Source organism: Triticum urartu, chromosome 3, assembly GCF_003073215.2.
Source record: "Triticum urartu cultivar G1812 chromosome 3, Tu2.1, whole genome shotgun sequence".
Classification (NCBI taxonomy): domain Eukaryota; kingdom Viridiplantae; phylum Streptophyta; class Magnoliopsida; order Poales; family Poaceae; genus Triticum; species Triticum urartu.
In genome coordinates this window covers 169,721,213-169,791,240 of record NC_053024.1, presented here as the reverse complement: position 1 = coordinate 169,791,240, position 70,028 = coordinate 169,721,213, and the positions used below count along the sequence as shown (strand labels likewise).

At 47.7% G+C, this 70,028-nt stretch overlaps 1 long non-coding RNA gene across 8 annotated transcripts; it reads left to right on the top strand.

Annotated features, from left to right (window-relative positions):
• Positions 1–24,577: 24,577 nt before the first annotated feature.
• Positions 24,578–27,835, top strand: LOC125543443. Of its 8 annotated transcripts, none has more exons than XR_007298449.1 (5): positions 24,584–25,072; positions 25,746–25,866; positions 26,440–26,613; positions 26,724–26,825; positions 27,456–27,835. It is a non-coding gene; the product is annotated as an uncharacterized LOC125543443 (long non-coding RNA). The 8 variants fall into 8 exon arrangements; XR_007298451.1 differs by having other exon boundaries at positions 24,585–25,072; positions 25,780–25,866; XR_007298448.1 differs by having other exon boundaries at positions 24,585–25,072; positions 25,780–25,866; positions 26,388–26,613.
• The last annotated feature ends 42,193 nt before the right edge of the window (positions 27,836–70,028 follow it).

The following is a 70,028-nucleotide window of genomic DNA, read 5'->3' as shown; positions in this document are numbered from 1 at the left end:
CCGCGGACGCCAGCTCAAGAATTTCTTCAATGGAGCACTGTTGAACTCAGGGAGACCGACCCGGATAGGGTCCGGTAGCGGGACGTCATCTATGTAAAACCATTCTGAAGGCCAGTCCCCGGACGCCTTCTTTGGGGTTCCGGATAGGTATCCGGTCCCGGCGATGCGCCATACTTCGGCTCCACCCACTTGGTATATAGACCCCTCTTGAGAACGGGGCACCAGGCAGAACAACCTCTTCCACAGCGCGAAATGAGCCTCAACGCCTAAAAATAGCTCGCAAAGGGCGACGAAACCCGTAATATGTAATACGGAGGCAGGCGTGAGATTGTGCAGCTGGAGGCCGTAGAACTCCAGAAGCCCGTGGAGAAATGGATGAATTGGAAATCCCAGTCCCCTTATTAGATAGGGGACGAGGCACACCTGCTCTCCTTTAGAAGGATTGGGGGTGCTCTCCGCTTGTTTTCCGCCATTGTAGGTGGTGAGACCGGCTCGGACCGGGACCATGTATGCCTGAGGGAGAAATCCCTTGGCCTGAAGCGACACTAACTCGCTCTGTGGGATGGTGCAACTCTCCCAGTCCTCGGGTTTGGGACCGGAGGGGCGAGGGGAGGAGCTGCGGCGGCTGGTCATGTTGGGATGGACTTTTGCTGGAAGCGCTCTGATGATAACTCGCGGAGAGGAGGAGATGCGGTTTGGACCTAAATCCCCATCCCGTTAAATAGGCGGCTCGTTTATACGGCTAGGGGTGTGGATGTAAAAACGCCCCGGCTTTTCGCATTCGTTTGACACATGGAAGACGACCATTATTGGGCATGGAAGACGAGGAGCACTACATTACAAAAATCAGACATTATTCCTACATGTACACAGGATTTGGAGAAGAACCCGCCTTGCAATGCCGAACAATCTGCGTGCCGGACTCGTCGTCATTGAAGCCTGGTTCGGGGGCTACTGAGGGAGTCCTGGATTAGGGGGTGTTCGGGTAGCCGGACTATACCTTCAGCCGGACTCCTGGACTATGAAGATACAAGATTGAAGACTTCGTCCCGTGTCCGGAAGGGACTTTCCTTGGCGTGGAAGGCAAGCTTGGCGATGCGGATATTCAAGATCTCCTACCATTGTAACCGACTCTGTGTAACCCTAACCCTATCCGGTGTCTATATAAACCGGAGGGTTGTAGTCCGTAGGACATCAACTCCATATACAACAATCATACCATAGGCTAGCTTCTAGGGTTTAGCCTCCTTGATCTCGTGGTAGATCTACTCTTGTACTACCCATATCATCAATATTAATCAAGCAGGAGTAGGGTATTACCTCCATCGAGAGGGCCCGAACCTGGGTAAAAACATCGTGTCCCTTGTCTCCTGTTACCATCCAGCCTTGACGCACAGTCCGGGACCCCCTACCCGAGATCCGCCGGTTTTGACACCGACAATTGCCTTGAGGAATTTGCGCTTGATCCAATTGTCATCCGTGTCCTTGCTCCCGTGATCTCGTAGTGAGACCGCGAGTTTGGTCACTCTCCGATAAAGCTCACGAGGTTCTTCATCTTCTTTCATTGCAAACTCATCGGCCTCATCTTGTACCACTTCATAATTGGAGCGTTGAATGCTTGCGCTTCCCCGGTAGAGAGAGACAACACAATACCATGCATCTTTGGCCAAGGCGAAGGGAGGAAGATGAGGTAGGTCTTCGGGTGGAATTGCATCTTGAATGATGAAGAGAACATTCTCATTGAATTGATTATCCGCGGCTTCTCGAGGAGTGAAGTTGCTTGGATCATGCGGATAAAAACCTTCTTCAATGATTCTCCAAAGGTTAGTGTTCACATGATTTAAATGACGTTTAAAGCGGTAAACCCAAGAATCAAAGTCCTCATTTTTCACAATCTTAGGAGGAGGACCGGCATGATTCAAATGAGTGGAAGGAATCGGTCCACCATAAACAAGTGGTGGTTCCCACATGGTCAAAGATGCCGGTGCCATTCTTACCACTAGAAGAAGGAGCCTTTTCACTACTAGCTTCCCCCTTGTCGGGGATAGCATTCGTCACCTTGTTGGAGGGATCACCCACTTTCAACGATGCGGTGGATAGTTTAAGCCCCTCAAGAAATTTAGTAAACATGCTCTCAACTTCGGTCGTCATGGAGGTTTTCAATGTCTCCAAGGCCACATTGAACTCCTCACGAGAGGCCGAAGTTCCCTCATCACCCGTAGACGAGATAGGATTCACACCGTAGTGTTCCTCCACACCGTCTACTGTATCAACCATACTCTTTGGATGGTGAAGTCCTTAATAAAGAGACGAGGCTCTGATACCAATTGAAATGATCGATATGGTTGACTAGAGGGGGAGTGAATAGGCAACTAACAATTTTTAGCTTTTCTTTAGCAATTTAAACTTTGCATCTGTAGGATCGAAAGTATGTCTAGAGGGGGGTGATTAGACTACTTGACCAAATAAAAACTTAGCCTTTTCCCAATTTTAGTTCTTGGCAGATTTTAGCTATTATAGGACAAGTCAAGCAATCATCACACAATTCAAGCAAGCATGCAAAGAGTATATTGGCAGCGGAAAGTAAAGCATGCAACTTGCAAGAATGTAAAGGGAAGGGTTTGGAGAATTCAAACGCAATTGGAGAGACGGATGTTTTTCCCGTGGTTCGGATAGGCGGTGCTATCCTACATCCACGTTGATGGAGACTTCAACCCACAAAGGGTAACGGTTGCGCGAGTCCACGGAGGGCTCCACCCACAAAGGGTAACGGTTGCGCGAGTCCACAAAGGGCTCCACCCACGAAGGGTCCACGAAGAAGCAACCACCCACAAAGGGTCCACGAAGAAGCAACCTTGTCTATCCGACCATGGCCATCGCCCACGAAGGACTTGCCTCACTAGCGGTAGATCTTCACGAAGTAGGTGATCTCTGTGATCTCTTTCCCCTTACAACCTCCTTGGTTCAACCCCACAATCTTGTCGGAGGCTCCCAAGTGACACCTAGCCAATCTAGGAGACACCACTCTCCAAGAAGTAACAAATGGCATGTAGGTAATGAACTCCTTGCTCTTGTGCTTCAAATGATAGTCTCCCCAACACTCAACTCTCTCTCATAGGATTTGGATTTTGTGGAAAGAAGATTTGAGTGGAAAGCAACTTGGGAAGGCTAGAGATCAAGATTCATATGGTAGGAATGGAATGTCTTGATCTCAACACATGAGTAGGTGGTTCTCTCTCAGAACATGTGAGTTGGAATTGTGTATGCGTTCTGATGGCTCTCTCCACGAATGAAGAGGAGGTGGAGGGGTATATATAGGCTCCACACAAAACCCAACCGTTACACACAGTTTTCCAATCTCGGTGGGACCGAATCAACAAACTCGGTCGGACCGAAAAGGTAAACCTAGTGACCGTTAGAGATTTTCGGTGGGACTGACATGCAACTCGGTAGGACCGATATGGTTAGGGTTTGGGCATAACGTAATCTCGGTGAGACCGATTACACAAACTCGGTGAGACCGAATTTGGTAATTAGCTAACCAGAGAGTTGGTCAAGCAAACTCGGTGGGACCGATTTGCTCTTTCGGTGAGACCGAAAAGTTACAAAAAGGAAACACTGAATTTACATTGCAATCTCGGTGGGACCGATTCACTCTTTCGGTGAGACCGAAAAGTTACGAAAGGGAAACAGAGAGTTTGCAATCCCATCTCGGTGAGACCGAGATCCCTATCAGTAGAACCGAATTGCTAGGGTTTGGCAGTGGCTTATGACAAGTGAAACTCGATGGCGCCGGATAGAAAGAATCGGTATGACCGAGTTTGGCTTAGGGTTTAGGTCATTTGTGGATATGGGAAAGTAGTTGAGGGTTTTGGAGCATATCACTAAGCACATGAAGCAAGAGGCTCATTAAGCAACACCTCATCCATCCTTGATAGTATTGGCTTTTCCTAAAGACTCAATGTGATCTTGGATCACTAAAATATAAAATGAAGAGTCTTGAGCTTTTGAGCTTGAGCCAATCCTTTGTCCTTAGCATTTTGAGGGTTCCACTTTCACATCCATGCCATGCCAATCACTGAGCTTTCCTGAAATAGTCATCTTGGAATAGCATTAGCTCAATGAGCTATATGTTGTTATGAATTACCAAAACCACCTAGGGATAGTTGCACTTTCAATCTCCCCCTTTTTGGTAATTGATGACAACATATAGATCAAAGCTTCGACAAATGATAATAAGCATGAAATATATCGTCGCTTTGAGAAGTATGTGACAAGTAAGAGCTCCCCCTAAATTTGTGCATATTTAAAATTTGCTTTGGACTGCAAATGCACAAAGAGTTAGAGTCATGGGTTACTCTTCCATGTCACATACATCTTGGTGGAGCGCTTAAAATGATAAGAATGAAATACATGCACTCATCACCAAGAATAGTGAATGATCACATAAGATAGACAAGATAATAGCATTAAGCAAACATTAAGTGTAGCTTATGATCAAACACATGATCATCAATGTCTCACAGATAACGGCATAATATCTCAAGCACTCAAAAGCAAACAAAGTTCAAAAAACCACCAAATAGAGCAAGAGAGAAAAAAGCAACACTCTCTCTCTCGAAGCCTATGATCTATACATTTTTCTCCCCCTTTGGCAACAAGTTACCAAAAAGTTCCTAGAAAATGCATAGTGCTAGATCGACGCTCAGGCTTGATCTTCAAGTGGTGGTGGAGTCCGGAGCACTCCAAGGACGAAGCCTTCTGTAGACGTGGTTGGAGTTGAGGCTGAAGTAGATGCTGGAGCTGGTGGAACTGAGGCTGTAGCTGGTGCAGAAGTGGTGGCTCTGGTGTCAGCAACTGGCACTGCATGTGATCTCTGAGCTCTTGGCACTCTGGCAAATGCATCAGTTGTAGTCTTGCCTCTCCTCTCCTGCATGTCATCCTGAAGTTGTTCCACTGCAGACTGAATCTCTGTTACTTTGACATCCAAGTCATAGAACTTTTGTTCCATGATTCTCTCTAAGCTCTGCTGATTCTGAGTGAGGGTGGCCAGTCCTTTCTCAATCCTTAGTGTGGATGCAATCAAGTAACCAAGCTGCTCTTGTTTGGTTTTCAAGAAGTACTCACATGCCTCCTCTTGAGTTGGCATCTTGGCAGCTTTCTCCTTCCTTGCCTTCTCCTTCTTTGCTTGTGCTTGAACGGACGATGGTTCATTCTCATGCATGACAACCTGATTATCTTCAAAATCTGGATGAATGGGCAGATGTTCCTTATCCAAAAGGTATATCCCCGTGCCCATCTTGGAGTTAATGAGCTCCTGGATCTGAGGGGCATAACCACAGCTCCTCTTCTGATCTGCTGCAGTCCTCTTGATAGTCTCTACTATGAGGCTCATGACCTTGAATTTCTGAGGCACATCAAATACATGAAGCAAATTTATTGCATGGCCTCTGATCATCTTGTGATCACCTGACTTGGGCAATAGAGTGTGCCTAAGGATCCAGTTGATAGTTGGCAGCCCTGACAGAAGATAATGCACTGAGCCAAATTTGAAAGTATCAAGTGCCTCGTTTGGAATTTCCTTGTACATGTTGGACATAGAGTTGTGGTCCATCTTCTTCTTGGCATAGATATCCAAGTCATCCTCATGCTCTTCAGGGGCATTGATGAGCTGTGCCCACTCAGCAACTGTAGATTGGTACCTTGTACCTTCAGACATCCATGTGATCTTTCCATCTGGGTAGAAATGTGCTGTGGAGTAGAATTGCATAATGAGTTCCTCGTTCCACTTTGTGAGCTTCTGCCCAACAAAGTTTGCTACTCCACAAGCATTGAAGCTGTCAATCACACCAGGATAGTGTTCCTCATTTTCTTTCATGTAGGTCCAGTCGCCCCATCTCATGTCACACACAATGGGCTTCTTATCAAGCAGCACTGTCTCATAAAAGTCCTGATGTTCCTTAGTGTGGAACCTGTAGTCAACAGCAGTCCTTCTCCTTGAAGCATACGGATCTGCTTCTCTCCACTTCCTGAGCCCTGAGTCTCTCCTGAGCTTCATGTCCTCAGCCACAGGATGAGCATCACTATGGTCTGGGATCTTGGGCTTGAGCTTTCTGAGCACTTGACCTTCTTCTTCTTCAGCAATGTCAGGCACTGGGGCCTTGTTCTTTTCAGCTACAGGTATGCTCCTTGTATTCCTCTTTGGCTTTGGCTTTGGAGCTGGCTTGGCCTTAGAAGTAGTTGACCCTGATCTTATGGCATCACCCATCAGCTTGGGTGCCTTAGGTGCTGGTGCAGCAACCTCTTCTTCTTCATCCTCGTCTTCCATGATGGAAGCCTTTCCAAGCACTTTGGCTACAGTCTTCTTGACCCTTTCCTTCCTTTTCTTGCCTCCAGCAACAACTGGCTCTATGGGAGTGGGTTTCTCGGTTGAAGCTCTGGCCTTTGACATAGGCTGCCTGCCTGCTGGCCTTTTGATTTTCATCCCTGGCTTTGTTGTTGGAAATATGCCCTAGAGGCAATAATAAATTGATTATTATTATATTTCCTTGTTCATGATAATCGTTTATTATCCATGCTATAATTGTATTGATAGGAAACTCAGATACATGTGTGGATACATAGACAACACCATGTCCCTAGTAAGCCTCTAGTTGACTAGCTCGTTGATCAATAGATGGTTATGGTTTCCTGACCATGGACATTGGATGTCATTGATAATGGGATCACATCATTAGGAGAATGATGTGATGGACAAGACCCAATCCTAAGCCTAGCACAAGATCATGTAGTTCGTATGCTAAAGCTTTTCTAATGTCAAGTATCATTTCCTTAGACCATGAGATTGTGCAACTCCCGGATACCGTAGGAGTGCTTTGGGTGTACCAAACGTCACAACGTAACTGGGTGACTATAAAGGTGCACTACGGGTATCTCCGAAAGTGTCTGTTGGGTTGGCATGAATCGAGACTGGGATTTGTCACTCCGTGTAAACGGAGAGGTATCTCTGGGCCCACTCGGTAGGACATCATCATAATGTGCACAATGTGATCAAGGAGTTGATCACGGGATGATGTGTTACGGAACGAGTAAAAGATACTTGCCGGTAACGAGATTGAACAAGGTATCGGGATACCGACGATCGAATCTCGGGCAAGTATCGTACCGCTAGACAAAGGGAATTGTATACGGGATTGATTAAGTCCTTGACATCGTGGTTCATCTGATGAGATCATCGTGGAACATGTGGGAGCCAACATGGGTATCCAGATCCCGATGTTGGTTATTGACCGGAGAGTCATCTCGGTCATGTCTGCATGTCTCCCGAACCCGTAGGGTCTACACACTTAAGGTTCGGTGACGCTAGGGTTATAGAGATATTAGTATGCGGTAACCCGAAAGTTGTTCGGAGTCCCGGATGAGATCCCGGACGTCACGAGGAGTTCCGGAATGGTCTGGAGGTAAAGAATTATATATAGGAAGTGCTATTTCGGCCATCGGGACAAGTTTCGGGGTCACCGGTATTGTACCGGGACCACCGGAAAGGTCCCGGGGGTCCACCGGGTGGGGCCACCTGCCCCCGGGGGCCACATGGGCTGTAGGGGGTGCGCCTTGGCCTATATGGGCCAAGGGCACCAGCCCCAAGAGGCCCATGCGCCAAGAATCAAGGGAGAGGAAGAGTCCTAAAAGGGGAAGGCACCTCCGAGGTGCCTTGGGGAGGAGGGACTCCTCCCTGACCGCACCCTTCCTTGGAGGAAGGGCCAAGGCTGCGCCTTCCCCCTCTCCCTTGGCCCTATATATAGTGGGGGGAAGGGAGGGCATCCCAACCTAAGCCCTGGTGCCTCCCTCTCCCTCCCATGACACATCTCCCTCCTCCCGCAGCGCTTGGCGAAGCCCTGTTGGAATCCCGCTACTTCCACCACCACGCCGTCGTGCTGCTGGATCTCCATCAACCTCTCCTCCCCCCTTGCTGGATCAAGAAGGAGGAGACGTCGCTGCTCCGTACGTGTGTTGAACGCGGAGGTGCCGTCCGTTCGGCGCTAGGATCATCGGTGATTTGGATCACGACGAGTACGACTCCATCAACCCCGTTCTCTTGAACGCTTCCGCGCGCGATCTACAAGGGTATGTAGATCCACTCCTCCCTCGTTGCTAGATGACTCCATAGATAGATCTTGGTGACACGTAGGAAAATTTTGAATTTCTGCTACGTTCCCCAACAGTGGCATCATGAGCTAGGTCTATGCGTAGTTTCTATGCACGAGTAGAACACAAAGTAGTTGTGGGCATTGATTTTGTTCAATATGCTTGTCGTTACTAGTCTTTTCTTGATTCGGCAGCATCGTGGGATGAAGCGGCCCGGACCAACCTTACACGTATGCTTACGTGAGACCGGTTCCACCGACTGACATGCACTAGTTGCATTAGGTGGCTGGCGGGTGTCTGTCTCTCCCACTTTAGTCGGATCGGATTCGATGAAAAGGGTCCTTATGAAGGGTAAATAGCAATTGGCATATCACGTTGTGGTTTTTGCGTAGGTAAGAAACGTTCTTGCTAGAAACCCATAGCAGCCACGTAAAACATGCAAACAACAATTAGAGGACGTCTAACTTGTTTTTGCAGGGTATGCTATGTGATGTGATATGGCCAAAAGGATGTGATGAATGATATATGTGATGTATGAGATTGATCATGTTCTTGTAATAGGAATCACGACTTGCATGTCGATGAGTATGACAACCGGCAGGAGCCATAGGAGTTGTCTTAATTTATTTATGACCTGCGTGTCAACATAAACGTCATGTAATTACTTTACTTTATTGCTAACCGTTAGCTGTAGTAGTAGAAGTAATAGATGACGTGACAACTTCATGGAGACACGATGATGGAGATCATGGTGTCATGCCGGTGACAAGATGATCATGGAGCCCCAAGATGGAGATCAAAGGAGCTATATGATATTGGCCATATCATGTCACTATTATTTGATTGCATGTGATGTTTATCATGTTTATACATCTTGTTTGCTTAGAACGACGGTAGTAAATAAGATGATCCCTCGTTAAAATTTCAAGAAAGTGTTCCCCCTAACTGTGCACCGTTGCGACAGTTCGTAGTTTCGAAGCACCACGTGATGATCGGGTGTATAGATTCTTACGTTCACATACAACGGGTGTAAGACAGATTTACACATGCAAACACTTAGGTTGACTTGACGAGCCTAGCATGTACAGACATGGCCTCGGAACACAGAAGACCGAAAGGTCGAGCATGAGTCGTATGGTAGATACGATCAACATGAAGATGTTCACCGATGATGACTAGTCCGTCTCACGTGATGATCGGACACGGCCTAGTTGACTCGGATCATGTAATCACTTAGATGACTAGAGGGATGTCTATCTGAGTGGGAGTTCATAAGATGAACTTGTTTATCCTGAACATAGTCAAAAAGGATTTTGCAAATTATGTCATAGCTCGTGCTTTAGTTCTACTGTTTAGTTATGTTCCTAGAGAAAATTTAGTTGAAAGTTGATAGTAGCAATTATGCGGACTAGGTCCGTAAACTGAGGATTGTCCTCATTGCTTCATAGAAGGCTTATGTCCTTAATGCACCGCTCAGTGTGCTGAACCTCGAACGTCGTCTGTGGATGTTGTGAACATCTGACATACACGTTTTGATAACTACGTGATAGTTTAGTTAAACGGCTTAGAGTTGAGACACCGAAGACGTTTTGAAACGTCGCGAAACATATGAGATGTTTCGAGGTCTGAAATTGGAATTTCAGGCTCGTGCCCACGTCAAGAGGTATAAGACCTCCGACGATTTTCTTAGCCTGCAAACTAAGGGAGAAAAGCTCAATTGTTGAGCTTGTGCTCAGATTGTCTGAGTACAACAATCGCTTGAATCAAGTGGGAGTTGATCTTCCAGATGAGATAGTGATGTTTCTCCAAAGTCATTACCACCAAGCTGCTAGAGCTTCGTGATGAACTATAATATATCGGGGACATATATGATGATCCTTGAGATATTCGCGATGTTTGACACCACAAAAGTAGAGATCAAGAAGGAGCATCAATTGTTGATGGTTGGTGAAACCACTAGTTTCAAGAAGGGCAAGGGCAAAAAGGGATGCTTCATGAAACGGCAAATCAGCTGCTGCTCTAGTGAAGAAACCCAAGGTTGAACCCAAACTTGAGACTAAGTGCTTCTGTAATAAGGGGAACAGCCACTGGAGCAGAATTACCCTAGATACTTGGTAGATTAGAAGGCTGGCAAGGTCAATAGAAGTATATTGGATATACATTGTGTTGATGTGTACTTTACTAGTACTCCTAGTAGCACCAGGGCATTAGATACCGGTTCGGTTGCTAAGTGTTAGTAACTCTAAATAAAAGCTACGGAATAAACGGAGACTAGCTAAAGGTGAGATGACGATATGTGTTGGAAGTATTTCCAAGGTTGATCAAATATCGTACGCTTCCTCTACCATCGAGATTGGTGTTTGTGTTGAGCATAGACATGATTGGATTATGTCTATCGCAATACGGTTATTCATTTAAGGAGAATAATGGTTACTCTGTTTATTTGAATAATACCTTCAATGGCCTTACACCTAAAAATGAATGGTTTATTGAATCTCGATCGTAGTAATACACATGTTCATGCCAAAAGATAGTAATGATAGTACCACCTACTTGTGGCACTGCCACTTAAGTCATATCGGTATAAAACGCATGAAGAAGCTCCATGTTGATGGATCTTTCGGCTCACTCATTTTTGAAAGGTTTGAGACATGCGAACCATGTCTATTGGTGTATATGCATGAAGAAACTCCATGCAAATGGACCGTTTGGACTCACTTGATTTTGAATCACTTGAGACATGCAAATCATACCACATGGGCAAGATGACTGAAAGCCTCGTTTTCAGTAAAATGGAACTAGAAAGCAACTTGTTGGAAGTAATACATTTTGATGTGTGCAATCCAATGAGTGCTGAGGCATGTAGTGGATATCGTTATGTTCTTACTTCACAGATGATTTGAGTAGATGTTGAGTATATTTACTTGATGAATCACGAGTCTGAATTATTGAAAGGTTCAAGTAATTTCAGTGTGAAGTTGAAAGATCGTCGTGACAAGAGGATAAAAGATCTATGATATGATCATAGAGATGAATATCTGAATTATGAGTTTGGCACAGAATTAAGACATTGTGGAAATTGTTTCACAACTAATACAGCCTGGAACACCATAGTGTGATGGTGTGTCCGAACATCATAATTGCACCCTATTGGATATGATGCATACCATGATGTCTCTTATCGAATTACCACGATAGTTTATGGGTTAGGCATTAGAGACAACCACATTCACTTTAAATAGGGCACCACGTAATTCCGATGAGGTGACACCGTATGAACTATGGTTTAGAGAAACCTAAGCTGTCATTTCTTAGAAGTTTGGGACTGCGACGCTTATGTGAAAAAGTTTCAGGCTGATAAGCTCGAACCCAAAGCGGATAAATGCATCTTCATAGGACACCCAAAAACAGTTGGGTATACCTCCTGTCTCAGATCTGAAAGCAATAAGGGATTGTTTCTAGAATCGGGTCCTTTCTCGAGGAAAAGTTTCTCTCGAAAGAATTGAGTGGGAGGGTGGTGGAGACTTGATGAGGTTATTGAACCGTCTCTTCAACTAGTGTGTGGCAGGGCACAGGAAGTTGTTCCTGTGGCACCTACACCAATTGAAGTGGAAGCTTATGATAGTGATCATGAAACTTCAGATCAAGTCACTACCAAACCTCGTGGGATGACAAGGATGCGTACTACTTCAGAGTGGTACGTAATCCTGTCTTGGAAGTCATGTTGCTAGACAACAATGAACCTACAAGCTATGGAGAAGCGATGGTGGGCCTGGATTCCGATTAATGGCTCGAGACCATAAAATCCGAGAGAGGATCCATGCATGAAAACAAAGTGTAGACTTTGGCAGAACAGCTCGATGGTCGTAAGGCTGTTGAGTGCAGATGGATTTTAAAAGGAAGATGGATAATGATGGTAAGTATCACCATTAAGAAAGCTCGACTTGTCGTTAAGATGTTTTCCGACAAGTTCAAGGAGTTGACTACGATGAGACTTTCTCACTCGTAGCGATGCTAAGAGTCTGTTGGAATTATATTAGCGATTACTGCATTATTTATGAAATATTGCAGATAGGATGTCAAAACATTGTTTCCTCGACGTTTTTTTTGAGGAAAGGTTGTATGTGATACAAACCGGAAGGTTTTGTCAATCCTGAAAGATGCTAATGAGTATGCAAAGCTCCAGCAATCCTTCTAGGGACTGGAGTAAGCATCTCGGAGTTGGAATGTATGCTTTGATGATGATCAAAGATTTTGGGTTTATACAAAGTTTATGAGAAACTTGTATTTCCAAAGAAGTGAGTGGGAGCACTATAGAATTTCTGATAAATATATGTTGTTGACATATTGTTGATCAGAAATGACGTAGAATTTCTGGAAAGCATATAGGGTTATTTGGAAAGTGTTTTTCAATGGAAAGCCTGGATTAAGCTACTTGAACATTGAGCATCAAGATCTATAAGGATAGATCAAAACGCTTAATGGTACTTTCAAATGAGCACATACCTTGACATGATCTTGAAGGTGTTCAAGATGGATCAGTCAAAGAAGGAGTTCTTGCCTGAGTTGTAAGGTATGAAGTTAAGACTTAAAGCTCGACCACGGCAGAATAGAGAGAAAGGACGAAGGTCGTCCCCTATGCTTAAGACATAGGATCTACAGTATGCTATGCTGTGTACCGCACCTGAAGTGTGCCTTGCCATGAGTCAGTCAAGGGGTACAAGAGTGATCCAAGTATGGATCACAGGACAACGGTCAAAGTTATCCTTAGTAACTAGTGGACTAAGGAATTTTCTCGATTATGGAGGTGGTAAAAGAGTTCGTCGTAAAGGGTTACGCCGATGCAAACTTTGACACTAATCCAGATTATTCTGAGTAGTAAACTGGATTCGTATAGTAGAACAGTTATTTGGAATAGCTCCAAATAGAGCGTGGTAGCTGCATCTAGGAGATGACATAGAGATTTGTAAAGCACACACGGATCTGAAAGGTTCAGACCCGTTGACTATAACCTCTCTCACAAGCATAACATGATCAAACCCAGAACTCATCGAGTGTTAATCACATGGTAAATGTGAACTAGATTATTGACTCTAGTAAACTCTTTGGGTGTTAGTCACATGGGGATGTGACCTTGAGTGTTAATCACATATCGATGTGAACTAGATTATTGACTCTAGTGCAAGTGGTAGACTGTTGGAAATATGCCCTAGAGGCAATAATAAATTGATTATTATTATATTTCCTTGTTCATGATAATCGTTTATTATCCATGCTATAATTGTATTGATAGGAAACTCAGATACATGTGTGGATACATAGACAACACCATGTCCCTAGTAAGCCTCTAGTTGACTAGCTCGTTGATCAATAGATGGTTACGGTTTCCTGACCATGGACATTGGATGTCGTTGATAACGGGATCACATCATTAGGAGAATGATGTGATGGACAAGACCCAATCCTAAGCCTAGCACAAGATCATGTAGTTCGTATGCTAAAGCTTTTCTAATGTCAAGTATCATTTCCTTAGACCATGAGATTGTGCAACTCCCAGATACCGTAGGAGTGCTTTGGGTGTACCAAACGTCACAACGTAACTGGGTGACTATAAAGGTGCACTACGGGTATCTCCGAAAGTGTCTGTTGGGTTGGCATGAATCGAGACTGGGATTTGTCACTCCGTGTAAACGGAGAGGTATCTCTGGGCCCACTCGGTAGGACATCATCATAATGTGCACAATGTGATCAAGGAGTTGATCACGGGATGATGTGTTACGGAACGAGTAAAAGAGACTTGCCGGTAACGAGATTGAACAAGGTATCGGGATACCGACGATCGAATCTCGGGCAAGTATCGTACCGCTAGACAAAGGGAATTGTATACGGGATTGATTAAGTCCTTGACATCGTGGTTCATCCGATGAGATCATCGTGGAACATGTGGGAGCCAACATGGGTATCGAGATCCTGCTGTTGGTTATTGACCGGAGAGTCATCTCGGTCATGTCTGCATGTCTCCCGAACCCGTAGGGTCTACACACTTAAGGTTCGGTGACGCTAGGGTTATAGAGATATTAGTATGTGGTAACCCGAAAGTTGTTCGGAGTCCCGGATGAGATCCGGACGTCACGAGGAGTTCCGGAATGGTCCGGAGGTAAAGAATTATATATAGGAAGTGCTATTTCGGCCATTGGGACAAGTTTCGGGGTCACCGGTATTGTACCGGGACCACCAGAAGGGTCCCGGGGGTCCACCGTGTGGGGCCACCTGCCCCCGGGGGCCACATGGGCTGTAGGGGGTGCGCCTTGGCCTATATGGACCAAGGGCACCAGCCCCAAGAGGCCCATGCGCCAAGAATCAAGGGAGAGGAAGAGTCCTAAAAGGGGAAGGCACCTCCGAGGTGCCTTGGGGAAGAGGGACTCCTCCCTGGCCGCACCCTTCCTTGGAGGAAGGGCCAAGGCTGCGCCTCCCCCCTCTCCCTTGGCCCTATATATAGTGGGGGGAAGGGAGGGCAGCCCAACCTAAGCCCTGGCGCCTCCCTCTCCCTCCCATGACACATCTCCCTCCTCCCGCAGCGCTTGGCGAAGCCCTGTTGGAATCCCGCTACTACCACCACCACGCCGTCGTGCTGCTGGATCTCCATCAACCTCTCCTCCCCCCTTGCTGGATCAAGAAGGAGGAGACGTCGCTGCTCCGTACGTGTGTTGAACGCGGAGGTGCCGTCCGTTCGGCGCTAGGATCATCGGTGATTTGGATCACGACGAGTACGACTCCATCAACCCCGTTCTCTTGAACGCTTCCGCGCGCGATCTACAAGGGTATGTAGATCCACTCCTCCCTCGTTGCTAGATGACTCCATAGATAGATCTTGGTGACATGTAGGAAAATTTTGAATTTCTGCTACGTTCCCCAACATTTGTGCCCTGTGCTGGCTCAACTCTCTTTGATGTGGCTTCCTCTTCCTCTGCCACATAATCTTCATCCTCTGATTCTGAGGTTCTCTTCTTCCTCAGTCTGGTGGCAGCCTTTGGCAGATTGCTAGGAGTACTTCTGCTGCCATCATCTGAAGAACTTGAGGGACTAGTGCCCTCACTCATCTGCACTTGCTCTTCTGACATGTTCTGGCTATCACTCTGGTCTGACATGATGAACAAGCTGACTGCTGACCCTGTGAACAGTTTATAGATGAGGTAGAATAGATGAGCATCACAAAATGCAGAGATTTTTGTAAAAGAATGACTCAAAATCTTAGTTTTAGTTTCCCACTGAAATCATCTCGGATCTACCGATTTTCAAACTCGGTGATACCGAAGCAGTTTTTGGAACCTAAACTAGTGAACTCGGTCAGACCGAGTCACAGTTCGGTGGCACCGAGACTGCTAGGGTTTCACAGAGTTCCAAAATCGGTCACACCGATAAGTAATTCTCGGTCAGACCGAGTCTCACTTGTGCAATGGCATAAGCCAAATCGGTGGGACCGAGTTTTTCAACTCGGTGGGTCCGAGAAGGTTTCGGCGGAAACCTAAACCTAGAATTTTCGAATCAAACCTAATCTACGAGTTCATTGACTGGATAGAAGTTTATCAAACGTGGCAAGAATCATGATGATCACAATGTGCTAAGAATCAGATTGGGGAATAGCACAAAGATCGAGTCCATACCCTAGTTCGGCGAAGACTCGCTACGGCGGCAACGGCGGGGTTGAATTCCGTTGACGGCGATGGAGACCAGCGACTGGAGGCGACTGGCGGCGAGGAGACGATCCGGAGACCAAGTTGGCAGAGCAGGCTATCGCGCGGGCGAAGGGGTTCGGAGAAATTTCCAAATTTTGCCCGTGACTATATATAGCCCGACCCTGTCGGTGTGACCGAGTGGAACAACTCGGTGGCACCGAGATGCAAAACTGTAGACATTTATTGCAACTCGGTGTGACCGAAAGGTTCAAATTGGTTGCACCGAGATCGAAAACCTAGATCAACTTAATGATCTCGGTAGGACCGAAAGTAGGGTATCGGTCAGACCGAGAATCATAAAGAGGTTTTGGAAGTTTAAGTCTATGACGAATCGGGGACTCCGAGCGCTCCTCACACAGAGTGGTTCGAATCTGACTTGATCAAATTTTGTGATGTAGCATGAATAGAGTTTGAGACGAGAAAAGCATAGATAGCTAGAGGAGGTTCTTAGGCATTCTTGTCCATCCACTTGGCAAAAGGAAATAAAACCAAACAATCAAAACAACAAGTGGATGTCCTCGAATGAGTAAAATATGCAACCAGCATGCTCACACAATAAGATGGCAAATGAAATATGCAATCAAGACATGCACAACCAATTCTAGCATCTATCAAGCAATTTGCGATGACAAGGTCATCTATATATGAGTATATTGACTTAGGAGTCAAGTGAGAACACTTGATCATAGGTCATACTCATCGTTTAAGCTCAAGTGGGGTTACCACTTTTACATAAAGCATTGTTGTGTTCACATCTTTAGAGTTGCTTTAGCTCAAGTCTTAGAGTAAAGCTCCCCCTAGATGTGATATCCCCCTTAGAGGGATGAACTAACCTTGGGTTTTGTCGATGATGACTTCATGTAGATGTTGAAGATGTGGATGCTCAATGTTGATGTAGATCACTTGGAGCTATCCATTTGAGTGAATTGCACTTTCAATACCTACATGGGTTAGTCCCACAAGGAACAAACAAGGATATCCATAGACATAGAGTGATGCACACACAAGATGATGTCCATGAAAACTTTTAGGTTACCTTGTCCCTTGTCTTAACAACAAGAGGGTTTGTGACTCCTTGAACTAGTGCAAGATGTGGAAGTTGATTGCACTTGTTCTTGCCAAAATGATAAGAGTGAAGTATGTTGGCGGAGTCACCCTCAAGAACTCTCTAGTTCTTCTTCTTTTGGATCCACACCATCTTGATGGGAATCCTTGGAGTTGTAGTCGTACTTGATGAAGTGGAACTTGAAGTAGTCTTGGGAATCCACTTGACTAAGGTCTTAGGAGCTTCTTCAAATGCATCAATTTCCTCTTGAAGCTTGTCCTTGCCTTTTTGCTTGTAGTCTTGTGGTGGAAGATCATCTTGAGCTTGTGTCCCCTTGAAAGAAGTATCATACTTCTCTTATTGAGGAACAAACTTTGTCTTGGGGTATTGATCTTCTTCCCACTCAACTCCATTGGCATTGAACTTTCGTTCAAAACCAACACCTTGATTCTTCCGGTGCATTCCTTGCTTGCGCACAATTTCCTCGAATTGCTTACTCCTGGCAAGGCTTTTGTACACTCCTTTCTCTATAATTCCCTTCAATAAGCTATTTTCTTGCTCAAGTGTAACTTGGCTAAGAGAATCATTAGTGGAATCAAGAGAACTACTAGAAGCAACAATATTGTATTTAGCATGATCATTGTTACTGCTAGAGGAAGAATCTTTCTTGTTCTTGTTACTAGACTTGACTTGAAGCATGTAAGTGGATAAGAGTAAACGCTTGGCAATGTAAGGAGAACTTTTCTTGTGGAGATCATCATTGATTGCTTTTAAGAACTCATGCTCTTGCTCAAGATTGAGCTTTTCAAAGCGTAATTTCTCATGAGCTCTTAAAAGTTCTCGATGATCTTCGAAGATAGTTTCATGAGCTAACTTAAGAGTGTTTAGTTCTTCAGTTAGAGCCTCAATCTTCTCCTTATCATTGTCATTCGTTTTATCTTGATTAGCATGATTAATTAACGTTTCATCATAGTATTCATCACTAGAGTTCTCAACAAGCAAATCATCACCTAATAAGTCATCTTCATCACTATTGAAATCAACATACTCGGGGTGTGTTACCTTAGGACCTTTGGTCATGAAGCATCTTCCAATTCCTTCATTTGGTGAGTCAAATATGTCGTAGGAGTTGGTTGACACAAGTGCTAGACCGGCAACACCTTCATCTTGAGTATCTTCAGAGTCGGAGTGATAACTTCTCTCGGAGTGGCTGTCGGAGTCGGAGCCGGATACCCATTCACCAACATGAGCTTGATGTCTTCGTTTTGTGTAGCTCCTTGATGATTTTTCCTTCCTTTCCGAATCCTTGCTTCTCCGTGAGTATCTTCGTTCATAACGATCATCTCTACTCCTTCTCTCTCTTGGTGGTGATTCTTTGCTTCTTCTTTTTGGAGAATCTTCTCTTCTCTTGTAGGGAGCCGTACACTCATTGGAATAGTGTCCGGGTCTTCCACAACTATAGCAGTTTTGCTCTCGACTAGAAGATCTTTTGTCATTGTAGGACCTTGACTTGAAGCTTCTATCTTTGCTTCTACTCTTGTAGAACTTGTTGGAGTTCTTCACCATTAAGCTCAATTCTTCATTGAAGTTTTGTTTCTCACTTGATGATGTAGGAGCTTCACATGAGGCTTTGTAGCCACCACTTGATTTGTTGTGAAGTTCCTCTTTATCCTTAAGTGACATCTCATGAGCAACAATTCTTCCAATCACCTCCGTTGGCTTGAGATCTTTGTAATTGGGCATCATTTGGATCAATGTGCACACGGTATCATATTTTCCATCCAAGGCTCTTAGAATCTTCTTGATGATGAATCTATCGATCATCTCTTCACTTCCTAAGCCGGCAATCTCATTTGTGATGAGAGCAAGCCTAGAGTACATTTCAGCGACACCTTCATCATCCTTCATTTTGAACTTGTCAAGTTGACTTTGAAGCACATCCAACTTGGTTTCCTTGACGGAGTCGGTACCTTCGTGCATATCAATCAAAGTGTCCCAAATTTCCTTTGCATTCTCAAGACGGCTGATTTTGTTGAATTCTTCGGGGCACAATCCGTTGAAGAGAATATCACAAGCTTGAGCATTGTATTGCAACATCTTCAACTCATCCACGGTAGCTTCACGGTTTGGTTCTTTCCCATCAAAGAAGTCACCTTGCAAACCAACACACACAATAGCCCAAACGGCGGGGTTATGTCCAAGAATATGCATTTTCATTTTATGCTTCCAACTAGCAAAATTAGTACCATCAAAGTAAGGACCTCTACGGTGATAATTTCCCTCGCTAGACGCCATACTCTCCTAGGTTGTGAAACCAAGGCTATGACCACCAAAAGCTATGGAGATCAAAGCAAATGGAGACCAAAGCTCTGATACCACTTGTAGGATCGAAAGTATGTCTAGAGGGGGGTGATTAGACTACTTGACCAAATAAAAACTTAGCCTTTTCCCAATTTTAGTTCTTGGCAGATTTTAGCTATTTTAGGACAAGTCAAGCAATCATCACACAATTCAAGCAAGCATGCAAAGAGTATATTGGCAGCGGAAAGTAAAGCATGCAACTTGCAAGAATGTAAAGGGAAGGGTTTGGAGAATTCAAACGCAATTGGAGACACGGATGTTTTTCTCGTGGTTCGGATAGGTGGTGCTATCCTACATCCACGTTGATGGAGACTTCAACCCACAAAGGGTAACGGTTGCGCGAGTCCACGGAGGGCTCCACCCACAAAGGGTAACGGTTGCGCGAGTCCACAAAGGGCTCCACCCACGAAGGGTCCACGAAGAAGCAACCACCCACAAAGGGTCCACGAAGAAGCAACCTTGTCTATCCGACCATGGCCATCGCCCACGAAGGACTTGCCTCACTAGCGGTAGATCTTCACGAAGTAGGCGATCTCCTTGCCCTTACAAACTCCTTGGTTCAACTCCACAATCTTGTCGGAGGCTCCCAAGTGACACCTAGCCAATCTAGGAGACACCACTCTCCAAGAAGTAACAAATGGCATGTAGGTAATGAACTCCTTGCTCTTGTGCTTCAAATGATAGTCTCCCCAACACTCAACTCTCTCTCATAGGATTTGGATTTTGTGGAAAGAAGATTTGAGTGGAAAGCAACTTGGGAAGGCTAGAGATCAAGATTCATATGGTAGGAATGGAATGTCTTGATCTCAACACATGAGTAGGTGGTTCTCTCTCAGAACATGTGAGTTGGAATTGTGTATGCGTTCTGATGGCTCTCTCCACGAATGAAGAGGAGGTGGAGGGGTATATATAGGCTCCACACAAAACCCAACCGTTACACACAGTTTTCCAATCTCGGTGGGACCGAATCAACAAACTCGGTCGGACCGAAAAGGTAAACCTAGTGACCGTTAGAGATTTTCGGTGGGACTGACATGCAACTCGGTAGGACCGATATGGTTAGGGTTTGGGCATAACGTAATCTCGGTGAGACCGATTACACAAACTCGGTGAGACCGAATTTGGTAATTAGCTAACCAGAGAGTTGGTCAAGCAAACTCGGTGGGACCGATTTGCTCTTTCGGTGAGACCGAAAAGTTACAAAAAGGAAACACTGAATTTACATTGCAATCTCGGTGGGACCGATTCACTCTTTCGGTGAGACCGAAAAGTTACGAAAGGGAAACAGAGAGTTTGCAATCCCATCTCGGTGAGACCGAGATCCCTATCGGTAGAACCGAATTGCTAGGGTTTGGCAGTGGCTTATGACAAGTGAAACTCGATGGCGCCGGATAGAAAGAATCGGTATGACCGAGTTTGGCTTAGGGTTTAGGTCATTTGTGGATATGGGAAAGTAGTTGAGGGTTTTGGAGCATATCACTAAGCACATGAAGCAAGAGGCTCATTAAGCAACACCCCATCCATCCTTGATAGTATTGGCTTTTCCTAAAGACTCAATGTGATCTTGGATCACTAAAATATAAAATGAAGAGTCTTGAGCTTTTGAGCTTGAGCCAATCCTTTGTCCTTAGCATTTTGAGGGTTCCACTTTCACATCCATGCCATGCCAATCACTGAGCTTTCCTGAAATAGTCATCTTGGAATAGCATTAGCTCAATGAGCTATATGTTGTTATGAATTACCAAAACCACCTAGGGATAGTTGCACTTTCAGCATCAAAGTAGGTTGTCGAGATATGCAACTAGGTGAGCAACCTATATGATGCAATACGGATAGGAACACAAGCAAGCAAGATATATGAAACAAATAAGCTTCCACAAGTAAAGGCACGAGATAACCAAGAGTGGAGACGGTGGAGACGAGGATGTGTTGCGGAAGTTCCTTCCCTTTGAGAGGAAGCACGTCTCCGTTGGAGCAGTGTGGAGGCACAATGCTCTTCAAGGAGCCACTAGGGCCACTGTAATCTCCTCACGCCCTCACACAATGCGAGATGCCGTGATTCCACTATTGGTGCCCTTGGAGGCGGTGACCGAACCTTTACAAACGAGGTTGGGGCAATCTCCACAACTCAATTGGAGGCTCCCAACGACACCACGAAGCTTCACCACAATGGACTATGGCTTCGCGGTGACCTCAACCGTCTAGGATGCTCAAACACCCAAGAGTAACAAGATCTGCAAGGGATTGGTGGGGGGAATCAAATATCTCTTGGTGGAAGTGTAGATCGGGGCCTTCTCAACCACTCCCGAGCAAATCAACAAGTTTGGTTGGATAGGGAGTGAGATCGGGCGAAAATGGAGCTTGGAGCAATAATGGAGCTTAGTAGTGGAAGAGGTAAGTCAACGGGGAAGAAGGGGACCCCTTATATAGTGTGTGGAAAAGATCCAACCGTTACCCACCAATCAGCCCGCGGCCAGCGGTACTACCGCGTCTGGCCAGCGGTACTACCGCAAGGCCGCGCGGTACTACTGCTTGCAACCAAGCGGTACTACCGCACGGCTGTGCGGTACTACCGTACCGACCCACGGTACTGCCGCAATCCCAGCACAGAACCGATAAACAGACGCACAGAAGTTGGGGGCGGAACTTCCGCACGCGCGGTACTACCGCGCCCCCCATGCGGTACTACCGCGAGGCAAAAGTCCCAGCCAGGGGAGAAGGGAAACTTTCGTGCCTACTTCCGCAAAGAAACGGAAGTAGCAAAAACCCGACACAGTAGTACTGCCGAGGGGCGGTACTACTGCCTGACCGCATAGCGCGGTACTACCGCACGGAGAAAGCGGTACTACCGCGGTAGGTGCGGATGTAAAAAATTACATCCGCTCCTACTACCGCAAAGGGGCGGCACTAGCCTGGTGGGCAGCGGTAGTGCGGCTCCAGGGGAGCAGTACTACCGTGGGCACCTGCGGTACTACCGCGCCACCGCGCGGTACTACCGCGGATGCCTACGGTACTACCGTTGACCCAGGAGCAGTACTACCGCAACCAACAACGACAGCCAGACAAGGGAGGCAAGAGAACAGAGGAAGCTCCAAGGAAGAAGGAGGGGATAAGAAGGAGACGTGTACGTGATGATTTCACCCAAACCTTTCCAACGCGGACCCCCTCTTAATAGTACGGCTTTCCTACGACTCAAATCCACCAAAAAGAAACGTAGAAAAGACGCCGTCTTCGTCAGTCTTCGAGGGGCACCCAATCGTCTTGTGCCTAGCAAAGAAGTGTCTGGGATACTCATGGCACACGATTAGTCCGCAAATGCGTTGTCATCAATCACCAAAACACTTAGGGATAAATATGTCCTTACAAGCATCTCGAAGGAGGATTTGAAGCGCCTCCTCTATGGCTGCATAACACTTGAATACCTTCGTCTTCAGGTGATGGATTGGTTCAGTAGCCTCCATATCGCCTCGACAAATGTCCATACAATTTATGTGCATTGCTGGTGCCGTAACATCGGTTAGTTGAGGTGTTTGACGATATGGTCATTGAGAATTGGCCTTTCCTTGAGAGATTGTTTGTACTCGATAAAGAAGGTCCAACAAGAATCAAGGTCATTGACGTACCGAAATTGCCAGTATTGGGCTATGCGCGTGTTAAATTCTTTGAACTTGTTACTGGATTCATATCAGTTCAGGTACAACAGTCTTCTTTTTCTCCATCTTATTGTACATCACATTTTATCTATTTTTTGTTGATCGATGTTCGGCTTCATCCAGAAAATAATTCCCACAAGCTTGACCCCGTCTCTGCGCACATTGAAGGTCTTAGTACTACAATCTATCGGCCCCAGTTAGGATCAAGTTGTTAGATTCCTTAGATGTTTTCTGTGCACGGAGAAGCTATACATCAAGGTAATGCTCTTTTCTTATTAATTGTTAACCACAACGGAGTTCAAATTTTTGATACTTTTACACATGATTACAATGACAAATGTACTATGATTTCTAAAGGAATTTTTGACGATTTCAATACATATATTTTTTGAGATGTTAATCATGAACGATTGAAGATAACATGTCACTCTATTCGTGTATTTTAGAAATCCTGCAAATCAAAGAGGCCCGTAGTGTTCAACACAACATCTAGACACTAATGTGATGTCTTTGTTTGTAGATACAAGAGGCCCGAAAGTAGAAAATATGGTGCAATATAACAACCCCATCAAATACCTTGATCTCTATTTCACGGAGATTACTTCGAATGAGTACCGAGGCACCAAACCAGAGATTAAATCCGTTAGGTTCTTTGTTCGGAAAGCAAGTGTGCTCGAGGTAATGAGGTTTGCCCTATATTTAGTGCGCATAAATGAATAGTTTGCTGATCAGTGCAGGCGTCTACAACTGAATGAAAAAGGCTCTGCAGACGTTGAATTTCATTTTGAAAGTTCAAATGTCAAATTATTCGGTAATCTTTGTATGAAGCCGATATATGACTTCTTGGTGACTGATCCTTTCGCAGAAATATTGCATGACAAAGATTCTGAAGAAGCTGAATTTTATTTCTAATATCAATTTGAACCTTGCAATCTTTGAATTTGGGCCTTCTAATATTGGAATTTGAACCTTATAATATTTCTGATATTTGTAATCTTTGAAATGGCCTTGTGTTCTTTTTTCTTTCAAATGTCCTCCTGCAATTTATACATGTGGGATACTGTCCAACTATTGATGCAAGAGGACGGCGTCTGCATGACATGGGATTGAGATGATCCAAAAGGCAAAGGTGTTCGTTTGTAGGAAAAGAACTTTCTTGCTGACCACCTTTTGGCTTGAAGATTAGATTAACTTGTACACAATGCAATATATTTCTATGTGATCATATTTTTGGTTCATGCTCTCATAGTTCACTATAATAAGAGCATGCATGGACAAATTAATCAATGGATTTTGATAAAAGCATTCAAACCCTAAACCCTAAAAATTCGAATGTAATATGTTATGAACTCTAACGTGGAAGAATCGAGAAATAAGAGATCCAGTAACTCCCGCGCCTCCTCAGAGTTCAGTGGATTCTGGCCGTCCGATCCGTTTTCCTGATGCGATTCTAGCCGTCGGATCAAGCCCTCAGATGATTTGGGCCGCCGGATCATAACCGAGTCCCTGTAGCAATGAACAGTTTCACTTCGCGGTAAATATCCGCTGCCACCGCCGGTTAATACAGCACCCCGCCGAGGGCAATATTGGGATTTCCATAGGCCGGTGGAACGTGCCCTTTCCCGGTTCGCTGCCTCTCGCTGCCTCCTCCCCAATCGAAGAGACGCCTAGGGTTCGACCTCTCCTCGCTTCTCTCCCGCATGTCTCTCTCTCTCTCGCAGTCGTCGCCGCCAGCCATCCTCCCCATCGCCCCCTTCGCCCCGTCATCTCCCACTCGCTCCACCCCTCTCGCAGATCTCGTAGGATGGAGACGCTGGCCGCCTCCATCTCCTCTCTGTCGCCGTCTGACCCAGATGCGGCCGCAGTCTGCCGGCGCCGCAGGCGGAGGAGACGCGCCTAGGAGGAGCCTTCGGCAGCCGCCGCCGCCGCGCCCTCCTCCTCCTTCCACCTCCTGGCCGGCGCCCAACCACCGCGCCTCTCCCTCCCCCTACCGCCGGCCTCTCCCTAGGTGGCGGCCAGATCTGCCACGGCCACAGCCACGGCGAGGGCTTCTGGATCCGCGCCGCCGTCGAGCTGGACGCGACCATCAACCTCGGACCACACCGCCGCCGCCATGGATGCACCATATCAAGGTCTCCTCCCCCGCCTCTCTCTCTCTCTCTCTCTCTCTGATGTGTTCCGATTTGGTAGGCTTGGTTCCCTCCCTGATCATGATGCGTGTAGACGCATGCACAAGTTAGGTCTTGTGATCTATTTCAGGAACTGCTGCTAGCCTTGTAGTTAGTTATATCCTGTTCGTATGTATGATGTGTACCAGGTGCTTCGTAGGTAGTGTGTGTAACGAGCTTTTGTTGTCATGTACCTTTGGCTGGACCATTGCACTGGTCATGTAGATATATCCTTTTGAAGTTCTTATATCCTGGTGCACGAAAACCACACAGGCCTTTAGACTATGTACGTGAATTGTTTGACTATGGTCACCTGACCACTACTCCGTGGATGGTTGGTCCTTCTGCCATTAGGCAGGATATCTTTTGTTTTTCTCTACGAACTGCAGGTGCTTGAAATAAGACAGCTGGTAGCCAGTTCTTCAATAAGAACAACTGAGACAGATTTGAAACATGTTTTAGACGTTTCAGAGGTGGTATATAGCAGTTCATTGTCGATGTATAATTTACTGAGACCACAAATAAATTTTAAAGCTACTGATTTAGGCTGAGTAAGCAAAACATATAAACAGGAATAAAGTAAATTATTCTTTTAGCAAATCAGAGTGAGCTTTATTGATCCAGGGATTGTCTATAGGAATTGCAAGAAAATCATGAGGAATTTCTCTCAGGTCGCAATGGCTGACAAAGAGCTTCAGGTTCATGGTTCACCAGGTTCTGCTGGCTCCACTAACAGTTGCCTGCAAGCACTTGCATAGGTCAGCTGAGATACGTCTTGCACACCTACGAGTTGATTCTTCTAGGGATCTAATTTTCTAAACGAACTTTCAGTTGCAATGCACAAATATGTTGCTAGATGAGGTTTAGAATTTATTTGGCAGAAGCTGTTTTAAGATTAGTATATTGTAGTGTTTCTCTGAGGGAATTCTGTGAATATTTGGTCATTGCCAACAAATCTAAAATAGAATGGAAGCGATTGTTTGGAATGGATATACTGCCAACAAACCAGCAGTCGAACTGAACTAGAATACTGTGTGTATTTTAGCTTAAGCAATCTAGGATTCACTCCTGGATGTTAGAGCAACATATTTCAGAATGTAATTAATCAATGTTGCTTCCCGAGAAGTATATTTCTTTTGTTTCAATAAGCATTATGCACAACTCGATGCTTGGTGCAACATGAGTTCATCTTATTATGTGAATATAGTGGTTGGCATGCTCAATTCGTCCTCATTGGCATCTGAACCTGAGGCTCCTGACTTACTCAAATGTTCTCCAGTTATTCCCCCTCTCCTACAAATGTGATCAATTTGGCATGGGTATGCGTACAGTTGGAATGAGGCGCCATGGGAAGGATTCAAATCTCTGAGAAGTGTGCTAAATCAATAGTGCCAATCGGTTCAGTTTCAGCTTCAAAAACATTGGGTGATTGAAAATGGCATGCTATATTTCTGCAACAAGGCTCCCTAAATATTCCCTATGTTCTAAACTGGATTCTGACAAGGGTAAAGATATCTGAGACATCCCTCATTTTATTTTAAGACCATTACTTTTTTGCCTACCTCTCCTTATATAATCTCTAACATGGCCGGCTCTCTATTCTCTGTGGTTTAAGGTGTACACCCTGCTATTTGGTCAGAAGTCTGGGAGTTCATACTTGGTTGTTTGATCTCGAGAACACCTTTGATGACCACGGGCAAATTGGGCGAACCAGAAGGTACTCGACTCATTCTATGCTTTTCATGACTGCAATTTCCATCAATTACATATATGATGTCTTCACACTCCATTATAATCAATAATTGCCTTACTGTAAAGGACTCATTCATTTTGCGTTCATTAATCTTGAACTATAGATTAAATCTTTTTGCTGCATGTTAAGTTATGTGTGAAAGGATGATTAATATGAGGCATACATTCTTTGTTTTATGGATATATACATTAACTGCTGCATGTATATCATCACAAGCAAAAAATGTGTATTTTTGCGTTCATTAACTGCTGAAAGGATGATTAACTGCTGCATGTTATGAACTAGGATGAACTTATACATGCAGAGAGAGAGAGAGAGAGAGAGTTCAATATTTGTTCAATCCCCCCCCCCCCCCCTCTTTCTCTCTGACCGCTGCTAGCAGGTCGTTGACATATTCGGGTTGTAGGTCACAGAAACAAAGTTTAGAGTTATTTTATGTTTTCGCTCAGCAATTTCCTGCATTACATATCTTTTTGTGTTTAGTTTTTTTTTGCGAATTCTACTATTTGTAGCATTGAGCTAAACTGACATTCGTTTTAGTTAACTTACATTTTCCTGGATGTTTTTAAACTGATATTATTTCCATAATTTCAGGTTTGTACTTGGCTTTATCAGAATTAGAATATGCAGAACATGTGTTGGAGAAGTGCCCATTTGGTTTTATGAAATAATATTCAGTCAGTTTAAAGTTATTTTCATGTTGATTGCATTTTGTTGTAGGAACGTGCAAAGAAACTAATGTTTGATCATGTCGTTGACCGGCTCTGTTATGATAATTCTTTGAGAAAGTGGTCACATTCCACATGAAGAACCCGTAGTACCATGTTTTACCATCTCTATCGCCACTGTGTTTGGCTTTTGGTTTCTTTTTATTTTCCTGCTCTGAGTACTCGCCCTCTCATGTTGTACAAGTGAATGTTTTTTTTTTGAATCAAAAAATCTGAATATATGAGTCGAACCATGCTTCCTACAAACTTGATTACTACCTGCTTGAGAATATCGTTGGGACCGGCACCCCGCTCCAAGGCGCAGTACCGATCTAGTTTATAAGGTACTACGTTTTGAACATCAACACACCATTTTTTATTATTTTTCTAACCCGTCGAATTTTTTTTGACACGAAACATTTTCTATGACCCTACAAACCGTCTCTGGAAATGGACATGCCTAGTGACGCCCAAAAGTGTCGCCAGATTTCAGGCCGGAACGTTGTCAAAGTTGTCGAGGGCGTTGCCTCGGGAGGAAACACCTTGTGGCGGTGGACCATCACATAAAATGAGTTTACGATGTTTCATGTTTCGCCACCATTTTTGTCACTGAATAAAGCAAATTTTGTAATCCATGCAGGGTAGGGTTGTCTAGGTGCGTCTTGGGGTGGTGGGAGTAGCGCACCGGAGAATAATTTTATGGTAACTCCAATCCCATACTTGGGGCGTCTCTCACAGTAGTGTCTCAGAGTTGTTTGCTCGCCGGTTCGTCAAATCGGCGGGATTAGGTCTTTTGGATGTCGGCGACAAAGCAACGGGGTGGTGATTCCTTCAGAGGTTGGTGTCCTCCTGCTCTGTCCCCGTCGATGTGCCGTGGTCTCTGACGCAGTCGAGGAGTAGTGTGGTTCATGTTTGGAGGATGGCTGCTGCCCATGGTGGTGGCGTCGTCTCGTGGGACAAGATGGCTTACCGGGAGCACGGATAGAGGCACAAGGACGATGGATCTGATGGTCTCTCTCGACTTTATCGATGAGCGACGCCAGATTTGAGGTTGGGATGGCACAGGGACGACCCCGGCCGACATTGCCACAACGTTATGTGCCCGCTACGTGGTCTTCGGTTCACAAAGCCCTTACGACTATGGTGCCCTCCTAGGTATGGCAACGAAGGAGGTTCTTCTCCTGTCTCTCTGGCGACGTTTGGGGTTGGAAATGACCGTTGGTTTTGGTAATCTCACTTTGGGTTTAATGACATAGTACACAAGTACTTAAAAAAAACCTTTAAAATAGTAGAGATTTTATTTGGTTTCGGATCGGGTACGATTCTCGTTTGGGTTCGTAGTTGGAGCCTTTTTCCAGTTATATCATGTGTGCTTCCATAGTATTCGATCTCATTAACGATTTTCGCAAGGGTCTATCTACGTCTCAGTCGACTGAGACTTCACGAAGTCTCAGTCGGCTGATGTCATCACATGTAGATTAGGCCTGTTAACTAGCTCTATTTCTGCTGGGTTGAATCGGCTTAGCACTTGGGCTTATTTCATTTTACTTGTTTGTTTGTCTGTTATTTTTAGGCTGGGCTGCCCACTTTTTCTGTTGTCACTAGGCCCGACCCTTTTCTTTCTTTTCTTCAGCGGTCGCGGACGTACGGTGCCAGCCCACGTACAGATGCATGTGCATGCAGATGGATGGATATGGGCCTGTAGAGTGTACTATACGTGATTAGGATGTCTACGTGTGTCATCTTATCACATATGTACGTATGTGTGTCACTGTGAGAACACGTGTCATTTGACTCGCCCGCCTCCTTCCGGCGCCCTCTCTGACAAAACAAAAAAGTCCACTTGCGGTCGATTAAAAGACGTGCAGTTGCGGTCGGGTGCGGCACTTGCAGGTGCGGGGTTGTTGTCGGGTTTGCAACTGGCCCGCCCCCTCTCCCGCCACCCACTCTGACAAAACAAAAGCCGAGTTAGAACCATGTTGGGGAACATGCAGTTGCGGAAGGGTGCGACACTTGTAGTTGCGGGGCTGTTGTTGGGTTTGCAACTAGCCCGCCCCCTCTCCAGGCGCCCCCTTTGACAAAAGAAAAGTCGAGTTGCAACCATGTTGGGGGACATGCAGTTGCAGTCGGGTGCGGCACTTGCAGTTGCGGGGCTGTTGTTGGGCTGGCAACTGGCCCGCCCCCTCTCCCGCCACCCACTCTAACAAAAAAAAAAGTCGAGTTACAACCATGTTGGGGAACATGCAGTTGCGGAAGGGTGCGGCACTTGCAGTTGCGGGGCTGTTGTTGGGCTTGCAACTAGCCCGCGCCCTCTCCAGGCGCCCCTTTTGACAAAAGAAAACTAGAGTTGCAACCATGTTGGGGGACATGCAGTTGCGGTCGGGTGCGGCACTTGTAGTTGCGGGGCTGTTGTCGGGCTTGCAACTGGCCCGCCCCCTCTGCCGCCACCACTCTGACAAAACAAAAGTCGAGTTACAACCATGTTGGGGAACATGCAGTTGCGGAAGGGTGCGGCACTTGCATTTGCGGGGCTGTTGTTGGGCTTGCAACTAGCCCGTCCCCTCTCCAGGCGCCTCCTTTGTCAAAAGAAAAGTCGAGTTGCAACCATGTTGGGGGACATGCAGTTGCGGTCCGGTGCGGCACTTGCAGTTGCGGGGCTATTGTCAGGCTTGCAACTGGCCCACCCCCTCTCCCGACGCCCCCTCTGAAAAACAAAAGTTGAGTTGCAACCATGTTGGGGGACATGCGAGGCTGTTGTCGGGCTTGCAACGCTCCCCTCCCTTCCGACGCCCCCTTCAACAGAACAGAAAAGTCAAGTTGCGGTCGGGTTGGAAGACATGTAGTTGTGATCGGGTGCGACATTGCAGTTGCGGGGCTGTTGCGGGCTTTGCAACTGGCCCGCCCCCTCTACCGGAGCCCCCTCCGACAGAAGTCGAGTTGCAACCATGTTGGGGGGCATGCAAGTTGCGGGCAGGTGCGACACTTGCAGTTATGAGGCTGTTGTCTGGCTTGCAACTTGCTCGCCCCCTCTAACGGTGCCCCCTCCGACAAAACAAAAAAATCTAGTTACGGTCGGGCTAGAATACATGCAATTGATTCAACCTACTGATTCTCTACTTAATTCAACCTTCTGGTGCCCTACTTAATTCAACATGTAGATCTCGATAACTACAGATGCGTGTTAGAGACATGAGCTTTGTTTCAAGGAAAATAAAAAGAAAAGGCAGCTTCTTCTCTATCAACCCACGCTAGAAAAAATTAGGGCATATAAACACGGTGAAAATGTATTTTTGTGTAATACATGAATAAAATTAAAACAAAAAACATGTAGAAAAGACAACAAGTGAGAATAAAAAATGTTCATGCTTGTCAAAATGTATCTTCTACAAAACTTAAATCTTCCAAAGATGAATGATAAAAATAGACAAAAGTAGAAATAAAAGTAAAAACAGACAAATAAAACATATTAAAATAAATACACAAAAAGAGAAATAAATAATAAATAATAAAGAGGAAAAAAACTAGATAAATACGCGTATCTTCTTTCTGTACACACAAGCCTAACAGAAAAACAAGAAAGAAAATACAAAATATTTACGTGGGATACCTATTAAGAAAATAAATAAGAAAACAGGAAAGGAAAAATGAGAAGGACCACAAACCGTAGCCCACAGCCCACTTAACGGAAGGCATCCCGCCAGCCGCCAGCTGCTCAAATAGAGAAAGCCCAATAGGTTTTCAACAATGGGAATACATCAGTGACAAATACAGATCAATCGAATCATATGGTTAATCCTGTCGACTGAGACTTCATTAATTCTCAGTCGACTGAGAATTAGCAGAACCCTTTCCGCAAACTAGCTCAATTCTCTGGCACAGGGTTCCAACTACACAAGGTGTATTGCTACTAAAAACATCACTCAAAGTAAGGGTCCTCCTGCCTGCAAGAATAGCTGGACTCTGGTGTTACCACAAGCATATGACAACACATCTCTACCGGCGCTGGTGGTCTTTTCTTTAAGCTGCAGTTCATCTGGTTGATTAGTTTTCAACCTATCTTTGCTTCTCCATTGCAGCCTCTTTTCGGGCTCTGTCTCTTATTCTTCAGTCTGTTGCCTCTGTAACTTGTAATAATCCCATAAGCTGTCAATGGAAATTTGGGCACCTTTCAGGTGCCTTGCTTTGTTCAAAAAAAAAAACCCCGATCGATTGTGCCGAGTTGCGACATGGCGACGATCGCGTTCCGACTCCTCTCTCGCCGGACTCTCACCAGCGCTATAGGCAAGGCCGCCCAGCACCTGTTAATTCATTCAATCCCGTCTCTCATCATCGTCTTTTTTTAGTATTTCATTCCGAATTGACACTCAAAAGCTACGGGGTCCGTGGCAGGGTCGTTGGTCGTGGCGGTCCTGTCTGCTTGGCTTCGACGACACGGCGATGGCCGATGCCAAAAGGCTGTTAGGCCACGCGTCGTACATGAAGTAAGTACTAGTACTAGTGTAACATATAAGATTTGCAGCCACGAGATACTAGCAGCTCACTAATCGCCTCCCGTGTGTGCGTTCGTCTGCACTGCAGGCTGCTGGAGAAAGAGCAGGCAGCTGTCGACCGGACCCTCGGCCGCTTGGTTTTTGGGTCGGCCGTGGTTTCCGTCGGATTGCTTCTTGCCAAGATTTATCCTCCTCCCCCGGCAAGCGGACGTACAATTACCCCTACTTCAGATGGGGTGTAGGGAAGAGATCCCGGTTTCATTTGGATAGTGTGAAATAACATGCTTTTTCGGATGATAAGATGGGTGTAATTCCTTTTTGATGTAGCTCATCATTCATGCCAAATGATAAGATGAGTGTAATTCTGATAATGTATTCAACTGTCCTTATATACTACTATCTCTGTAACTTTTTTATAAGAATCTTTATAAGACGTTTTTAGAGTTTATGAGTGTCAAAAAATGTCTTGTACTCATTTGGCTTGGTATGTGGGGAGTTGTTTTTTTATTTCAATAAATAAAGTGGTATTTTGATGGTTTCTTTCTGGGGTATAATTATGTTTTATTTGCAAATTAACACACACACACACACACACACACACACACACACACACACACACACACACACACACACACATATATATATATATATATGCAGGAAGTTTCCATTTTGAGAGAACTAGAGCAGCTCAACTACTCTACGGGTTGACACATTCAGAATACATCAGATTTTGTAGGCTAGGTGGGACGTCCGAATCAAGCCTCTGATCGCCAAAGCTTCTGTGTAGGGCAGCCAGCCCATGTGCCAAGGCATTGTTGCATTGCTTCACGTGGCTGATCTTGCAAGCAGAGAAGCTTCCCATTGCCCGTCTGATGTCCATTATCAGTCCATAGCAGGCAGATCGTGGTTGGGTTTGTGCTTCTACTTCCTTGACTATCGATTGGTTGTCCATTTCAAGTATCACCCGACCATTGTACCGGCCGGCCAGAGTGTGCAACCCGACCAGGGCTGCTCTGGCTTCGGCCTCGTCCACTTCACTGCAGGGGGCAGTCCCTTGGATTCAGAGAAGAGCACTCTACCTCTTTCGTCTCTGGCTATTCCTCCTGCAGCACTCACTCCAGTTTCACCCTCGAACGCTGCATCCGTGTTCAGTTTTACTGTACCTTGTACAGGAGGGACCCAACACCTGTTAAGGTTCACTTCAGGAATTGGTTCAGGAACCCTCCCTCCGAAGGCGGTTTTCCCATCCGACCCCATGTCCATCTCTGTACCCGCCAATCTGAACTCTTTCTCATATTTCTCTAGAAATTGGACTGACGATCTGATTGTTTGTCTTCCTTTGCTGCGCACACAGTCCTCCCGGAGGTGCCAGCAGCGCCACATCAGAAGCAACATTTTTGCTCGTGTGTCCTCGTTCTCTGAGTCAAGAAGTACTTGCAGCCAATCCTCCCCTGTGTATCTGAACTTTTTCTCAGGCGGGAGTACCCAGACTTCTCTCATGGCCCTTCTCAAACCTCTGCTTTTGGTGCACTCCACAACTGCATGGTACTCATTCTCTACCCCACGTCCGCAAATGCTGCATGTTGCGTCTGTCTCAAGAGTTCGTTTGTGCTTATTTTCTTTAGTGGCTAGTGTCTTGGTAGCCACTCGCCACCCGAAAATCCGCACTTTACCCGGCACTTTGGCCTTCCATATCAAGTCCCAAATGCTCCTATCGTCGGCGTCCCTTGTAGAACTGGACGGGGAGGCCTCCTGTTGAGAAAGTCTTGCGGCTAGCTTGTATGCGCTCTTAACTGTGAAGGCTCCGTTCCTTTCATAATGTCAGGCAAGTTGGTCGCTCACATTTGAGCTTGGGATCAGGAGTTTGCATATCTCGTCGGCATCGAAAGGATAGAAGATCTGGCGGATGAGGTCTACGTTCCACTCATTCCTATCCGGGATCATGAGTTGATGTACCCAACGGAGCCTGGACCTCCTTATGAAAGCAGCCGTCATGAGGCCCTCCCTTCTAGGCAGCCACTAATCTCGCTGGATTTGTATATTTTTTCCATCTCCATCCCTCCAAATTATCCCCTTTTTCAAAAGTTGCAATCCAAACTCAATGCCCCTCCACACCGGTGAAACATCTGATGCATAGACGGTGTCTAGGACATTTCCATTAGGGTAGTACTTTGACTTAAGCACTCTTGCGCAGAGGCTGTTAGGGTTCTGGATCATTCTCCACCCTTGCTTTGTGAGGAGTGCTTGGTTAAAGAGATGCATATCTCTGAAGCCAATACCCCCATCCCTTTTCGGTTTAGTCATACGATCCCACGACATCCAGTGGACCTTCCTGTGTCCATCCTCGTCTCCCCACCAGAAATCTCTTATCATTCTCTCGTACTTCTCACAAAATGCTTTGGAGAGCATAAACACACTCATTGTATACGTGGGGAGGCCCGGAACCACTGATTTGACATGGACTTCTTTAGCTGAATAAGACATAAACCTTTCCGACCAGTCGTTGCATCTTTTCCCAAATCTGTCCAGTATCGGCTGAAATTGGTCATCCTTCATTCTCCCTTCCGGCGTCGGCAAACCTAGATACTTGCTTTCAAAGATGTCTGCTTGTACTCCCAAGATATTTTTAATGCCCGCCCTAGTTGCCTCCGAACAAGCCTCACTGAAAAGAATTGAGCATTTGCTCTCACTGAGAAGTTGCCCCGTACACCTCTGGAAAGTTGTTAACACTCTTCTGATGGTTTTGGCTTGTTCAGTCGCGGCCTTAAAGAAAATCAAGCTATCATCCGCGAAGAGGAGATTTGAGATACCCGGGATGTTTTTCGCAATCTTAATGGGTGTCAAGTTGTTTTCAGCAATTTCCTTTTTTAGCAAGTGCACTAGGACATCCGCAACAAACATGAACAGGTAAGGGCTAAGGGGGTCCCCTTGTCTCAGCCCTCTGGAAGGGATAAACAGTTCCAAGAGACCTCCATTGCATCTCACCGAGTACCTCACGGTACGGACACACTGCATAACCCAATTAGTCCATTTCTTGCAAAAGCCAAACTTTTGGAGCACACCTTCCAAGAAATCCCAGTTCACTCTGTCATATGCTTTGGCAAGGTCCAGCTTATATGCACTGTAATTATCTCTGACATTTCTGGAGTGTTGGATCTTGTGAAAGCATTCGAATGCAATGATAGCGTTGTCAGTGATCATTCTTCCCGGGATAAAGGCACTTTGCGTCTCGGATATAATCTCATCCAAGATGGGCCTAAGTCTGTTGACAAGGCATTTTGACACCACCTTGTAAATGACGTTGCACAGACTGATCGACCTATAATCCTTGATTGACTGCGGATCATTACCCTTTGGTATGAGGACGATCACTGTATCATTAATACCATCTGGTAGAACCCCACTCTCAAAGAATTCTAGGACACCTCTAATGACATCCTCTTTCAGCTCCCCCAGTTCCTTTGGAAAAAACGACCCGGGAAGCCGTCAGGACCAGGGGCTTTTAGAGGCCCTATTTGAAAAGGGCGTCACTTATCTCTTCCGCTGAGAACTGTTTTGTCAACACGTCGTTCATATCTCCGCTCACACGGTTTCCTATTAGGTCTAGAATTCCCTCTTCCTTCTCGTATAGCTTCTTGAAGAAAACATTTGTTATTTCATGTATTCCTTTGTCATCCTTGACACACTTGCCTGAATCATCTTTCAGCCTACCAATGGTATTTTTCTTTCGTCTCCATGTAGCTTTTTGTTGGAAACATTTGGTATTCTTGTCCCCCTCTCTGAGATAAGTAGCACGTGAGCGCTGCCTCCACATGAGCTCCTCACTCACTAGCAATTCATCCAATTTCCGAGCTAGTTCATCTGCTCTTTTTTGCGTCTCGGATGTGCTAGTCGAGTTCCATATTATGCTTAATTTCGTTCTAATATCCGCTGTTTGTTTGATTACCGAGCCAAAGTCATGATTTTCCCATCTGCGTAGCTCCCCCTTCATCTGGTTCAGCTTTGAACACACTTCCTTCAGGTTCGCCGCCGGTCCCTTTTCTTTCCACACTGCTGTAATGGTTGGCCGAAGGGACTCCACTCTTTCCCACATATGTTCGTACCTGAAAGTAGGTGCAGACCCCTTCTCTTTTGGCCTCCATTCCTTCCTTCCTCCCACTCTCAGTAGGATAGGCAGATGATCCGATCTCGAGGAGCAGATGTGCTCAACAGTAGCTTGGTTGAAGTAGTCGGACCACTCGCTCGATGTCACACATCTATCCAGGCGTGCCCTCATGTTGCTGCTTCCATCTTGTTTATTATTGTATGTCCAGCCCGGTCCCTTGAAGCCCAGGTCATACACTTTGCAATCCGACAGAACCAAACGAAAATTTTCCATGTTTCTTTCAGACTGCTTCGCTTTTGAGTAGTGTTCTGATTGCAACATGGTTTCGTTGAAGTCACCCATCATCAACCAAGGTAAGCTGCTTGTGTCCTTTAACCTTCTTAGCAAAGTCCACATGTGGTGTCGTTCGTGTGCTTTTGGTTCACCATAGACAAAGGTTCCTCTCCATTGTATGCCTTGCGGATTTAAACGGATCAACACGTCGATGTATCTCGCCCCCACGGCAATCTTCTTTATTTCAACACTCTCATCATAGAATAGGGCAATGCCGGCACCTTTTCCAATACCGGGTTGTGTGATACAATGGCGAAGGCCTAGCCTCCATTTCAGGTTCCTAACATACTTATTATTTTGCCGAGTTTCCGAGAGGAAGACGAGCTTGGGCTTATAGGTGTGCACTAAGCACACTAGCTCCTGAACTGTGCGAGGTTGCCCGAGGCCTCGAATGTTCCATGCCATGATCGTCATGGCTCCTGGTGGGCGCCCTCCTCGGCGTCCACCAGTTGACCGGGAGCCCCTGGCCTGGTAGCTTCCTTGCTGACCTCTTTTCCTTCCACACCAATAGTTGCAGCACATGCTTTCTTGTTCTGTTCTCAATCCCCTCCATGTCCAGGCGCTGCTACATCTATTGTCTCCTCCCTTGCGTTTCCTCCTCTCTTGCCCAAGACTGACACCACCTTCCCTGCTCTCTCCTTGCTAGGCCTCCTGTTCTTCACAACCTTCTTATTGAAAAAGGCCTTCCACAGTCCATGCCACCTCCTGCTGTGTGGACTGCGGGATTGGGTCGCCCTCAGGGTCCAGGCTCTCTGTCCCGATCTTCCTCTCAGCCTTTTCCGCCACCTGCACAGTCGCCCCTGCCAAGCCTGCAGGCTCCACGTCCCTTCCCTTACCAGGTCCGGAGGGTGCAGGATTCATGATAAGAGTCTGATTCGGCCCTGGTGTGGGCGCTCCAACTGTAGCCTTGTCGTCGAGGACAGAAAGAGCCAGGTTCTGCTTGGTTCCGCCTTCGTCTCACTACAAAAAAAATACACTTCCGTGATGATACATGTTTGTCACAGTAGGTCGCGTTTTTTCCATGCATGTACATTCATGACAAATTTATGATAGAATCAAGATAGTCATACCTGTGCTGTCGTAGAAGTGTTCCATGACATTACCAAAATTATCATCACGGAAGTGTCCACTTCCATGACGATAAATCGCGCGTCACAGAAGTGCTTTCGTCAAGGGTGACCGACACGTGGCATCCACCGTAACGGAATGCCGTTAAGCTATCGGGTCGGGTTTTGGATCCGATAACCCGTTAACAGCACCGACCAATGGGGATTTTCCACGTGTAAAATCATCATTGTCTAGAGGAAACACGTGTCGGCTCATCGTTGGGACAGATGTCATCCACTCATTGGACAGGAGGCGCCTATGATAGGTCGACATGTGGCACGGCCCAATAGTGGCCCATTCCGGTGAAAAGGCCGGCCCAGTAAAAATTAGCAGGCCGGCCCATATAAGGCCTACTTGTGTCAGGTCCATTTAAGCCCACGGCCCATACGAGATGTGCCAATTCGGCCCGTTAAAGATTTGACACCATTGCAACCCATCGTCAGTTCGAGCCCGTTAACAGCCCGCTATATATTTGGGCTCAATATCGGCCCGATGAGATTTCGGCCTGTTAACCCCTCATTCAATGGATGGGCCAATTTTCAGGATGTACATCTTTCGGCCTTTTAGCGACCCATTTAAATGTTGGGCTAATTTCCGGCCCGGTGTGTCTTTCAGCCTGTTGACGGCCCATAAATCTGATGGGCCATTTGTAGTCGGACCTGAGTTTTGGCCTTTTAGTGGCCCATTTAAGTGTTGGGACAATTTCTGGCCCGGTGTCACTTTCAGCCTGTTGACGGCCCATAAACCAGTTGGGCCAATTGTAGTCGGACCTGAGTTTTAGCCTTTTAGCGACCCATTTAAGTGCTGGGCCAATTCCCGGCCCTGTGTGCCTTTCGGCCTGTTAATGGACCATAAATGAGTTGGGCCATTTGTAATCGGACCTTAATTTTGGCCTCTTAACGGCCCATGCCCTTCATGGTCCAATACCAGCCCGGTTTCTCTTTCGGCTTGCTAAAGGCCCACAACACAGTTGGGCCGTTTACAAGACGACCTGACTTTAAGCCTCTTAGCGGCTCATGCTCTTCATGGTCCAATACAAGCCCGCTATCTCTTTCGGCCTGCTAAAGGCCTACAGTATAGTTGGACCATATGTAGCCCAAACTTAGTAACGGCCTATTAACGACCCGTGAAATAAATTGGGGTCACCTGTTGCCCGCTTCGATGTCGGCCTGTTAACGACCCGGGAGGTAAGAGGGCCGACCATTAACTTTCGGCCTAGTAACGACCCATTAACTTAATGGGCCCACTAAAGTTCGTTCATGTCTTTAGGCCAAATTAGATAATTTGAGCCCATTACGACGAGCAAAGGTACGACATACAGGGAATAACGTTGCACATCCAGAATATATTACAGGAAATTACATCCACTGGGCAATCAAAGATTGATGCCAGTGCAAATAAATGAGCAGAACATAACCATCTACAACGTCACAATCTGCAACCTCAGCACAGATGACGCCCATAAGCATGTGGGCAAGTTCTTGCTGCTTTGCCACACTGTCTCTGAAAACATTGATCAGTTGTTGTGTCGCACGACTCTGCACCCCTGATTCATCCACCATTTCCATCATTGCTTCAACCATTAATTGGTTCACAAACATACATTTATTCTGTCGCATTCGAGACAGAGGATACTGAACAGATTCAAATGGCGATTTTGGCAGGCTTGTATTATTGATAGTGGAGAGTGTCTTGACCACTGCATCATAACATAAATTAGGACGGGAACCAAACAGATTAATCATGAGTTATTGCCATATTACCTGGCCTAGATTTACTGGAAAGAAACAATGGGGTTGCCTTGCTGTTTTCAGAGTTTGTCTTCTTATCTTCAGCAGCCTGCACAAAATTAACACACTAGCATTGCTATCATTGGCCAAGTCAGATAATAGGAAAGCAACATTGACACAACGAACGTTTGGGCAACTAGCCTACACCAAATTAATAGAATATGGCACAACTATCATCAGCCAGGTAAGGTAATACAAAAGAAACATTGACACAATGAATGAATGGGCAACCAGAGAAGCAGTACAATTCAATAATGTGCATGATATGAGATAGCACATTCATGCAGCTCAGTACCCAAAACTACCAGGAAGTTTTCCTTACAAAAATCAACATTGGCGCCTTTAACATTTTGCTACAACTAATTTTAGATCAGATAAAGGTTAGATTCAGGCCGATTAACAAAATACATGCTGATGTAAAAATACAGTGATATACAACAGGTACTTACATCAGCACTGGAGCAGAGAGAATTCCCGCAAGATATTTTCCTCGAATACGATCCCAATGGAGGAAGTCTTGTATCGTTTAACCTTATTTTCTAAAAGACAGACGGGTAAGAAACATGTAGAAAATATGATCAGAATGCTATAAAATTTCATGATGCGAGGATACGCACACGCTTCTTAGAATGGAGTTGACATTCTTTTGCTGGACTGGAGCGGACTAGTTCTTTGGCCACTGGAATCTGCTTATTATCAGTGGGAGTTGGGTTTCTCTGTGCTGGAACAGTATCTATGAAAAATGGAGTTGGTTTATTATCTCCTGGCGTTTGGATCTTTTGCAAAGACCTGGTTTGTAACCCTTCAGATTCTAACATAACCATCTTCCCCTTCCATGCCTTATATAGAAAAATGGTGATTCAGTTATAAAACATGCTACATCAGAGATGGAATAGGTACTGAAGAATAGAAAGGCATGACATATTGACATGTATTCACTCCATCCGGAAATAAATGGATGGGTCTAGGCGTATTTCAGTTCTAGATACATCCACTTTTATCCATTTCTGCGACATTTAATCCGGACGGAGGGAGTATGATGTAAGAGCTAGGGATACGACTGGACAACACAGTAAAAAAACACTGAAAACCCATTGCAGAACCAAAGTATTCAAACCCACTGATATGAGATAGTACACTCATGCAGCTCAGGATGCAAAACTACCAGGCAGTTTTCCTTGCAAAAATCAACATTGTGGCCTTTAATCATACATTTTGCTACAACTAAATTTAGATCAGATAAAGGTTGGATTCACGCCGATTAACAAAATACATGCTGATGTAAAAATATAGTGATATACAACAGGTACTTACATCTACATTGGAGCACAGAGAATTCCTGCAAGAATCTTTCCTCATAAACGATACCATTGCAGAAAATCTTCTATGTGTTAAGCTTATTTTCTAAAAGAGAGATGGGTAAGAAACATGTAGAAAATATGATCAGCATGCTATAAAATTTCATGATGTAAGGATACGCACACGCTTCTTAGAATTGCATTGCCATATTTTTGCTGGACTGGAGCGGACTAGTTCTTTGGCCACTGGAATATGCTTATTATCAGTAGGAGTTGGGTTTCTCTATGCTGGAGCAGTATCTATAAAAACCGTGTCGGCGTTCTGGGAACGGGGGTCCCCAGACTTGCCTGCCTACGGCCTGCGGCGTGGCTCAAAGGGGGGCCCAGCGCGGCCCATCTTCATCAACACAGACCCAAGACCCTCGCGAGGGGCCAAGCCTCGCGGGGCGGACGACACGGAGCTTCCTCAGGCACAGCCTCATCAGGTTGGCTCACGAGGAGGCGGAGAGATCAAGGCGGGGTACCTCACGAGATGCCCGTGACGTAAGCCATGACGACCAAGGGCGCCAGGCGGGCGCCAACCCGCGCAGTGTCCTCCTTTCCTCTTTGGTGCAAAGGGAGCAAGCGCAGGCGAGAGCATCAAGCAAAGGCACCCGTTTCGGTGCAACGAGACCAAGACCAGCCCAACGGCAGGGAGGAAGTCATTGTGGAGCCCAAGCCAGCGTCACCACCCGAGCCTTTGGCAGGCGAGGACCAACTTTAGTCAGGATAAGTGTACCAGATGTTCCCCTTCAAAATGGCCAATTGTTGGCGCCCTTCCCGCTCAATATTTGGGAAGAGGCCCAGGGCCTTTTCCTATAAATAGGACTAGCCACCCCCAGGGTAGAGAGGATCGGCCAATCCAAAAACAAGCTGGGATCGGATCGAGTAGCATCACGCAGAGAGAGAGAGATGGGTGACTGAACTCCTCCTAGCAGTTCATCGCCCCAGCCAAGAACAGACCCTCGCGAGGCTGTTCTTTCTTGTATTGCTCATCATCATCAGCCCAAGAGGCAATCCACCACACCACAAACTAGAGTAGGGTATTACACCACAATGGTGGCCCGAACTAGTATAAACCCTGTGTCTCTTGTGCTGTTCTTTCCATAGCTTAGATCTTAGCGTGGCGGTGGGGTGCAGGTAGGTAGAAGATGAAATCTCCGCGCGCACCCCAGTGTTCGAACCTCAAGGGTCTACCGGAACCAGAAATCCGACATTTGGCGCGTCAGGTAGGGGTGCGCCCGAATCCACCTTCGGCCGCTTCGTGTCCCGTCACGTCGTCATCACCATGTCCGGCGACCAGGCGGGCAACCCAGATCCTTGGGCGGTGTGGCCCGCCCGCGCAGAGCCGCTCGCCTCGGGCGACCCTGTGCCCCAGACAGCTCGCGGTCCGCAGGGCACTGCGGGCCGCGGGCGACGCGGACAGACTTCGACAGCTCTCACACCGCGGCAGGCACGGTCGGCAGCAAGGGCCTCCAATCACGCCACGACCACGACACCGTACACCCACCGGGAGCAGGCGAACTCGAGGGCCGCGCTCACGGTGGCCCGAGAGCTGCTGCAGTGCAGGCTGCTGGAGGGCGGTCGCGACGTGCTGCTGGAGCGGGTGGCAGAGCTCCTGGGCTTTGCCGCCTCGGGGGCTCACCCCTTCTGCACCCAGCTCCCATCTCAAGCCCAGGGCGGCACGCGCGGGGGCTCCGCGCGTGCCCGCGGGCTCCAAGACCACTCCAACGCCAGCGAAGCTGTCGGCACCGGACCGGCGGCAGTGCTGCCCCCGCTCCCGGTCCGCGAAGAAGAAGGACTCGACGCGACCCACGGCCCCAGTGGACAGCCGCGCTACCACCCCACGGTGGGCGCGTTAAGCAGAGCCGCACGGCACGCGGAGCACTACGGCGTGGCCTTCGGGATGACGGCGCCAGAAGAATACGTGCCCCACATGATGGACCAAGGGCACCCTCACGAGGGCGAACAAGGCTCGCTCCTCAGCCCAAACTGGGGGGACAAGGCGCCAGAAGGTGAGCTCTTCCAGGGGCCCCGGGACGGTCCCACTGGCCATGCTGGAGGCAACGATTATCGGGTACCGCTAATTCCTCAAGAGTAGGCATACGCTAATCATGGATCGCAGGAGGTGCAGGTCGCCACAGCGAGCAGCTGCCCCGCTCCCACAGTCTCCTACCCCTCGGGAGGAGGGCGCAGGGGGCTGCAGGAGAGGGGCCGAGATCCGACATCACCACCACGGCGTTCGGAGCAAGGTGTTCTCAGGAGGTAGGCCCTCTGCTGGGGAGGTACCTCAGGGCCTGCCCCTGGCAGAGGACCCGTGGTCGTCGGGGAAACCGCTGGCGACCGCTCTACCCCATCGGCGGCGTCCTGGTTTCTGGTCGTCGTTGATGGCACTAGAGTGTGGCTCAAGGCGGGGCCCTCGTCTGGCGATATGAAGCAAGGCCGGTACCTGTGAAGAAGGCCCAGTGCCTGTGAAGCTCGCCGCCCCGTGACACTCTCACGTAATAATGAGTGGGGCTGTACACGCCCCGGAGTCTCAGGGGTGCCGGCCTCAGGCCATGGGGCTCCCTCCCACGCCCAGTGGCAGCACTTAGCTCCGCGCTGGTGAGAAGACGTCCAAGACTAGATTAGGTGCCGGACGCGTCCTTTTGTCTGCTTTCATTGCTTTTCCCTTTGGTTGTCACTTTCCCCCGCTGGATTTAAGTTGGATTCGAATTTGAGATTTGCGTGTGTTCGGGGAAGGGGTGCTTAGTCTCGTTCGAGCAATTTCTCGCGTTTTGATTACCACTCCGCCTCAGCTGCCTCCCCTCGTGAGCCCCTCGCGAGCCGGGTCAGGCCTAGCTTGCGCGCAGCCCAGACTGCCGCCGCCACATCCTCTCAGGAGGGTTTTTTACTGCAAATCCTACGGATTCGATCAGGGAACACTCGGGACACCACAATCTCCCACAGGCTACCTCAGGGCCCGCACGGAACGAAGGTAAAACTAGCCAACCAGCACGTCACTTAGCCAACCACTCGGCGCGGGCGCATGGGCAATGTAACACCTACTAATACAATGAACAAAAGTTTTACATGAGGGGCTCCCCCTCCCAAAATGCTCTCATAGCCATCAGGCCAAGACCTGAGTTCTATTCATGCAGGGTAAGGAAACAGGAACGATGCATAATCAGTCGGATAAATCCCCCAATGCGTCCTCAGGAGCGCCTCCCGAACCGTTGCTGGCGTCGCTGGACTCGCCATCGCTGTCTGCGTTGCCGCCAGCGGCGTCAGGGCCGTTCACCACGCCGCCCTCGTCGGCGGCCACGATCACGCCGTCGTTGTCCGAAGCGAAGGCCCTGACAAGAGCATCCACATTGGCTTCCACCCAGTGCGCCAGGTCGTCTCGGATGGCCTGGGGGACTGGGGCGATGGCGGCGTCGAAATCAAAGTGGGGATCCATGTTCCGGAGATGACTGAAGATGCGAGAAAAGGCACGCCCGAGCAGGGCGCGGCTCCTCTCCTCCACCAACCTGTCGGCCCTGACCGACCGCGCCTCCAGTTGCGTCACCACGTCGGTGAAGAACTAAAGGTTGCCGGCATAGTTGACTGCGTTCGGCTCGCCAACAGCCGCCTCGCAGATGTTGCCCAAGGCTGTGTTGGCTCTCTCCCGGAGCGTGGTGAGCATGGGGCCGTGCTCATGCTCTAGGATCCGCCGCTGACGTATCTCGTTCGCATTCTGGCGCGCGACGGCCTCAGCCTCCTCCACCCGATGGCGAAGAAGGAGCACCTCGGCCTGGGAGGTGGTTGACTCCCCTTGTGCTACCTCAAGGGCGGCCCGAAAAGCATCGACCCGCCGCGTCGCTTCCTCCAGCTTGGCCCTCAAGGCAGCAGTCCTACCTTCAGCCTCGGCCCGGATCAACCCCAGCCTCTCCTCGAACTCGCGCTCGAGGTTCAAGCGCGCCATCGCCACCCGACGTCCGACCTCCTCCAGGACACGGGCTTCCCGTGTAGCGACATCATCCTCCGCCTGCGTCACCAAGCGCTCCCTCGTCTCCAGACGCTCGTACTCGCGTGCACGTTCGGCGGCTTCCAGCGTCAGCGCCTCCTCACGCTTCTGGAGCTCCGCTAGGTTGCCAGAGGCCACCTTCATCGACGCGAGGGCTGCCTCGCGCAGCTCCACTTGCTCCTCCAGTGAGTGGCACCAGGCCAGGAGCTCCCGAGCCCGCTCCTCCGCCGCTTCTCGCCACCGGTCAGCTTCCCGGGCCTCCTCGGCGGCCAGAGATCGGGCCTCCCAAGAGGCCACCAGCGACGCCTTGGCCTCTTCGTCGTCAAGATCGCGCTGATGGCGCGCAAGGGCGATGGCACCCTCCAGCTCGCGCCTCTCTGCAGCCAGGCGCAGGCCTTCGGCCTCAAGGCGCGCGTCTTCATCAGCAAGCTCCTCACCGAGCAGGTTCACCGCTCAGCCGCCCTTCGAAGGAATCCTTGGCGAAGAGCGCGATGCTCCCGGGCGCGCTCGAGCACGTCTTCCACACCATCATCTGCCCCAAGCAAGCGCCGGGGGCCACGAATCAGCACACCCCCTCCGAGCAGGGGGCTGGGGGCTGGCACCCTCGCGATGGCCGGGCACGCCACGCCAGAAGCCCGGCCTGGAGCCAGCCCGTCCCCAGATGAAGAGCGCAGGGAGCGCCTCAGCCAATCACAGTCCACGGCCAGGCGAGAAGCCCACGGCAGGCTGACTATGCCACGAGAAGGCCCGCAAGGGAGGATCGCGAGGTGCGCATGGCCTCGATGCGCCTCGGGACGGTTCGCCTCTCCGATCGCCCTCACCACAAGGGCTCTGCTGCTCGGAGTGCTTGAGGACGGTAGAGGGGGCGAAGCCAAAGGGGGTGGCACCTCAGCCGTCTCCACGAGCTCGGCTGGAAGGGGCCTGCAGAGCAAGGATCAGTAAAAGCAACAGAAGGATCGGGAGCTGGAAAAGGAGAAGGCTTACTCATTAGTGGCGAAGTACTTCCTATGTTTTAGCAGGCGACAAGGGTAATCATCGCCCAGGGCCTCCCTTCTCTTCCGGAGGGCCTCAAAGTCCACGCGGAAGAGGCCCAAGAGTTGAGCGCAGGGATCAAGCTGCAACGAGGACGAAGCGTCAAGGCGATTCGCGTCAGGGGCGCCTGCCTGATGCGCATTGCCAGTCGCCTCGCCAAGAGAAGCGGCTGGAGCCTCAAGGGCCTCAGCCGCAGGAGCTGAGGGCAGCTGCTTGCCGCCCTCAGCCTCAGTGGCACGGGCCTCAAGAGCTGCTCCCTCATGAGCGTCGCCCGGCGCCGTCACCCCGCCGGGAGCCCCCTCGGCCTCTGGCGCCTCATGCCTCCCTGCTCCGCCACTTGAGGAAGAGTCGCCTTGGCCGACTGGAAGGGCAGTCGCCGTCACTGGGTTCTCACGAGGCCCCTGGAGGCCGGCGGGGCGCGGCCCCCACTCATCAAAGATAGGCATCTGATTCACAAAATCGCCCCTGTTCTGGCAGAGGTACAGCAAGGCCCCTCCTTGCTGGATACTCCCAGGGTTGGGGTCCCTAGTCAGGATCAAGAGCACTGTCCTCAGCACTTCAGGCGTCAGGTCCTCTTCCTGGAGCCTCATATGATCATCACGCCTGCTGAAGGCCCACATCTGGCGGGAGTGGCGTTGGAGAGGAGCAATGCGGCGTAGCAGGAACTCCTTCACCACCTTGGGCGCCGTCACGCCAAGCGACCTCAAGAACGCAAAGCGGTGCCAGACGAAGACGAGCCGGGGGCTCTCGAGCGTCTCCTGGCCCCAGCCCGAATTGGGGACAGCAGGCGAAGTTGGCACCGATAGCAGGGGGCTGGGCACCCCTACATCCACATACAGCCACCACTCGCGGAACCCAGCCGCAGGCGGAGGGAGCCTGAAGTCAATCCCTGAGGCCGCTGTCTTAGACGCGGCAGCGAAGCTCTCGCACGCCGAGCATTAGGTAGGGTTGACAAGGTGTAGAGAGAAGAAGTGGCGCAGCAAGGCAACCAAAGGAAGGATGCCCATCATTGCCTCGCAAACAAAGGCGAAGACCGAAAGAAGGGTGATGGATTCAGGACCCAGATGCATCATGTGGATCTGATAGTGGGAAAGCATGGCATTGAAGAAATCAGAAAAGGGGGGAACCAGACCCGCCCACAAGGCATCGGCAAAATACTGGACCTCGGTGACTATCCTGTCGATGGAGAAGTGAGACGCGGGCTAGGCCATCGTCCTCCCGCATTCGTTGAAGATAGTGGCCAGAGCCGAGCTGACCTTGCCCAAGCCCTCTCGATTGATTATGATCGACTGGTCGACGGCGGGGGCGAGCGAGGCGGAGGCATGGGTTTCTTCCCTCTTTCCTTCTTCGTCGGAGCCATGGCGATGGGAAGGGGGGGGGAGGTTCGAGATTGGGTTGAAAACAAAAGCTGGAGTTCGAGAGGAGGAAGGACAGAGGGCGCTCGAGCAACAGAAAGGGGAGCGGCTGTGTACGACTACGAGTCCGCCTAGCATGGCGCAAAATAAGGGGGGGCGTGGGGGAACAGTGCAGCCCATGCCCAATCAACCGCCACGCGGTGCCCAAGGGCGCAGGCTGTTAGGGCCCGCGGCACTTCGCTCTTGCCCTTTCGCCTCCCTGCACGGCCAAGTCCGGGCGCGCCTTGGGCCCGGGGGCTACTGTCGGCGTTCTGGGAACGGGGGTCCCCAGACTTGCCTGCCTGCGGCCTGCGGCGTGGCTCAAAGGGGGGCCCAGCGCGGCCCATCTTCATCAACACAGACCCAAGACCCTCACGAGGGGCCAAGCCTCGCGGGGCGGACGACACGGAGCTTCCTCAGGCACGGCCTCATCAGGCTGGCTCGCGAGGAGGCGGAGAGATCAAGGCGGGGTACCTCACGAGGTGCCCGTGACGCAAGACATGACGACCAAGGGCGCCCGGCGGGCGCCAGCCTGCGCAGTGTCCTCCTTTCCTCTTTGGTGCAAAGGGAGCAAGCGCAGGCGAGAGCATCAAGCAAAGGCACCCGTTTCGGTGCAACGAGACCAAGACCAGGCCAACGGCAGGGAGGAAGTCATTGTAGAGCCCAAGCCAGCGTCACCACCCGAGCCTTTGGCAGGCGAGGACCAACTTTAGTCAGGATAAGTGTACCAGATGTTCCCCTTCAAAATGGCCAATTGTTGGCGCCCTTCCCGCTCAATATTTGGGAAGAGGCCCAGGGCCTTTGCCTATAAATAGGACTAGCCACCCCCAGGGTAGAGAGGATCGGCCAATCCAGAAACAAGCTGGGATCGGATCGAGTAGCATCACGCAGAGAGAGAGAGAGAGAGAGAGAGAGAGAGAGAGAGAAGGGTGACTGAACTCCTCCTAGCAGTTCTTCACCCCAGCCAAGAACAGACCCTCGCGAGGCTGTTCTTCCTTGTATTGCTCATCATTATCGGCCCAAGAGGCAATCCACCACACCACAAACTAGAGTAGGGTATTACACCACAATGGTGGACCGAACTAGTATAAACCCTGTGTCTCTTGTGTTGTTCTTTCCATAGCTTAGATCTTAGCGTGGCGGTGGGGTGCAGGTAGGTAGAAGACGAAATCTCCGCGCGCACCCCAGTGCTCGAACCTCAAGGGTCTACCGGAACCCGAAATCCGACAAACTGGAGTTGGTTTATTATCTCCTGGGCTTGGATCTTTTGCAATGGCCTTGTTTGTAACCCTTCAGATTCTAACATAGTCGTCTTCCCCTTGCATGCCTTGTATACAAGATTGGTGCTTTAATTATAAAACATGCGGCAACAGAGAGATGGAATAGGTACTGAAGAATAGAAATGCATGACATATTGACATGTATTCCCTCCATCCGGAAAAAAAATGGATGGGTCTAGGCGTATTTCAGTTCTAGATACATCCTTTTTTATCCATTTCGGCAACATGTAATCCGGACGGAGGGAGTATGGTGTAAGAGCTAGGGATACGATAGGACAACACAGAAAAAAAACACTAGTTGAATGTAAAACTGTATGCTGGCAGAATACGTACAGAAATAACAAAGGCAACATACACGTGTATGATTGGGAAAATATGATGGCATTGCAACAGAGCACTAGAATAACACTCTAATGTAAAAAAATATGGTATGGTAGACAGATGAAGTACATACTGATGAATAACAATGCATAAGATATTCAGAAGCATGATGTCCAAATTAAGCAGACGACATTGCGATAGAGTAGAATGACAGTACTTGAATTTGAAAACATGTTATCATGAATGGAATAGGTACTAAAAAACAGGAAGGCATGACATATTTACATGCATGATCAACATGCTAAGCACATGGCATTGCAACAGAGTAGATACACTCCAGGACATTATATGCATGTTGTACCCATATCACAGGCCAAGTTAGAGCAAGGACCTTGTGGGGTGAAGAGGATTCATCATCTTTCTGCAAGTTTTCTGAAGAACTGCCTTTACATGTTCCATCATATTGGGTATCATTGACATCAAGTTTATTGGCCTTTACATTGCTCCGTGAGGTTCTTGTGGATATATCAGTGTGTGCAATTATATCTGACATGCATGGAAGACAACTAGTAGTTAGATTTATGTAATGAGTGCCTATAGGAGACGACATAAATAGTAGGACAGGGGTTAACTAGCAGCAACAGGTCTCATAAACTAAAGGGAGAACACAGATGAAAGCTACATAATATGTATCGTTTGTACTCGAGATTAACTAGATGGCACACAAAAGTATTAAAGAACAACATAGGAAATACTAGAAGTGGTATAATACTATAATCACCAGCCTGTGGGATAGCATTGGCTGATGGATGATAACTATGGAACAGTGTTACCTAAAGAACAAGTATCTTAGCTGAACTATGGAACAACGTTAACTCCTGAACAAGACCCGTAAGAGATCAGCATGAATATACAGTGAAATGTGATGATCTATTTTCCATGCTTAGATGAATAACAAATCTGTAAATGTTGCACACAAGTAAGATGAGGGTACAACCTATCTGGCTGCCATCCATAGGAGTGAGCATCATGTGCTGACTTGTCGATGGCCCTGCAGTTGTTGTGGTTGTGCATGTTGGGCATGTGCATTCGATGCAGGGAACTGCTGAGTGGGGACTATAGCTCCCTTCTAGTGTATGCTTCCCTTGTTGGAGCAGCTGCGGTGAGTCGGAAGACGGTGTGTCTGAAGATGCAGATAACGCATAATGTTAAGAACGACATATCTCTTTGATCTGAAGAAATACACTAAGAGATCAATAGCAAGGTATGAGAGTGGTCACACGTCTGTTGACTGAAGACTAAATTGGGGTCACATGATTTTATTTTATTTTGGTACTGTCCGATCTACGCTGGATGGCTGGCCGTCTTGTGCCTCCCGGCTGACACTGTTCGGAATCTTCCCCGAAGAGCCAGCGACCAACAGCAGAGCAGCCTGCCTCCGCCATCCGTGGCCCCGGCCAAAACCCCGCTCCCCGCCCCACCGCACTGCAGTAGTTGCGCCCCCCGGGCCAATCCACAAAGACTCCCCGTCATCCAGATCCGGCGGGGGCAGTACCTTCAACCCACGCAACTCTAAAAGATAGCCATCTAAGCACTGCTTCCACGGTGAACTTTGCAGCCCCGCACCCTTACGTTAGACACCAGCCAACCGGCAGCCTAGGAGCTCCGCCGCCTCGAGGGGTGCTGCTTCCCATTGCAAATCGATTGGCCCAGAATAAAAATTCAGACAACTGACGCCTAACTAAAGTGATTTGAGATGAGGGTGCGACCTATCTGGCGGCATGGTGTAGGCAGGTCCAGCTGCCGGGTCGGTGAGGCTGGCGCAGTTGCGGTGGCGACCGGCGGCAGGGAAAGAGTGATGTCGCGACGGTCGACGGCTACACTGAAGCAGCGCCAGGATTCTGGGCGGATCCGAAGTTGGAGCTGCTCCGGCGCTGTGAACAACGGCGGGGGTGAATCGGCTCCGGTACGGTTCACGCGGCCATCATTGAGGCAGCACCAGCAGCACGGAGTAAGAGGCACACGGCCCAGTGCACGACGGCAAATGGACAACGTCTCCGGCATTAGGGAGGAGGGCGACTGTGAAATTGGTGCGGTGGGGGGCGCCATGGAGGTGGGGCTGAGGTTTCGCGGCTCGGGAGAAGGGAGCTTCCCGGTGAGAAGGTGATTTGGCGCTCACGAGGTATGAATGGGGGCGGGCAGGGGAAATTGGGAGGGGAGTGGAACCATGTCTTACGGACGCATTTGTCTGAAATGTGAGGGGGAGTTACAGTTCTACCCTTGCCTATAGGCTTCTCGGCTTGGGTATGTGTACTGAGGGTCGGGGATAGTAGAGTAACTTTGCTTCTCTGGGCGGGAGCGATTTCGGGCGAGGAGGGCGTGTTTCGAACTATAGTGGGCGCGAGTGATTTCGGGCGAGGAGAGCGTGTTTTGAAATAGTGGGCGCGAGCTATTTCGGGCGAGGAGAGCGTGTTTTGCTGACCATGGTTTATGAATTATTCGGCACATGTCATTTCGGCCGAGGAGAAGGCGCGCTTGGATGAAGTTACGAACCTACCCTCGATGTACAACGGGCCAATTGATGCATGTCCCACATAGGACGGTAATTTCGCGTCTCCCATTTATTTGCTCGAGCGAATTCCACGGAGCAGAGAGGATGTTTAACGGTTCGTTCAAATTTTGGGAGAACGAGCATCCACGTCTACCTTACCAAGTTGATTCGGATCAAATTTTGAAATATTAGCTTGCCACTTCTTTTTTAGATGGAGAGATGATGCTCGGGAGTAATGTGTTTTTACATGCTCGTTGCTAGCGATTTACTATATGACAAATAGTTGACCCACTCAAAAACGCGAATCAAACCCAAAATAAAATATCTCGATTCAATGAAATAGCTCGTTCAGTAGGTCAAAATAGTGAACTAAATCCAAAATTGAACACCTCAATCGAGTAGCATGTTGTACAGTATTATAGTACTCCATGAACATGTTGAAAGTCAAATTAATGAACTTGTTTGATATACGCATATATCCGTTCATATGTGGATTGCAGACAACATGTTCTCCAATTTAAATATTTGAATGCAAGTTTATATCGAAACATGGTTTATATCAGTCTTTGATGCATAAAACGTGACCTCCCCCTCTTCCGGACTCCTGCTCTCTCTCTCTCTCTCTCTCTCTCTCTCGCCGACAATCTTCAATTCCGTCGCACGCATCCGACACAAAAACCTTGTTCGTCCCTCTCCCTTTCTCTCCATCTCTCTCTCTCTCTCTTTGTGTGTGTGTGTGGGGGGGGGGTCTTTCTAGTTTGCATGCATATATACACCATCTATAGGTATCTCTCGCACACTATGTATGATACTCTAGCTAGTCCAAGCTAGATATCTTGGGTGCACTCATCGTACGCACACATATTCCTTGGCTCTTTGCCTGTAACTCTCTCACGCACCACCATGTCGTCTCGGAGCTCTTTCCCCCTCTCTCAAACTCTCCATCCACCTGGGTCACACATACACATGCATATCTCACTCGCACTCGATAGGCCCATCTAAAACTCTATCTCTCCCTCTCGTTCTCTCTCCATCTCACACGCTCACACACACAATCTCATGCCCAACTAGCCAAGTATGATGGTCTCTCACTCAATTGTAGGCACACGCAGTCCCCCCTATATGTATATGACTAGCTAATCTTAGTCTCCATCACAAACATGTGCATGGTCTATCTCGATTTCTCTGGGAATATTTCTATCGCGCACGCACTCCCTCGATCTCCCACCCATATAGTCCCCTCACGATCTCGACGGGATCTCTCTATCACAAACACACCCTCTCTCCCTCCCCATGCGTCCATGCCATCCATGTGTCCCTCTCGACCTTTTTCCTTGTTGGCCACACCTCTATTGGACATGTGCTACAGGGGTGTCTCTCTCCGTTGTAAACAATCACACACTAGCTATCTTCGTGTATCTCCTCGCCTCACTTTTCCATCTTGGAGATGCATGCGTGATATGTTCGCATAAGAAACGAAAAAACACACACTCTCTCTAATTTATCGTTTGTTGTCACTTTCTCTTTCACACACATACTCTTTTTGCACACTTACTCATTCTCCTTCACACACACTTGATCTGTCTCGACTGAGGCACTCTCCTCGGTCCATAGCATATAGATTTATTGAAAAGTCAAACATCACAAAGTTTGACCATGTACGTGGAGAAAAAGAATTACATCTAGTACGACAAAAATATACCATTAGATTCACCATGAGGTGTAGTTTTGTATGATGTATCTTTGGTATTGTAGATATAAATAACATTTGCGTAAACCTGATCAAAGTTTCCAAAGTTTGACTTCTAAAAAATTTACATGCACTGCATTATCGAGCGGATGGAATATCTCTTTCCCCCTCTCAGCTATCTAACGCACCACTCAGCCTTATCGGGGCTCCTTAATCTCTCTCAAACTTTATTGGTCAGTTTGGTTCGTGACCTAACCCTCATGCCTTGATGGCCGGTACTGCCTGGTGTGGACGTGAGATGTAAAATATTTCTGCCTGGCCAGGCTTGTGTGGTGCTGAAGCATTTGGTTCATGCCCGGGCCAGGAAAAGCATCAACGTCCCATCAATCAATCCATGCATCAATTATTTAATGCTAATATCCATCCATGTTGCTGTTAGCCTCGTGGCCACATGACCAGACACGACCAGGCATTCGAAATCGGTCGCCTGGGCCAGGCTACTTGCAGTGTCTGGAGTTCAGCCAGGCTAATTAAAGTGCAAGGGAACCCAGGCTAGGCGGGCTTTCTTTTTCACAGGGTAGCAACCAAACAAGCGTGCATGAAATCCAGCCACAACCCCAGGCCAAGCAAAAGATGCTCAGGACGCAAGCCAAACTAGCCTTATATCTCCCTGGTTCACACATACACATGTCTCGCTCGCGCTATACATATAGACCCATCCAACACTCTCGGCCCTTGTTCTCTCTCCATGTGACATGCACCCCCCTAAGTACCATAATCCCTCAATCCAACATAGGCGCAAGCACTCCCCCCTCCTAAGTATGATTATCTCTTACTAGCCAACAGGAACACACGTATTGTCTCCTTCCATCCATACGTCTATCTCGATATCTCTCGGGGCATCTTCTATCGCGCACACACCTTGTCACTCGATCTCCCACCCATGTAGTCCCATCATGATCTCCAGGGGATCTCTCTATGACAAACATACACTCTCTCCTCCCCATGTCTGCATTTTCTCCGTACGTCTCTCTCGACCTCTCTCCCTTGTTTGTCAGACCCCTCTTGGCCACGTAATAGGGGTCTTGCTCTCTCGGTTCCAAACAACCACACACTATCTCCTCACCTTGCCTCCGTTGTCGAAGATGCATGTGTGATATGTTTGCATAAGACACGCACGCTTTTTCTCTACTTTCATCGTGTGTTGTCCATGTCTCTTTCACACACGCACAGACACTTTTTTCACTCTCTCTCTCTCTCTGTCTCTCTTGTTAGGGACTCTGTCACATCCATAAGCATATGGATGTTTTGAAAAGTCAAACCTCAGAAATGTTTGACCAGGTATAAGTGGAGAAAAACATTTACATCTGGAACGATCATTAGATTCATCACAACATGTACTTACTTCATACTATCATTTATCTTTGGTATTGTAGATATAAGTAATTTTTTTATAAACTTGGTCAGAGTTTCAAAAGTTTGACTTAAAAAATGTTGGAACTACATTATCGAACGGAGGGAGTAGCTCTTTCTCTCTCTCTCTCTCTGCTATCTCTCACGGGCCTCCCCTCTCACTCGAACTCTCTATACCGATGGATTATACGCTCACTGTGTCAGCGTATAGCTCCGTATATTGTTTAGTTGACCGGTCAACCAATCCACATGCTGCCTTGTTAGCTCGTGTTCTGTATCTTTGTGTGCTGGCCCATGTGGCAGTGGGTGAAAATAAGAAAACTAGAGGCCCATCTGACACGCGGTGAAGTAAACAAAGTTGAAACCACTCGGGGTAGCACCCCGCACGCTAGTAAATTGAGGGCGCATTGAGGACAAACTTCTTGCATGCGAAGGACGCACTCGCGCACAATTCACCACTGCGCGGTGGCATGCACAGAAGGACGCACTCGCACACATCCAGCACACAACACACACCAGCACACGTGTACACCGGCGTCGCCGCCGGTTGAGATGGACGGCGAGGCAGCCAACAAGCGGAGGCGGCTCGAGCCAAAACCGCATTCGGCGAGCCTGGACTTCATCAGCAGCCTCCCCGATGATACGCTGCTCGTCATCATCGGCCTCCTCCCCACCAAATCTGTCGTGCGGACCGCCCTGCTCTCCCGGCGGTGGCGCCCCCTCTGGCGCTGCGTCCCCCTCAACCTCACCGTCGACAGCTGCCTCTGTGACGGGGATTGCAAACGCATGGCCGCAGTCTCCAAGATCCTTTCATCGCACCCTGGGCCAGCCAAACGCCTTGACATCCGCATGTTCAGTACCAACTGCAAGGTCCAACCCAAGTTCGACGAGTGGTTCTTATCCCCCGCCCTAGATCAGCTCGAGGAGCTCAGCTTTGAAGCTGGACGATGTCGCTCTCTGCCGTCGTCCGTGCTCCGCCTCACGCCAACTTCAGCTCCTGCTATCTTCCCCAGATTAATGTCGCGCCCACTCTTCTTCTCCCTCAACTCAAGAAGCTCGACCTCTTCGACGTTGTCATCTCGAAGAAGGCTATGGAGCACCTGGTCCGCAGCTGTACTGCGCTCAAGTACCTTCGTCTTGAGCAGATCCACGGATTCATTAGCCTCCACATCGCCTCGACGAATCTCCGATGGATTTATGTGTCTTGCTGGCCCCGCAACAAGACATCAATTGGGAAGAGATCACTCCAGCTGTTCCACGTTATGGTCATTGAGAATGCACCTTTCCTTGAGAGATTGCTTGTATCGGATCTAGAAGGTCCAACAAAAATCAGGGTCATTGACGCGCCGAAATTGACAGCGTTGGTGTACTCGTCTGCCAAATTCTCCTGGTTTACTCTTCCAATTTTGTAGTATCAAAATTTGACCATAGATTTAACTGACAAAATGTTAATGCATGTCACCAAGAACTATATCTTTGGATTCGTATTTGAACATAATTTCAAATGGTGTAATTTTTAGTGACATGCATTGGCATTTTCTTAGGTAAATCTATGGTCAAAATTTTATACTAAATACGAGGTAGTATTACAAAAGTGGGCTATGTAGGCCAAAACATGTGCCAAATTCACTTGTGATGCATTTGGCATCGATGCCCCTCCATTGCTCACCTGGTGTCCCAATCTGGATCACCTACTTTGCTCCGGTGCCAAATTAACTCACGCAATGAAAAACACTACGTGGGAGAGAGAGAGAGGACCGAGGCAATAAAAAACACTTGTTTGGGAGAGTGAGAGGCTGGTGTAGTTGGTTTGATTGATTTGTTTACACATGTGGGTCTGTGTGCACAGCGGTGCCAACTCTCTCACATCGCGAGAGCGGTGCCAAAATCTTTTGATTTGACATCGATGCGTGTTATGTGGCATACTTTTGCGAAATATGGCATTGGCCACATAGTGGAAGGCAACAAATGCCCAAGCCCTTCACGTGCTCCTAGTTAAATGAGAGGAAATAGAAAGAGAGGGAGAGAGAGAGAGTGAAAAAATATCACTAGCCAGCTAACCCTATCGTATGAGCGAATGATATTGGTACCTCTTGATGACACGACAATCTTATGCAGCCAGCTGCTCTAATATGTTCTCTTCTTTTGCAGATAAAAAAGACCTGAAAGTGAAAAATGTGCTGCACTATAACAATCTCATCGAATGCCTTGATCTCCATCTTACAGAAATTGATTTGATCGACTACCGAGGCAGCACATCTGAGATTAAATTGGCCAGGTTCTTTGTTCTGGAGGCAAGTGTGCTCAAGGTAATGAGGTTTGGCGTTCTCTGGCGCAACAATGAATGGCGTGCTGATCACCGCAAGCGTCTAAGCCTAAATGAAAAAGTCTCCGCAGAAGCTGAATTTGTTTTTGAAACATCAAGTGGCCAGAGACTCGAAAACTTATTTGCCCATTAGTGACTTGTCAGGGTGGTGGATTTTAGTTTGTACGATAATGCTGCATCCACCTAAAGTAACGAAAGTTCTTACGTAAACTTCCTAGTAATTCCCTCTTCGTAGGTGCAGCATTACTCCTAACATTTGTAATATCAGTTTGAAACTTGTAATATTGCCGTGTCCTATTCCTGCGTTTTCAAAATCCTGCGAATCAAACAGGTCCTGAGTTGGTGATGATGTTGTGCCTCCCATCTTTTACCAATAGCCGCCGGACCTAGATCTGACGCATACAAACCAAGCTTCTCCATTTTTGCAAAAAGATGCCTGCACTTGTTCCCTATTTACAAACAACTCCTTGCCTCTCACAATCATCCTCATCTCCTCCCCACCACATATAGGAGTAGAAGGCCATGGAAAAATCTGGCGCGATGGCCGCTGCCGGAGCCGTCCACCCCCAATCTTGGTGTTCCGTGCAATGCACGGGCATCTACGCACGGGAAATTATGTCGAACAGGGCTAGTTGTAAGCAGGCTAGCTCTACAACCATGATGATAGTGACTGCAGACGGTGAGGCTGACTATGGTATGCCGAACACGACGCCTATACTCAGGTGTCATCTCCGGCGCAGGGTCTTGTCACTTCACTATGAGGAGCAGCACATAATAATTTGACCAACGGGTAGTATAGTGCTAGTACTCCTACTACTACATTGGTAGTACTACTACTAGTACTAGTAGCACCACCATATGGATTTAGGAGTACTACCACATCCATCTGGATTTTAGTATTTGACTAGCAATATCTAGTAACGCATGTCACCAAAAATGTACTACTCCCTCTGTAAATAAATACATGGTGTTTTATTCCTATCGGCGAGAGAACTTAATGTTTTTTTGCTACTCCTAACTAGAGTACTAATAGGATTACATGCAATGAACTAAACACTGCATGTCATGTTTGGTAGTCTCAAGTCATTGAAAGCATGCACGGCCCACATCTCTCATTGGTTGATATGTCACGAAATAAGAAACAAGGAGGGAGTTAATGCACCGTGCCTAAGTATTTTGGGATTATTTGGTTTTCGTAAGGTGACTTACACAACATTTTTGTTTACATGCATTAACATTTTATTAGTTAAATCAAAGGTCAAAACTTGGCGCAAAATGCAAAGGGGACCAATAAACTAGTAAACATCAAACTTCTCTCGTTTGGCCCCAACTAGAGGTCCGGTGAGATGACTATACTGCACCGACACGGAGGGGGACGCAGCTTCATTGACTTACGGCAACTGCCTTTGGGTGAATGACACGTGGCCCCAGGGGATGGCTGGCCCACCTATCATACAGCCAAAGGCAGGTGCAGTAGAGGGCCGAGGAGTAGTACAAAATCCTACGCACCTAGCAAGCTAACCAAGGGCTGAGTGATCACTCGTATCGCAAGATCAGTTGACTAGAAGCTACGCTAGACCCATGGAGGCGATGAGCGCGAGCATCAGCCGGCTGTGCCAGATGGTCCACGACGCCGACATGCGGCCCGGCACCGAGGAACATCTCCAGGTAGTATTGCTTGAGGCCGCCAGGGCGAGGGGCCGCTTGGACGACAGCTTCGTCTCCTTTTTCGACGAGGTCCTCGTCGGTTTCCTCGACAAGTTCACCGTCGTCAAGAATCTTGCGGATGACTTTGACGTAAGCCTCCAGCTGACGCGCCCAGGATATGCGATGCCCGCCACCCTCAACGGCCACTATGGTAACAACCTCTTCGACGCACTGGTGGCCCTGTGACTGCCCGCCGTTGCGCCGGAGAATGTCCACCTCGAGGTCGCACTCGCCGCGCAGCGCCTGGCGCAGCAAGACACCATCGACATAATCACCCACGTCTACGCGCAAATCGTCCACAAGGACTACTACATGCAAGAGGAGGACGATAGGACGCTGGCCTTCTTGGAGCGCAGGGCAACCTTGGACGGCACTGTTCAGAAGCATGTTGAGCTCGCCGCCAACGCCGCTGCTCCTCACACGTCGGTTGGTGACCCGGCGCACTAGGGCGTGAGGATGTCGTTGAATGTTGATGGATCCGTATGTATTTTTATCTTTCCGTCAAATCCATGTAGTAGTATATGATACTACAGTAATTATCTTACCTTTCGCATCAACTTCATAATTTTCGTACGTACTCCATGCATGAACGGCGCCAGAACCAAACTTCTCATTACTCTAGGAAAAATCGTTATTTTCTATCTATCGGTCGCGCCATGGAGCAGAACCAAATTTTACAAGTTACGAGTTCAAAAGGAAAAGCCTGCCATGTTCGTGTCGCACCCCCACATGGTTGGTCTGGCACACCGCTCAAGCGGGAATGCGTGCGGTGTTGCATTTTCACTTACAAGTGGGACCACAGTTGAGCAAACCGACTATCGGCAAGCCCCCACCCCGCCCACCGCGTGATGGCTGAGAAAACAGGAGGGAGAAGAGATGGCTGTAGCATGGACTCCAAGAAAATTGGTGTCGGATGGGACTCATGTGGGTGGCGTGTGCCGTACTGCTAGACGTGAATGCTAGTTATGGCCCATGCCACCCCACTATATCGAGCCTATATCAAGGTACGTAGAACAAATTTCCTGCAGTCCGTGCTCAACCCTCCTCTATCTCTCTTCTCAGCCAGCCAGCGGACGCATGGAGCCCATCATCTGTTTTCTCACATGCGGCCCCACATGTCAGTGAAAACACAAGAGGACCCACTGAACCTGCACATCTTTCACCTCGACGTGCTGGTGATGAAAAACGAATCCAATAAAGATCTTCGGTGGCCGCTTTTGGAGTTACTCAAGAGTAGTAAGATTCTATTTACAGTTTAACCCAAGATGCACATCTAGTGGCTTCAACTACCACTCTATTTTCTTTCATGACACGACCTGGATGCTGGATGTCCCACGTGTCGGCAAAAGGAGGAAGAACCTGACCAAATCTTCGGTTCTGCTCTCGGATTAGACTAGCTGTGCTAACTTAAAAAAATTATTGTGGAGTAGAATGGATGCAAGTTTTTGTATTGGGAAGAAGAGTACATCCATATATTGATAGAGAACAATTTGGTAGATGTTCTATCACTTTTAGCTAGCACAGAGGCTAGAGATGAGATTAGTGCACTTGTTGATACTCCTACTAGAATAGAGGCTAGACATGAGACTAGATGTGAGGAAGCAACGTCTACTTCTTTACACCCAAAGAAGAAAGAAGCATGCAAGATCGAGCCTCCGCAGATCAACAATGAATGCATCGAGAAGGCACTAATCCAACTTACAGGAGTAGTAAAATGTATTCTTGTGGTTCTTGTTTTCTTTGGTCTTGCTTTTCTAGTCAAAATTATCGTTGGAGTTCGTGCAAAACGGAGGTGCGTTTGGGTCATGCGTTGGAGTTGGCCTTACAAGTGGGACCACAGTTAAGGAAACCGACTATCGGCAAACCCCCACCTCGCCCGCCGCGCGATGGCTGAAGTTAGAGAAACGACGAGGTTGAAGAGATTGCTCTAGCACGGACTCCAAGAAATAATATGGTGTCGGATGGATGTCGTGGTGGTGGCGTGTGCCGTACTCTTGGACGTGAATGCTTGTTCTGGCCCATGCCACCCTACTACTCCTACTACTTACTCCTACTATATAGTACTAGTATCGAGGATTTGAGGTGCTGGTTACGTACAGCGAACACATTAACATATGGCTACAGTAAAAACACCCGCCCGACGCGCGAAGCATGTGAAGCTAGTACAAATAGTGTACTACTATTGTTGATTGGCCTCATCCGATAACCTGTTGCAATGCACGTACAATTATGTATTCGGGAATTTTTTTTTGCCTCGTCGCACCACTCACTCAGAGAAGCGACTCGAAAGCCATTCATAAATTTAGTAAGTTTATCACAGGCATATCATTTTATTACATACAATAGGTCATCAACCCACATCGACAACGAGGATACATTATAAATACTAAAGTTCTCACCACACAACAAATAACAAAGCAATGAAATGAACCTCAACTCAACCATTCCTCGGTGTTGGAAACGCTTGCTTTAAACCACAAGTGATTCTCTGGGACGGGCCATCGATCTGGAAACCAACGCAGGACTGATCATCTAGGCTGAAGCGGCCTACTATATCCCTACCAGGGTAGGGAACCACACAAATGTCCGAGGTATAGACACAGTTGCTTCTCATAAATGGAACTGTTAACGTTGTGTCAACAGCAGTTGGATCGCCTTTCACCATCATCGGATAGTTTTGTCCAAGGAAGAGCGAGTTTTCTCCAAGACTATCAATTCTTTACCAGGGAGGAGTTGGCGCTAGCACACTAGTATCCATCCCTAATACCATGCAACGGGTGTTGGAATAGGTCCGGAGAGTGCGACCATGGGAGACACCTGCTTCCTTAGCCGTAACATCATCAGTGGGCTGTATACACACAAGAAGAGGTGATCCATCGGAATTAGTTGCCAGGCGCCACAGAGTATATGGGCGCTGCTCGTGATCATCACCATCGGCATCTCCCCCTTGGTTATAAATTTTTTCAAGTATAGGTGGTGGGATGTTCACAGGACCTTGGAAACACAAGAAGAAGGTTAATTAGTAAAGGGAAACTTGCTAACCCGCATGCATGTGGATGAAACAATTATAACTACGGTGGAAGACAAACGTACCGAAACTACTAGGATGCCATGCAAAAACAGTGCCACGAGTGGTGGCAGCAAACACAAGGCCCTCGCATTGAATTGCATCACATTACTCATCTGTGTACAGAAACTGATTTTTGAGCAATATTCATTGAGTGAAACCATCAAGGACGGCAACAAGCTTGTCGAAGATAGCAACAACATCATAGTTGTTGTAATTCCAAGAGCAGTTGGGAACTTGACAAATTGCTATCTTCCGTAGAAGACAGTCACCATGATCGTATTTGAACGTGCATACATTACCAGTGTGCTCAACCTCTGGGCAGTGTGCTGAGATTTTTGGAAGTGGAACCCGGTGACGAGTGTACACATTCACAAGTTCCCACTCACAGTTGGACCCAATGTAAACAACCCAATCTCCATTTGCGCCCGCCCAAGCCTTGCCCTCAAGCGATGGCATCTTAACATCATACATATCATTATCAAGCGGCATCAACTTGCACAGGGCGAGGCCTTCGTCGTGCCGGCGCCAGTCATCAGGGTCACGGCGAAGAAGATAGGGGAGATCAAACCGCTCCTTGACTCTTGGGTTCTTTGTAATGATGTTATTAGTTGAGTCGAGAATGGGCTTGAACGAACCTGCCATGCTAGCCGAGGTGATGATATCGCACCAATCAATGAGTTCCTCCACCACGTCATCTTTCAGATCGGGACAAGAATAACGGGGTCATTTCCGACCTGTTCCCTCCATGGAGAAGACGATCTAACAATGGCAGAAGAAAGGGTGAAGGGCTGAAGGAAAATGGAGGAGGGAGAGGAAGAGCGTGCGACAGCAGTTACAAATCGAGAGGGAAAGGCGAAGAGTCGGTGCACGGTTGCGAGTTTTCCACGGTTCACGAAGAGGCGCCCCGGCCTACACGTCCGTTTGGAAATACTCCTACTACTCGCCGTCGTCTCACTGATATGTTGGAACGGGACCACATGTCAACGAAACATGGTGTGTAATTTCTCGTGCAAAATGCGATCTGGCCGCGTTGGCCCGAGGTGCCGCATTAGTTATCGACCTTTATTTTTTTAATGGCATGCCGATTAGTTTCGAAGCACGACAAACTGGTACTGTACGCAGAGAAAATGTAAACTACTCTACCACTACTCCACCTCCAGTACTAGTAGTATAAAAAAGATATATAGGCTGGAGCTTGAGCACTTTCTTGCTAAGGGCTGCCCACTTGCTTCTCACACTACCACCCTCTCTCCAGATCTAAAAAAGACGGCCCATCTCTCCCTCCTCACCAGTGGTCACAGATCCGTCGGGGAAGAAAAGGACGTGCAGCGTTGACGCACTCGTCGTCGGCGAGCGAGGTCACGCACTGACGACAAGGCCGTCCTCTCAGACCTAGCGCCCGTGCGGGATGGCCTCCGTCCCCAAGCTCACTGCCGTAGTGTGTGGGGAGGATGACAACTACGAGCGAAGCCACTTCCCGCCGACCCTCAGGTATGCTACCTCTTTTCGAACCATAACCTTGTTCTATTGCCCCATCTGCCACGTCGTTGCATGTGGATCTTTTTCCACTCCACCATCTTCCCAATTTGCTATCCTCTGCTCTGCTAGCCACGCAGACGAAAACCATAATTTTCACTATTAAAGGAAACCCTACTTCATGCAGACTAATCCATGTCTGGGTTGAATAAGGAAAGGAAGGGAGACTGTACTATCCAACAGAGTAGGCATCGAACCCACATCTAGGTTGAAAAGGGGAAAATCAGTAGCTAAGGAATGAGTCTCGTGTCTCTTGGTTGAAGAAGGGTAGAAAGGCATGACAACGCAATAGAGAATGACCAGGCCGATCGGTTTGTTGTCCTCGCATAGGAAAAAGGTGGCTAAGGAGAGCAAAAATGGGACGTAATCCACATATGCTGCCTGGATATTTGATGCTCTGGGAAACCATACCTCCCTCACCACTCTGCGTCCGTGGAGGTACATCGTACTGGTGCGCCCACTGTCCGAATGGGCCTCCCATGCTCTTATTGCCACTTTTTTTGCTGTTAGTATAACGCCAGCAGTCAAGTCAAGCAATGCTACTGCTAAAGTGATGCCACATTTAACTAATGCCGCTCTCAGTCTAATGCCACCGATAAATTTAAGCAATGCCATCTAATGTCACTGGATTATTTCAGGGTTAGCTGTTGATTGTGGATGTATTAATGATTTTTCAGCTAAGGCATTCTAATGTTGTTGCACAGCCAGTATACCAACGATGAAACTTGTTACTACCTTCAGATTTTTGCACTGTTAATGCTTATAGATTACATGCCTCACTTTCATGAGATAAGTTAAATTTTTTGTACAGTGTCACCAAAATGCCAAGGCGCTGATGTCATTTTATTTTGGTTAAACTGCACAGACAATTATGAAGACAAGAGGAAAGGTCAAGAGTGGGCACCTCCTCCTCCGGCTGTTCTCTTGATTCATTCGATCAAGTTTTTATGTTTGATCGATTATCAAGATTGGGATATCAATTTTTAAGGTCCCCCCGAGTTCGAAATGATATTTACCTTGGAGGTACATGGTTTGCAATTTTTTTATACTATCATTAGTTAATAATGCTAGTTACCTTCAGACTTTTGTATTTGGTTTAATGCTCATGCAGAGCTAGTATACCAATGCTGAAACTTGTTACCTTTACATTTTGTATTGTTAATTCTTATAGAAACCTTCCAGTGCTAGAGTTTATTGAAATCTATTCAGTAAAACCATTATACTGTACCTTGTAATAAACTAACTACTCTACTATTGCACTAGCCACTGGATTAGTGTATATTTGTAGTATTCGAATGGTGTTGCATTAGCGTATGGACATAAATAAAGTGTGGCAAGCTTTCCCAGATATGTGCTCAAGAAAACTACTACCTGTTTTTCTAAATACTAGACATTTGGGTACTTTAAATTGAACCGCGAAAACGCCTTATATTAAGGAACAAAGGGTGTAGAGTTCACTCAAATTATCTCGGTAAAGCTAGTCACACCTTTGTTAAAATTAATGTTCATTATGTTATCGGAGGAGGTCTGTATGTTTGTCTCTAATGCCTGTCGACTACATACCTGACATCATGATGTAATGTTAAGTCATTTCCTTTTGTACAGTGTCACTGAATTGTCAAGGTGGTGATGGCATTTTATTTTAGTAGAACTGCACAAAATTTGCTTAAAAGAAGAGGAAAGGTCAGGAATGGCTCAGTTTTTTAGAAAAACTATGTATGCCTTCCTGACATCAGCCGCTGTTGCTTTATTTATTCCTTCAAACAGGTGGTTAGAAACAGTCTTGCTACCTTTTCCCATTATGAAATTGGAATGCTTATATTTATGAGTATATGCTTCAACTAGTGCCACTTTTAGAGTAATCACACTTTCAATATCTATGCAAACAGGGATGCTCGATTTTAGTGGAACTGCACAAAAAGTCCAACTGGTTCAACATTAGGAGCATGTTTTTTTCCAAACCTTTATATCCAATTGGTGGCACTATGAGCTGTTCACTACGAAGGTACATGGTTTGCTACTATCTTGCTACTCTTTTTGTACTGTCATTAGATAGTAATACTAGTAGTTTGCATCTGAATTTATTGGCAGGGTGGACCTACATTGGAGGTGCAGGACAGGATTCAATGATTGGATGCTCAATTTCGGTTGTATTGATTTCACCTCTTCCATCACTGCGAACATGGATATCCTTGGTCTGATGAAGAATAGGCGCTATATTTCTGCTCTGAACCAGCAAATCAATTCAGTATGAAATTGTCCAGGGCAAAACATAACTGTATCAGATTGTCCAGTGCAGAACATGACAGATGCTAAGCGGAAGAGACATGTTTAAACCGAAAATACAAGGTGTGGTATATGTTTACTAGCTACTTGATATTTGTGCAGACAGAGATGTCTGCCCGTTGCTATTTGGCAAACAAACAAAGTGTCCGCAATTTTGGTTGAACTGCACAAGAGAATAGTATAGTCACTGCATGCAGTGCCATTTGAAAATAGACACAGAAAGATTGGATAGTCACTTCATGGACTGTAGAAAAGTAGTACTGTACTATTTATTGGCCAACACTAGGTGCTTCATTGCTTTGGTCTGATTATACAATGGGCATCATTTTGCCTAAGTTAAAGTTTGTATTCCGAAAATAGTCTCGCGGTGTGATCGAGAGAAGACCAAATCATATTGCAGTGGATGTTCCTCCATCATGTGTGGTTCATTCCCATGGTTCCAGCTGTTGGTGAAACCACTTACGTTTGCAAGAGGAATTGTAGACTTCACAAACAAATTTGTCTTTCAGACTGTACTGAATGTTGGCCAAGAGAAGCATCCATGTTAGTAGGAAGAACATATGTTTTTTCTAGATCTCTGCTTTTGGAGCTACATATTTGTATATGATCTGTGAATCATTGAGATGCATTAACATGTTGATCTTATGTATGGGAATCGTACTAGTTAGTTTTAGTTGCGACGTGAGATCCGAAGTGGCTGATCTTTGCTTTTGGAGCTACATATTTGTATATGATCTGTGAATCATTGAGATGCATTAACAGTTACTTATTTCTGTTCGCTCAGTGTTTACAAGTTACTGATCGATCACTAGCTAGCCTACAAATGCGCTCCTGGCAGTTTTATTTGCAACGCAAGATGTGAAGTGGCAGTTTTTTGAATAAAAATGCCTACCTCTGAAGAAACTGGCAGGCTACACTATCGATCCTACATGGATAAAAATGCCTACCTCTGAAGAAACTGACAAGCTACACTATCGATTCTACACGGATAAATAGCGGATCACGCACGTACTACCTCCTTTCCGGTTTGCAGGGCTCAATTCAAGAAACGACCTACTCGATCCTACACGAATAAATAGCAGATCACGCACGTACTAGTACCTCCTTTCCAGTTTGCAGGGCTTAATTCAAACCTCTCACCAACCAAGGTACTCCCTCCGTCCGGGATTTATTAGTCCCGTGAGCAAAGCAGCAAGACCAAGGCATGGCAATAATTAACGGCATGCAGAAGTATAAGCCTAATTAATTCCAGCAATTTAAGTGGCTGCATGCGTGCCCTCGGCTGTGACTCGTTGCATGCTGCTTCGCGTACTGCCTGCGAGCGATTCTGAGTGGCTGCATGCCGCCGACCGTAACTAAGGCAGCTAACTGATGTGAAAAAAGATACGCTTTAAATCCATGGAATCATCATTGACAAGGAGGGAGATGATTCGAGTGCACTCGTTTGACCGCCATGCCGGCGTGCGACCCTGACAGGACCGGACGGCACAGTCATAATTTTAGTTTCTCTAGTTTTCCACGGCAAGCTGGCGCGCTAAGCCATTATGCATTGAATTCCGATGACCATCACGCTACCTTCCACCTATAAGTACTGTTTCCCGGCCTTCTCAGGTGCCACCGTGACCCAACTCGCCATATCCTCATAAGCCCCCACCGGCCCGACATCGCTCGCCACGTCCGCCATGCCCCCGCCCGTCCGCGGTAGGCGATGCCGGAGGCGGTCACCCCCGGAACTAGTGTTCGGGTTTTCACCGGAAGGCAGACAGAGGGAGGAGGCATTCTATCTGTCTTTAGATGGCAATGCGGAGATCGAGGAGTTGTTGGAGCGCGACCGCATGGCGGAGGAGCAAGAGTTGTTGGAGCGTGACCGCCTGGCGGAGGAGCAGCGTATCGCCGATTTGCGCCGCCAGCGGGACATGGAGCAGCAGCGCACCAACGCTCTGAGTCGCGAGCAGAGCGCCCGCAACTGGGCCGACTACATGGAGGCCGGCGCCCGGCAAATAGCCCTGGAGGCTGTCGGGCACGGACGCGTTCGCGACGCCGATTTTTACTACCAACTCGTCAAGTGGGTTTCCCGCTTGGAAGACGAAGCTTCGGTGGACCACGCCGGCATGGAAAGGGCCAACGAGCGCGAGCAACGCGCCCTATCGCACCTCTGGCAAGTCCGAGGCAAGGCGGAGGACACCGGTGCCGGCGTTTAGCATGGACAGCAGATGGCGGCCGGCATCGTCTAGTTAGCTAAGAGTAAGTTAGTACTTGTACGCTACTAGAGTGTTAGTGGGAGTAGATAGTTAACTTGGCTATGATGGTTGTCAACGTGGAAGTTCAGTACTCTATATGTGGATCAGACCTATTACTTTGCTCTGAATGTTGAACTTTCCGTTTGAACGTATGGAATGGGCTGTTATTTTTTTAAATGGGTTGTATTTGTCCTCCACGGTTTAGAGGCTGACTTGTGGGCCTAGCAAGTTGACGCGTACACAATTAGGAGATGATTGTACGTGGAGAGGATGACAGCAGGGACCCGCCAAGGTCATGGCAATACGCAAGCAAGTGCCTCCTTATTTCAAGCCAATAAAAAAATGGCTCCTCCTAGTGGATTTCTGACATCTGGGTCCCATGCCATTGTCAACGTAGTCAATAAACGAGAGAATTGCACAACGAGCGGCTGACACCAGGGACCCAGTAGCTCGCCCAGTTATTTTTGTTTTGGGTTAATTTGATAAATGCCACTCCAAATCTGGTGTATCCGAGAAATGCCACTGCAATTTCCAAACTTTGAAAAATGCCATTTCATGCCATTTCTAGTGGCATTTTTCGAAGTCTAGAGTGGCGTTTTTCAAAGTTTGCAAACTGCAGTGGCGTTTTTCAAAGTTTGCAAACTGCAGTGGCGTTTTTCAAAGTTTGCAAAAATTGCAGTGGCATTTTTATGAATCTCCATAATTGGAGTGGCATTTATCTAATTTGTTTTTGAGACAGAAGCAGGGTGTCAACTGGGCTGTGCGGGACACTCTGGCCTGTCTAGACAGCCTTTTCTTTTATATTTACCACAGACCAGCCCAATAGTTTTTTTTCTTTCTGAAAATGGCTAGCCCAGTTCTTTTGTGATTTGTCAAGTAAGTCGCTTTATTAGGCCTGTTGGGCTGCAAATATTTCAAGACGAGGAGAGCTTCATTCGGCTGGCCGAGAAAATGGCCTATCAGTAATGAGAAATGGGCTGTACATTTTTAAAACACATCAAACCGGCAATTATTTTCAAATATCTGTTTTTCATTTCGAGATTTTAAATTGCATTGATTTTTATGCAAGGAAAATTTATTAGATTTTATATTGATATACATTTATTTTTAAAATCAGTCTGAATGTGACTCAAAATTTCGGGATTAAAAACAGTTCAGATCGCACCGACATATGCAAAATTTTGTATAATTTTTTAACCGTGGCCACAATATGGGCTGTAATGCTAACATAAAGAATATGGGCTCCAAAAAAACCTGTAAGAATTAGCAAATGGGCTGTAAATTATTTGAAATAATGGCAGATGGGTTGTATGCTGTTTTCCACAGATTTGAGGGTTTCCACAAATGGCCTATATACTGTTGGATGCCCATCCAACGGCCGTCGTGCTTCTTCGATCTCTGCTCTTCCTGCTCTAGCCACTCAAACAAGCGCCGGCGGGACTGCCTGCTCCCTCCTTCCCGCGGCCGGCTGTGCTGCCGCGCAGGCCTCACCGCCCCACCGTACTCCCATCGCTGGCCTAGCCATCCCTCTACTCACCCACACCTATTGTTATTCTCCGGCGACGGCAGACGAACCAGTAAACCCTCGTACAGTCGTACTCCCCTCCGCGTGGGAAACAAAAACAATGGCTGAGTCTTCTCTACCTCCATGTCGTCCCTTCCTAGGCCTCACCGTCGTCCACCGCCCTGGTGCTCTCGGCGTGGCGTGGTCAGCGTGGTCAATGATCGACATGCATCTGAAGTGGACTGTACGTGGAGAGGCTGACAGCTGGGTCCACGGCCGCACGCAAGGAAATGCCTCCTTATTACGCGCAAAATAATGATTTCCTCCACCTGACATCTGGGACCCACCGAAACGGCCTCTGTATTTCACGAAAAAACGTTACCGCCACTGACAGCTCGGACCCACCAGCTATATCTTCGCACGCAAGGAAGTGCCTCCTTATTACACACAGAAAATGAATACTCCCCCTGCTAGCTGGGACCCAGTATAGTGGGCCTACTAAGTTGACGGGGACAAAGGGCTTTGTCAACTTAGTCAATATGCACGATTCTAGCTCGACTGACCGTACGATGTCCATCCAACGGCCATAGTGCTTCAACCTCTGGTCTTCTTGCTCCACCCGCCCAAAGCAGCGTTGGTCGTGCCGCCTGCTCCTGCCTCTCGTGGCCGGCTATGCTGCCGCAGACCCACCGGACGGGCCACCGTATTTCGCGAAAAAAACGTTTGCCCCTGACTGCTGGGACCCACCAGCTACATCTTTGCACACAAGGAAGTGCCTGACAGTCGGGACCCACCTGGTCGAAGCGTACGTAGCGTTGTCATTTTGGTCGCGAACGTGTACGTACCTATATACTAGTGGATGTACAGGCGCGCACGTGTCGTAGTAGAGGCGCGCACGTAGCATGTACACGTACGTACAACGGTCAGGGTGCAAGACAGAAAATACGGCCACGTAAGTGTACA